We start from the raw sequence: 60,948 nt of genomic DNA on the forward strand, positions 1-60,948 counted from the left end.
AAGCTAAAGGTATAGGGTCTGTACATGAAAGTAAGAAAACACAGCGAAACACACAACACAACACGACTCCACACGACAAACCCTAGACTCTAATGTGATACTTGACTCGGACCAAGATGGCCATCCATCCCGGCTGCTCTACGTATCCCGGCCTCGGGAAGAATCAGAGTCAACGTAGTTCGGTGGCCTATTCTAAACTACAATGCTTAACCCTCTAGGACCGCTATCCTAGACTCATCAACTAGACCTGACTAGTTTTTTAAAGCTTCTTGTGCCATTACTTAAGTTCAAGTGAATTGTGATTTTTAGGACTCCCTATGTGCCCTAACTAATGCAGGTAGGCCCTACAACCTATGTGTGACTAGGCTGTGCATCCTAAGGGAAACAATTGGATATCTGAATGTGTTCTATTCTAGCCATCGGATCGACTAAGTATCCAACCGATCACGACTCGAGGCCTCTTAACTCTAGGGACACTCACACAACCAAACATGGCACTCACACGACCAGACACACGAAGCAACAACATATGCAGGACAGACTCCTAACTCTAAGATACCCCAAACGTCTAGGACATACTCCTAACTCTATAGGAAGATCTTTTGGAAAAGGTTTCGAAGAATTTTTATATTTTTTGGAAGGTTTGAAATGCTTATTTTGAAAGGTTTTGGGCTTATTTACTTACAAAATAATGAGAAATATTTGTAAAATGGTGACTGGACTCAGAATGCCTGCTGCATACCTGAGCTACCTACGTACCCCTCAACTAGGGATCAAGCCATCCGTAGTTCGGATATTTTCTAAACTACGAAGCCTAGGAACATGCAAAGACTGACTCTGAAAGATGGAAGTACAGAATCCTAAACTCTATGAAGGTTGGACAGACTCCTATACTCTATAGAGGTTAGACAGACTCCTAACTCTATAAAGAGTTGGACAGACTTTTTAAGGGTAGGACGGACTCCTAAACTCTATAGGGGTAGGACAGACTCCTAAACTTTAAAAGGGGAGGACCGACTCCTGATATTCTGCAAAGGTTGGACAGCATCCTATGCTTTGCGGGGGAATTGGATAGAGTCACGACTCTGCAAGGGTTGGACAGAATCCTATACCTTGCAAGGATTGGATAAAATCACATGACTTGATGACAGGTAGGATAGAATCCTAACTCCCTATGATGGTAGGACAGACTCCTGAACAAGAGGACTAACTCCTAAAGCTAATGGACTGACTCCTAAACTGGTGACTCTAGATGGGTGTTAATGAGACAAGGCATGTCTCCTAGAAGAAGAGTAGATAAAAAAGGGTGCTAGTGAGACTGGGTAAGTCTCCTAGACACAGAGAAGATAAGAATGGTGCTAGTGAGACTGGGCAAGTCTCCTAGACACAGAGGAGATAAAAATGGTGCTAGTGAGACTGGGCAAGTCTCCTAGACACAGAGGCGGGCTCCAAGTATCCTTATCATTGCCCTTGCAATGAAAAGGGACCTAGGGTCTAGGGGATACTCATCTAAAAGACTGAGCAAGTCTTTTGAATAGAAGAGGGGAGTGCTACTTGGACTGAGCAAGTCCCCTAATGATGGGCTTGGGCTATCGCCTTCATCGCCCCAATCTAATGGAAGATTTCCAAAAAGCCAAAGGAAAAAAGCGAACGGTGGAGACAACTTCAAACTCTGATAAATATCTCATAGACAAGGAAAAATTCAAAAATGAAATCTAGATGTCGATCAAGACCCGAGAGGAGAAAATGAACTATGACGAATCAAAACATGAATAGTGGCTGGAACATAGTAGCATTAACATGAAGAAATTAGAATACTAATATAATCACCTCCCTATTCCACAGTCGCATCAACACTATTTCATCTATGTTTCACAACAAACACAGGGTAATGCATTAAGCCTTAGTAAGGATCTGATGCTTCTTCAATAGTATTCCTAGAAAAGGAATTGCCTAAGAATTGACTTGCCTTTTTTAGCTTATATTTCCCCTTGCATATAACAAAACATGAGCATAGATTCTTAAAGTTAGGGAACCAACACCTGCATATGCCCAAAGAAATGTATTCTTGAGTCCAAAACCTTGCTTGAGGGAAGAAAGGAACGAGAAGATTCAACCACTAATAGCAAAGAGCAAAGGGGGAACCATACATCACCATCTATACCTCAAAGGTCTCAACTTTGACGAAATTAGATGCCCAAGAAGACTAAGGATAATCAAGTGATGGAAGAATCAACTTTTGCAAGGATATCAAGGAGAGATAAACTCAAAACTCCTAACAGTGAACTCATGAGTTATACTCATCATCGACCAAAGTCCTGCAATTGTGAAAATTAGTGAAGAGACACAATCTGTACCATGAGATATGAGGGAGAAAAGGTTGCCAATATCAAAGTAAAAAGAGGGACACAAACATCAAAGTTGTGAGAGGACTACAAACATCAAAGTGAAGTGGTGGCTGCCACTATCAAAAGAGTGTGGGCTGCTATTATCAAAGGGGGATGGATGCCAACATCAACTCTCTTGGGTTACGACAACATGTCTCTAAAAGAAGAACCCTTACCATTGGCTTATTAAAAAAAAAAATACTCAAGTTATCTTTCTTTCTTTTTTTAAATGAAAGCTACTGACCATCTAATGGAATACAAACTAAATCTCATGGCATTTGAAAAAGGGCATGCTTAATCATTCAACTGAAAAAAAAAATGCTCAATAGCTTTACCATAGTATTAATATAGCAATGATAGCACACTCCCCACCCTAAGAACAGGTCCTTCATAAATTCCTTCTTGATAAAAACGATGAAACAGGGGATGAGGCCAAAACAAAAAATCTGAAGAAATCAATTATCTAAACATGATTCTAGCAACAAAGCTACTAAAAATAAAGAAATTTAAAACGAATATATCAATATATCAGCCATCATTCAACTAACTAGAAGCTAGAAAAGAGAGATTACTTTTGGATTGAAATATTAAAAAAAAAATTGGTAAATGATACCTACTGTCGATGCGTTTCTCTCAACTCCTTCCTCGAACCAGTGCAGCCAATGGGCGTCAAATCCTTAGCTAAATTCGGCCTTCTTTTTCCTTTTTAAACTAAAATTCCAACTGCCCTGTTCTTCTGTAACAGGTCCCAAATGAAAACAGAGAGGGGTCGAGGGAAATGGAAATCAATTTGAGGTAGAAATTGATGTAGTGCAAGTCAAGGTCATGGAAGAAAGAGATGAGGTATGTAAGCTTTGGTTTAATGGGAACGGAGTCTGTCGGGGGATCAAGATGGAAATGGTATTGGGAGAAGAATTTTGGGTGTTGTGAGACCACAAGTAAAGTGATCCAAATGAGGTATGTTAGGGGGAAGATGAAGGTGACCCAATGGGTTTGAAGATGGGGAAGATAATGGCTGATGAGGGAATTGCAAGAGGTTTGGGGTAAAGATGAGATTGAGATGGTTGGAATAGGTGATGGTCGGTGATGAGAGTGGGTAAGAAATGGGTTTAGGGCTGCTATGAGTGGGGAAAATAAAATGAAAATGGGTTTTGTGATGGCTGAAATTAAGGGAAAATATGGAGGGATGGGGGTTTTTGGGAAAGAAAATGGAGGTGGAGGTGGAGGTGGCTGGTGTAGTAATGAAGGTTGTAGAAGAAGGTGTGTAAGTCCAATGGTTCCCACCTTGGCATTCACATCTTATTTTGATGATTCCAATACACAAGTGATTTACATCACTAATGTGTTTGTATGTCTAAGTTGTAAATTATAATTGTACTAAGACAAGATTGCTTGGATTGAGGCCAAGAAGCTCTCATTGGACCACATTAGAAAGGCCAAAGACATTGGAGATCCAGACGCATGAAGACTTGAAGCATCGCATTGAAGATCAAAGTCTTTTTAGAATGTAAAGATCCAATCCTAAGTTAGGTGTTTAAGAGGCATAAATTAAGTAAATAAACACACACCCTAAATGTTTAAGTGATTGTCCTTGTGGTGTTCCAACACTTTGGAACCCTCATAACAATCCCAACTTGGTGTAAAGTTGGAAGCCCAAAAACTGAATTGAAAATCTGCTGCATATAGGCTTCTCGGAACTTCGAGAATTTTCTCGGAGCTCCAAGCTCGGAACTCCGAGAAATCCTTGGAGCTCCGAGATTTGGTCCAGTAGCTTTTTTCCAACTTCTGTTTGTATTCCCAGAACTCCGAGATAAATTCTCGGAACTCCGAGATAAATTCTCGGAACTCCGAGAATTCTCTCGGAACTCCAAGACCACTATAACGGGAAGAAAAATATAGCCGTTGGGGCCCCTCAAACACTCATATTTGGTTTTTCTATATATATGGGCTTTCTAATCTTCCAAATTATCAATCTTAACACTCAAAAACTCTATTTGAACATCCTAAGAGTGATTCAAGCTTGTTTATGCCTCTCATCCTCTAAGATTAGGATTTGGATCATTAGGCTCAAATTTGTACATCTTCTACAAAGTTTGTAAACCCTTGTGAGGGATTTTTTTGTTCTTTCTTTCTTTATCAAGAAAATTGTATTCGGGCGAGTGTTCGGAGAAGTGGAGCCCTCTCTCTGTGGTGAGGATTGCCACCAAGGTTAAAGCAATTGTAATCGGCACCGATCTTCGCCGAAGTTAAGAAGATCAAATAGTGAAGCCATCAACAGGTTTGGTTGGTGGAGTGGAGTAGGCCTCACGTTTGGAGGACCGAACCACTTTAAATCTCGGGTGCACTCTCTCTTTATCTCTTGCTTTACATTTGCATTGCACTTAGGATTTAACTTGTGTGCTTAACTTTCATTCTTGATCTCTTAATCTTCAAAATTGGGTTAGAAGTTTTCAAAAGTTTAAAACTTGTTAGTAACCTAATTTTACCTCCTCATTAGTTGCCACTTGGGCCTACCCTTGGAATTTCACTTGGTATCAGAGTAGTGATAGTAGTGATAGTGGAAATATATCTTATGATGAATTGTGCATTACCTTGCATTCTCAAATTTCTAAAAATAAAGTTCTTAAAAAATCTATTTCAAAATTAGAAAATGAACTTGATTTTTTGAAAAATGAGTCATCTTCTTCCATATCTAACTCTCAAGCACAACTTGAAAATTTTAAACTTGAGATTGAAACCTTGCCAAATTGTTAAACTTCAAGATGTGGCAAGCTCTTCCAAATCTTATGAAGATGACACTAATGATTTTCTAAATCGAATAACCCATCTTCATAATAAAAATGAAAGGTTAAGATTATGTCTCCATGGATTCTTAAATGGTGATAAAATTATTGACATAATCTTGATGAAGGCTAGTCATAGACCTAATCATGCATTTTATGATAGGACTAGTCTATCAAACCCTCATGTTAGATGCCATTATTGTGGAATCAATGGTCATTACCGATTCCAATGTACATCTAAAATTAGGGATTGTAGTGGAACCAAGAAAGCTTGGGTTCCCAAAGCTCCCATATGATTATCTTCATATGTGTTTTAGATTAGGGGCTTACACTTAAAATTGAATATCTTTTTATGGTTTTTTAAATATCCCCTCTTGTGTTGAATAAAAACTTTAAATAGGGGGAGTTTTATGTTTGTTTTTTTCCTTGAAAAAGGAGGAGCTTAAAATTGTACATTTCATCCCTTTGATCTTCTTTTACCCCAATCTTTTTGATTGACGCCAAAAGGGGAGAGAAATCTAGTGTAAGGAAATATATGCATGCTTTTATTGGAAAATCTCTTGTGCTTGTCATCATCAAAAAGGGGGAGATTGTAAGCCCAATGGTTCCCACCTTGGGATTCCCATCTTATTTTGATGATTCCAATACACAAGTGATTTTGTAGACACCCCATTTTGCTCTGCTTTAATCAACAAAGAAGTTAGTGTTCTTGTTATCAGTCTTTTTCAGTGTTTTCCATTCCCGTGTCCGCTCCTCTGGTTTTCTTGATCTTTTCGGTTATTTCTGTCATGTTTTGCGTCGTCCTGATAAGTGTCGAGAAGGGTAATTCATAAGAATCCAAACAAGAGAGAATTTGGACCCATTTGGTAGGCCCGCATTGAACATTTTGATTAGATTTGGATCAAGCAAGTGTGCCCTACATTGTTTTGAACTTATTTGGATCCAATAAATGAAATCACTTTCCATGGGGGGTCCATATATGTTTCGGTCAATATGCAATGGGGTCCACCAAGTGGCAGTTTTAGAAAGCAATGGAAAGGATTTAGGGGGCGGGACTAATTTGTATTGATGACTCGTAACTTGAACGGTTGGATCACCCTATGAAGATGATATGGTGTACAACATATTCACATTGTGGCCCATGATCTGTGTGGTTCGGATGATCCTATAGAAATGATTTGCGGAGCACGACCAATTTGCTGTGTAGCCTATCAACTGAATGGTTCGGATCATTCTCTGGAGGTCGTTTTAAGTAAGCAACCCATTCCCACTGTGACCCATCAATTGAGTGGTTCAAATTACCCCATCAAATTGATTTGGACCGTGAAATGTGGCCTCAACAAATGGATAGTTCAGATCATGCTATGGAGATGATTCGCGGGGCATGACCAATTCAAGTCGTGGCCTGTCAAATGGACGGCTCGGATGAGCCTATGAAAATGGCTTTGGAAGGACAACCAATTTACATTGTGGCATATCAATTGGACGGTTTTGATCATCCAATGGAAACTCACTAGGTGGGGGCGTTCTTAATAATCCAAAAATTAAAGCTATAGAAAGAATATAAGGATGGGCATTCGGTCACTTTTGGGCTCCCCTTGTTTCACTTCCTTTTATTCAATTATCATTCTCCAAAAAAAAAAAAAAGAACCGAACTCCTTCCTTGCAATTTCCCTTGGGAACTAGTTGAAAATAGCACTCTATTTCTTTATATAAAAAGAAGCCAAGTCAGCCCTCTCTTTGGTATTTTGGGGAAGCATGTGATATGTATGATTTGGGATGGAATTTATTTTCCCATTAGAAAGACCGATTATTCCTTCCTAATTTGGTAATTGAGGCAACCCATTGGGAAAGCTGCTATTCTTCATTGATGTTTTAGGTGATTGAAAAATTTCAATAAGAGCAAATATTTCTCATATTTAGAAAACATTTGCATTGCCATTCAAGACTCCTCCCAGTATTTAGAAAGCAAATTATTCTCCCCATAGATTCGGCAACTCTTTTTGTGGTGAAGGGAAAAAATTGCTATCTTGGGTACTCTCTGTCCCTCTGAATGAACGAGGAAGAAAAACAAAACTCGAAAAAGCCAGAGGGAGGGGGGGAAAAAGAAAAAAGAGGATCGATCCCAATGGAGGGGAGGAGATGAACCTTTGACCAAGGATTTGAAGAAGAATTCGAGCTTTCTCTTTCTCTCTGTCTCTCCCTCTCTCTCTCACTCTCTCTCTCTGACTCTCTCTCTCTGGTCCCTCTACATCCTTCTACAGCATTCTCTCTCCCAGACCCAAGACCAAGTAGCCCTTTCTCATCCTTGGGGCAACAAGAGATCAGCTATCCTTCTCTATATACTCTCCTCATATAAAAGAAAAAAAAAAGGGTCTCATCTAACGGGAGAAGAGGAAGACCATGATCCTTTTCCATGATACTTTTTCCATAGCAGCCCATTACCTCATATACACAATTCTGATAAAAACGGTGGGTGCTATTGGAATTGAAGAGATCCCGTTCTTTCATCCTTCCTAGAAAAACCAAGTTGCAGTCCTTCATTGCAAAAAAAAAAAAAAAAATACACGGACAGCCCTGTCTCTCTCTCTCTCTCTCTCTCTCTCTCTCTCTCTCTGATTTTTGACAAAGTAGTCAAGGTTCTTCTCATTAGGTAAGTTATTTTTATATTTTTTTTATTTCCTTTACTTCTATTACATATTCTAGTTTTATTCTCAATTCCAAATTGCATGCTCTGTTAAATTCTTGTTCTAAAGAAAATCATGCTATATCTTGTTTTCAAGTTCATGACATAAGAAAGATACAAGTTTTTCTAGTGGGGATTTTGAATTCACGGTCTCAAGGAGTTTCAAATTCTTTTTTCAAAACAATACAAATAATACTTGACTTTACAAAACACTGAGTTGAACTTCATCTAGGTCTCACACTTAGAACCCAAAATCCGCACACATGCTTAACCTTCAATCGGTATTGGCCCCCTACTTGTAATTGATAACCCAAGCCCTATTCAATCTCACGAACTCAATTTTACAGCCCCCACTTAAAATTGATAGCCACGGCCCACTTAAAATTGATAGCCACAGCCCCCACTTAAAATTGATATCTACAACCCACCTTTTCAATTGATAGCCATGTCCCATATCAATTTGTTATCCACTGGCCATCTCCAATTGACAGTCGTACACCCACTCTCCCAATTGATCTTAGCACCCCACCTTGCTACACGACACATCATCTCTACCTGCAAGACAATAAAAAAAAATACAAAAAGAGACCGCAAGACACAGAGAAAGAATTGAAGAAAACATGAGATTATAAAAGAATAAAGGGATTTGCTAGTACCCATCACAAAGAGTGTTTTGCAAACGGCTAGTTGCGTGTGAGAACAGCCATACATTTTCCTTTTTCAACAGATTTATATTATTCCTAAGGTGGTTGCAATCACATACGAGAGTCAAGCTCATGAAATGCCTTTTGTGATGTTCCCTAGCATACCACGAAAGAGGAAATTAATAACGAACAAAAGGTTGAGGACTCCAAAACACGACATTGAATGCAAAATCCATTCATAAACTGCCCACTTGGAACCCAAAATCTATTTCCAAACAGCCACTTGAGTCACAAAATTTATTCCCAAACAGCCTATTAGAATGTAATAATCACAGCCCATTAACCATTAAGAGACAAAAAGTAATAAGATAAAATGTGGTAGTGCCAATATCATTCCCGCCATAGTACTGACTGCCAGTCTTGTGAACAGATTTCAAACTTTTAAACAAAAGATTCACGGAAAATGATGAACTAGAAACTTGTAGCCCTCGGAAAGATCTTTCAAACGCATATTCGTACGTTAAATTTGGGCAAGTGGTTAAAGAGTTATGGCAATTTTACGGGGCTGCGTTCGTTAGATCTTTGAAGGGGCAGGGTTTTGTCGAGATTGTGCAATTGTCGAAACATGATTGTTTTAATGTCATTCTCCAAACCAAAATCGAAAGGCACTGATCTAAAATACACCCAACCAAAAAGTCACAAATCTAAAATTCACTCATTTAAAATCCACCGATATAAATTCGTTAAAAGCCATTAATCAAAAGACCAATAAAAATCACAAGTGAAACTAAAGCTTCCAATTAAACAACTTAAAAGACTAAACACACCAAAATATCTCCAGATAACTAAAAGCTTCAAGAAAACTCTAAAAGTTTTAACAAACAAAAGAATTCAAGATTCCTAAGAGCCTGTGGATTCAAAATTCCTTTAGGAACCTTTAGAGCCCCTTTTAGGAACATTTGTGTCATGTCGTGTCCTAGGTTTTAGGGAGTCCTAGAGTTAGGAGTCCAGCCTCATCACGGACGTTTGCTATGGATAGCAACCGTGCCATAGGTCTAGTCACACTAGTCACCCAATCTTTCCCTAGGACAAGCCTAGTTACCTAGGATGTAGGTTAACCTGCATTAGTCTAAGGGACAACTTGCATTTAGATGAGAATCATATAGCATCTTAGATGAAATCTTAAGATAATAAAATCCTCAACTTGAATTAAATAACTTCTCTTAAAACTGTTGAAACAGTCACTCCAGTCTAGATCGGTGTCTTAGTTGAGTTAGGCATAAATAGCTTAGCTTAGGTGCACCGAACTACGTCGACTCTGACCCAGTGAGGCTTGGGTACGTAGGCAGCTTGGATGTCTGATGGCATACCAACCGCGAGTCGGCTCCACAACAAATTGTGGGGTTTTGTATATTAATTTTCTTGTAAATGCTTAATCAAGTCACTTAGGATTTTCCATGAAATTAGAATTTTAGGAGAACTTTCACTTAGATTGAATCCAGACAAATTAAGAAATAAAGATACACATTTAGGATTCATATTGAAATTAGATCATAGGATGCATGTCACATAGTTCGCATATTAACAAAGAGTTGAATGAGCCATTTAAAATAAATTTAAAAGAGTTAACTTTTGGAATCGAAGACCGATTATCGGGCAGGAATGGTGCATGTGGTGGATAAATCCTCATACCTTCCATTCTTGTAACCAAATAGCGAGTCTAGATTTCTGGTTAATTATGGGTCCTAGATCCCACATCTAGGTGGCGACTCTGTCAGTCTCTTTTGTGTGGATTTCGGATTGCCTTAGTGATCCCAAGTTCACATAAAAGATGAATTAAAATCAATAATAAAAATGCACACGCCAATCGCGTGGGTACGAAAGACCAAGAGGGAGATCGTGGTGGCTCGCGCCCCACCTCCTCTCGCGGGATCGGGTCCCACAGTTTTATATCACTAATGTGTTTGTATGTCTAAGTTGTAGATTATAATTGTGCCAATGCAAGATTGCTTGGATTGAGGCCAAGAAGCTCTCATTGGACCACATTAGGAAGGCCAAAGACATCGGAGATCCAAGACGCATGAAGACTTGAAGCATCGCATTGAAGATCAAAGTCTTTTTAGAATGTAAAGATCCAATCCTAAGTTAGGTGTTTAAGAGGCATAAATTAAGTAAATAAACACACACCTAAATGTTTAAGTGATTGTCCTTGTGGTGTTCCAACACTTTGAAACCCTCATAACAATCCCAACTTGGTGTAAAGTTGGAAGCCCAAAAACAGAATTGAAAATCTGCTGCATATAGGCTTCTCGGAGCTCCGAGAAATCCTCGAAGCTCCGATCCAGTAGCTTTTTTCCAACTTTTGTTTATATTCCCGGAACTCTGAGATAAATTCTCGGAACTCCGAGTAATTTCTCGAAACTCCGAGAATTCTCTCGGAACTCCAAGACCACTATAACGGGAAAAAAAATATAGCCGTTGGGACTTTGCCAGAATTATGACTATGCCCCTCAAACGGTCATATTTGGTTTTTCTATATATATGGGCTTTCTAATCTTCACAATTATCAATCCTAACACTCAAAAACTCTATTTGAACATCCTAAGAGTGATTCAAGATTGTTTGTGCCTCTCATCCTTTAAGATTAGGATTTGGATCATTAGGCTCAAATTTGTACATCTTCTACTAAGTTTGTAAACCCTTGTGAGGGATTTTTTTGTTCTTTCTTTCTTTATCAAGAACATTGTATTCGGGCGAGTGTTCGGAGAAGCGGAGCCCTCTCTCCGTGGTGAGGATTGCCACCAAGGTTAGAGCAATTGTAATCGGCACCGATCTTCGCCGAAGTTAAGAAGATCAAATAGTGAATCCATCAACAGGTTTGGTTGGTGGAGTGGAGTAGGCCTCGCGTTTGGAGGACCGAACCACTTTAAATCTCGGGTGCACTCTCTCTTTATATCTTGCTTTATATTTGCATTGCACTTAGGATTTAACTTGTGTGCTTAACTTTCATTCTTGATCTCTTAATCTTCAAAATTGGGTTAGAAGTTTTCAAAAGGTTAAAACTTATTAGTAACCTAATTTTACCTCCTCATTAGTTGCCACTTGGGCCTGCCCTTGGAATTTCAGGGTGGTTCACATATGGGTTTCAATGGGGTTCGCCGGATTCTGGTGAGGACGACCGGAGAAGATGACTCCTCGAAACCCCTTTCTCCTCTCTTTTCTGCTAGTCTCTCTCTCTCTCTCACCCTCTATTGCTGTCTCCTCTGCTCTCCCTGTGTGGGTGTGGCTGAGATTTGGTGGTAAAAGAGGGTTTGATGGTGGTTGGTGGTGCCGATGATGGTGGTGGAGGGTTGGATCGGCGATGGGATGGGCTTGCCGGATTCCAGCCGATGTTGGAGATGATGAAATAAAGAGGATTTGATGGCGCTGGAGTTGGTGGTAGGGGTGGTAGAAAATGGGGGTTATGGAGGTGATGGCCGAAAATGGTGGGAGTGGAGGTGGTGGTCGGAGTAATGTTGCCCAATTTTGGAAGTTGCAGAGATGGGGTTTTGAGAGAGGTTTTGGTATATGTTATGAAATGGCTTTGAGTGGAGAGGTTTTGAGGAGTATGGGTAGAAAATGGAGGAGAAGAAGAGATGAGGCCGTGGTGATGGGGGTTGCCGGAGAAAGGAAGGATGGCCGGCGGCTCCTTCTTCTCCCTCTCTCTGTTTTCTCCTCTGCTATTTTTCTTCAAAGATGAGAGAGCTCTTCGCTACGCCCCTTCGATGGTTTTGTAGAGAGGGTTTGGTATATTCAGCCCCCCTCATCTCCCAGGGACAGCCACCTCCTATGCATTTATCACTACTCTTTTTATACTAGCAGGGGGTGGCTCGGGAAAGAAAAGGGAGAAATAAAAAAGGAAGATTCCTTTCACCCTACACAATCCTAGCCTTCTAATTTGATCTAGTGGCTCTTAAGGGTTGCTGATAACCAAAGTAATACCAGACTTACGAAATTACCTTTGTAAAGATAGCAAACCCCCTTTTCGCCCTGAAGAAGGAAAAAGATATCAACACACCAAATTTTGATATTTGCACAACTCAACTTATCTCTTCTTCTTCCCTTATGATTTTTGGCAGGGTATTTTATAAAATGACATTGATCACCGATGACCCCTTAAACACCTAAAGAAGATAAGCTATCTAACAACCATTCGGAGCTTAGGGGTATGAATAGAGGAGTGATAATATCAAAACTCACAGGCATTTCACAATTATTATTTTTTTGCAAATTTCAAGAATACAGGTACGAGGGCCAGGGTTGGCGATTCCATGGTACAAATGCGATTTTGGGTTTTCCTGGGTTGTGAAACATGTTCAATGGGCTAGGCAACAACAATATTTCTCAAAATTTTTGGGTTTATTTCTCACTTCCGGACCTTGTCCAACCTCGAGATTTCATTCGAATACGTGAGTTTAGGGCCTTGTCAAAATGGGGTGTCTACAGCGATCGATCTGGATCAGTGGCATTCAAGATGTCATTATTTGCTTACTGTTGATTGCGGTTCTATTTGATGTAAAAGTACCACCCCTTCACATGTCATCCTTGTGGTGGTGTTAAAATGAAATTGTGTTGGACTTCCCGCCGAACCAGGACCTCCTGGTAAGGGTTGTTCACGCATTTTGGCAAGGGGAACTTTCAAGCCTTCATCACACTGCATAAGCCCAACATATTCACATAGTTGTACGCCATGCCCATATAGGGTATGTTGAGCTTCTAGTTAGGCTAACTCAAACCCGTTACTATCGAGAGATGTGAGCATTTTCCCAAATAAGGATACATTAAGCCTTTGGCCCACATAGGGCATGTCCATTGAGTCTAGAAAGGTGTCCCCGGGTTGCTTTAATTCTTGCTAGGGATTTCATTACCCTAGCCCGATGTGCATTGGTTGCAGATTTTTACCCAAAACCATGGGTTCTTTCAAAAATCTTGTGTTTTGTCCAGAAACATGATCGCAAGCCATATAATCACTTTTCTTGGATAAACAATCATGAACTTTGGAGGATTGTCTACATTATGGTTAGCACTACTTAACCTAAAGACTGAGATTCTGGTCCAATCTTCTTTCAAAAATTAATATTTAATAGTCATAATTTCTTCTTGAAACCTTGACCTCTCATTTATTCCCCATTTTTCGACCAGCAATATGGTCAAAGCATGTCTTAGCTCTGCTCAATAAATCATCATATTCAATAGGGTTAGACCCATCCTCTAAACCCTAATTATTTTTGTTAAATTCATCTCTATATTCTTTCCTAGGGTTTTTCCTCGCATTCATTCAAGTCATGGACCCGAGTATACTGATTGAGTGGATCCATAGCTTCTATTATGTTGAGAGCCTCGAATTCAACCAGTGGCTAAGTAGGCCAACTGAGGAATTCTTCCCCTTGCTACCTTCCATCGAGATTGATTGGAACCTCCTTAGGGCAGCCGCCAAGTTTTGGGATAAGCGTAATCATTTGTTCTGCTTCGGCTCTGATGAAATATGTCCCACCTACGAGGAATGTTGCACCTTGCTTAGGATATCGTGTGAGGGCCTATAGTCCAACCCACTATCAAGCCAGGCTACGTGCGAATAATCAAGCGATTGTTCTGCTTGCTATAGCAGGATCTGTCACATTTATGATCCCGAGTGGCGTTCTAACTGATCGACTCACCCGCACTTTCTCTCCCACTTAGGATATAGAGGATGTCTCTTATCAGATGTGCCGACACAAGGCCCTCATGTTCTGCATATACGCCAAGTATCTGACTCGGCAAAGCACTAATTTGGCCTCTTTCGGCATTCTCAGTATACTGGACCAGCTCCCTTGGAGCCAATCCCGTTCCAGTCATCTTAGCAGAGACTCTTAATAGACTAGATGAAGTCTGCAGCGACCCCAGTCATTTGTTCGCAGGATGTCCGATTCTACTTTATATGTGGCTTTGCCTAAAGCTTCATATTGCAACTCCAAGGTCACGAGTAGATATCTCTATCTACAACTTCAACACATTGAGTCATTCTAAGCACTTCGAGACTACCCCTGAATGGACCGTATGTTTAACCAGCCTTAAGGATGAAAACATCTCATGGAGGCTGCGCAGATACAACTCTGCTGTTATGTCAACACCAAGGTCCAACTACGTCCGACTTCTTGCTTTAGAGAGCACCTTGTTCTACATTCCAAATTGCATCATGCACCAGTAAGGGGCCAGGCAGAAGGTCCTCGAACCACTCAGTCCGTTCTTCCTTCCGCAGGAGTTTACTCGTCAAGTTGTCGGAATTGTCGCTTCCAAGTGGAAGAAGAGGAAAATCATTCCGCTTCTCGAAAAGGACGCAACACACGGAAATAGGGTTGCGACAGGCTACTACCTGCTGCTCAAGACGGATGTCCTTCGGAGGACCCTAGATCTCAATCTTTGAACCAGTCCATATAGGAGAGAGGGAATGTTGTTTCCTTCTATCTTTTCTTCCTTTATCGTGTTTTGTTTTCCAGGGCATGTAAAAAAGAAAAGAAAAGGAGATGTAAATAAATAAAATATGTGCATAGGGTTTTGTACTTATATCAATCTTTTGTCTAAAATTATTTTATCTTCTGTATGAAGCAATCTATGACTGCGGAAATGATGTCTGAATGGATCACGAGAGTTCTAAACCCATCGAGTGTTTGGTTTACAACGAGCAGTTCTTCTCTTTGTTTAAATCCAAGCTTTTGAACATTTGAGAAGGATCAAAACCCATTTTCTTTGAGCTAAAACCTTCTATCAAAAGCAAAACCTCTTTGAACTTGATTTTTACCCCTATCAAGAGTATCTCCACTAGGCTTCTTATATTTTCTATCTTTGGAGAGTTTGTGAGCTATCAAAGTTTGTAATCCGCCTATCTAAGAGGCATTGAGAGTTTTTCATTTATTTTCTTCATTGTATTTGAGGGTCTTCTCTTCGGCCCAGTAACAAAGGTGAATACATTGTAAGGGTCTACTTTTTGGCCAGTTAAGAAAGGTGAAGACGTTGTAAGAGGGTGTGTCCCCTCATCAAGGCTTTGTGTAGAAAGGGTTTGTTCCCTTTGAAGATCGGAGGAGTCGGGTGTACGGCTTCGAGATTCACCCTTTGAAGAATCTCATTGTTTTAGTGAAGCGCCCCAAGGAGGTAAACTTGGAAGAGTGGAGTAGGTCTTGTGATAAAACGAACCATTATAAATCTTGTGCCTTGTGGATGCTTTCTTTCCTCCTTCTCAAAAAACTTTGTGGTGATTGGTAAACTCTACCCTTTCTTGTATTTATGTTTTATTAAAACAAGGGTTAGGGTAAATAAGCTTAAAGTAATATCTAAACCCTAAATTTCATTATCTTGAATATTTGAACCCTTAGATTAATAAGTGCTTAATTAGTAAATTAATTTTAATAATCCATTTAATTAAGCCCAAGACTTTAATTGACCAATTCACCCCCCCCCCTCTTGGGTTGTCACACCTGTATTTCACTAATGTACATCACGTGATTGATGGAATTTTGGAAAATCCCCTTAGCTGGCTCGGACCAATATTTCCACGGTGAGTGGGGTGTCAGGAATGTGAATTGACCAAGTTAATGTCGTGACAAGACCACAGAACACATCGCAGTGGTGATAGGACCATAGGACCTGCGAATGGAATATTTTAAGCCTGGGAACGTGGTACTTGGACTATTCTGCTAAGGTATGTCTGAAGGGATCAGATCCTGAAGATGGTGGACCCTATGTGTCTGAGGAAACACATGAACTAGTGTGTTTGGTGTGTCTCACACTGGAATGTACTCATTCACAACATGTGGAAATACACACATGTGCGAGGGATCTGATATAGTAATTCATCGGAATTGGGCTCTTTACATTTTTCCAGAATACGTTACGTGCATTGTAATTCGATAGTATGTACGCAGTATACTTAATTACAGAAGTCATTGTGGTGAATTCTTTGGTATGGGACATAGGACACTACACGGGATAGAGTGATGAATGCCCATGATGGGACTCATTGCAATGAACCAATCATAGTTAAGGAATTAACTGTGGAATTTCCAATTACTGTATATTTAATCATATTTAATTTGAGTGTGTTTAGGGATCCCAACAGATGCACTATAATTAAGTATAATTACCCCGATTATAGTTGACGATCGATCATACCAAAATTGGAATTTTTATCAGAATACTTTTTATGAAAATAAGCGACGTGATTTTGTAAAGTTATTATATTATTAAATATTTATTTTCTCAAATAATTATGTCGTGGGAATTTGCAAAATGATTAAAACATTTGGCTAATCAAGTCGAGGACCATTTTGAATTGAGGAAGTACGAAAATATACGCAATTGGAAAATGTTAAAATCCCTTTGGTTCACTAAATTCAAAATAGGGGTTCAGTAAATATATTTGATTGGGAAACTATCAGAGCGTGGTGCACACCGTGGATTTATAGGAGCATCAATGGATCATGGCTTAAATTGGTGAATAAAGCATTTTTAAAGAGAAGACCAATTTGTCCCTTACAAATTGGGAAATGACAGACCTAACCCTAACTCTAGGGTTTTAGGGAACGTCTATAAAAGCCAAAGTGATCCCACTCCCTAGTACTTATGGATTGTACAATTTCTGAAAGTCGGAAGTTGGGAGAGAGCGTAATTGGACTCGAAGGTGAACAGTGAGTGGATCGATTGGTCGACGATTCAAGATAGTTTCGAATCCGTGGATCAGAATATCCATTGGGCACAAATCGAGGTAAGTGTTTTTTCTTGATTTCAGAATATCTTTGTTTTAACAAATACTAGTTCGTCATTTTAGTTAGATGACAAGCGGTCTTCACAATATATTGAAATCCCTTTCCTCCTTCCACTTCATGTTCTCCATTCTTCTCCAAGAGAGAAAAAAAAGTCTCAATTTCCCATCATTGCTCCCAAGAAAAGAGTGGAAACTTGCAAGCCTGTTAGCAGCGAGAATCATCTCGCTTAGATCAACTAAGGGTACTATCTGCTACTCCATCTAGTTGAAGATTCTGTACATATAAATCCATTGGTTGAAAACTAAAATAATCCCCCACTTATGGTTTTGGATTTTAAAATACCTCACAAGGAATCTAAATAATCTTGTGCGACATTTGTAACTTCACGAAGAAATAAGGCATCCCAAATTCTAGAAACTTCGTCTCTCAAAATGATCATAATCAAATGATTGTAAAATGCCTTACTCCCTGGTAGTCTCAATATATGGTCCCTTAATTCTTACCATATTTCAGAGCTTTAGCACAAGCGGGCAATCCATGTTAAGTGATGGGAATCAAAATTGACACCCAATAGAAAGTTGACACGTGTCCAAGTATAAAGGGGTAATTCTGAACCTTAAACCCTATAGGCAAACCCAATGTCAGCGATCAAAGCCATCTTAGAACCCTGATACTATGGGAAAACCAACATATAAGGGACTTCTACGGAATCCTGTGTTCCAGGAAACTAACCCTACTCAAAGAGGAGAAATCCTAAATTCCAGGAACATACCTAATCCGGAAAAAGGATCCAACCTATCGGGAAAGAGTCCACCATATGCAACTTTCTCTTCTTCCCTAGCTCTCCATCTATATAAACCACTTAAAGGCTCAAGGGTCTAAAACCATCACTTTCGTGTATTCATTACGTATATGTTGCCGGTCACTGACATAAGTATCAAAGGGCCTTCCCGGAGAACAAACTCCGGATGGTTTTCTGACTGCTTGTTCGTGTCCGCAAGCAGTTCTCATCTCTACAGCCATCTCAGTAGATCCCAGATTTTTACCGCAACATTAAGGATACCGGCATAAGGGATATTCTGACAAAGAACATGGAGTCCAGGTGTAAGAAAAATTCTTCGGAGGGGTTAATGCTATATGGGCATTCTCCTCTTTTGGGCATGTGACTTAGTACTTCTCTCAACATCTTATCTTTTGCCAAAATCATACTATCCCAATGAATTATGTGCTTACCATCCAGCTTCTTCGGGTCACCTAAGGGACTTCTCTTAGACAATGTGGTATATAAATGTCACGCCCCAACCGGGTCCCTGAGACAGTGCCGCACGTTCCATTCCAAACATCCATAATGAACGTACAAGGCCAGATCATAAACAACATGTAAACAAAGATAAATAGAGCGACTAGCGAAAATAGAAGTAATTAAACCAAAGATTTGTAAAGTTTGATCTCCAAATCCCAAGGCCAACATGGCTCACATACAAACTAAAATAAAATAAAATCTAAACAACCAATTGAAATAAATGTCTGCTTGTTCAAGGGAAACTCCTACTAGCTACTAATCAAAGTCCTACAAAAAATTCTCTAGCCCATCGAATCCTTTCCTTACTCTTGTTCCCCACTAGCTACCATCTGAAAAATGATAGACAACTTGGAATGATAGATAACATGGAATGAGCTTTTACACTCAATACATAACAAGGAATCTACATAGGTTGGATCAAGTACACAAAACACGAGCAAAGCATTTAATAAAGATAAATGCATATTTTATTCAAAGCAAAACTAGTATCATGAAATAAACACAAAGCAACATAACTATCAATTGAAATAATCCGCACTGTTTTCATGATACGAAACGATCCAACGAGTCCACAATTTCACTCTAGACATAGCTATGGCCTCAATCACCTCCCAAAGTGACGGGCTATCACAATATGCCGGCTTCACATCCCATACTGGCTTGGTTGTCGATCAATCCCATGCGGTCACAACCAAGTTTTACAATTCCTGTGCGGCAGAGGTAATCGAACTGGGAACTCTCCCATTATAAGCACTCACTATGGAGGAAAAAGACCGATCTTTACGAGACCACGCACCAGTTATCACCCTCCAATTGGTTAAGGTCGAGAATACAAATTCATAGCTATGCTAGTCACTGTGCGCAAGGCACCAACCAGCCCACTTGGACCCAAAATAATTCACCATACACAAGGCGCTAACTGGCACACTCAGACCCAAGAGTAAACGTTCCATAGAACAATAACAATCAAACAATAGATCAAATATCTAGCGATTTTGCATGCAATAAGATTCAACATTTCAAAAGCATAAAAAAGCTTGCAGATTTTTGTGCAAATAAGCATATGCAAACAATGTCGTACTTGATCCGATTTCATGTATTTGATCATGCTAAAAACATGATTTGAATAACAAAACATATCAATTCCAAAGACATAAATCCAGTTCATAAACACGGCTTGAAAATCTGATTTAATGTAGGAAAACTCCTTCACATAGTCACAAGTTACGTACCAACTGTTCGAACAACCAATCCCTTTGCAAACCTCCAAGTTCAATCTTCCAAATCACCTATAATACATGTAATATCTAATTTAGAAGGTTTGTAAACTTTTAGAATATAATTTTTAGGTTTAGTCCCGCAACAGAGGTGCTGCCTAGTTTTCAAACATGTTTTTTTGACATACTAGATACTTGGCAGAAAAATATTCATATAATATTCATATGAAATCCAAAAAATATAAAACCAGTGCCATTTGAAAGAAGACTCGAAAATTTATAATTTCATAGAACACATCAAAAACTAAATCAGATCATAAAACGTTTGTTTTTAAGACGTAACAGAGCTCGGACCCAGATTTCGGGCAGATTAGACTCACTGTAAGAGAATATTCATAAACTAATCATCTAAAATTAAAAAATTATGAAACCAAAGCCATTTGAAAGAGGACTTGACGATCTAAAAGTTCACAAAATAAATAAAAACCTAGTTCGGATTGGAAGATTTCGGTTTTTAGGTCGTAAAGTTCTTCAAAAATCAGATTTTTCTATCATTTAACACATGTTAATTTCCTCACGCTAAAAACCTAATTTCTACTATCTTACACCAAATTTAAACATGAGATTAATATGAACTAACATTAGGTCTTTCGAGAATCCATGATTTCTCCCAATCTAATGACGATCCAAGAAAAAAATCTTGTTTTTCTTTATTTATTTAATCATAACTACGTATTTGAAGCAGATTCTTAAGATCAAAACAAGAAAATTAATGTAATTCACATACCTTTTGGGGAAGAACAATTTTTCTCCCTTCCAAAATCCACGTTCCAAAGTTTTCTTCTTTAAGATAGATTTTTGCACGGTTTGTATTTAACGTGAGTTTATGGATTTTCTTTAAGAGTTCCACAATTCTTAAATTTCGTGTATCCTAATCTTATTGGACTAGGACGTTTTTTGTTCTATCAAGTTTCCTAATAAAAGGCTTTATTTAAAAATGGACTCTTGTCAATTTTCAACTGGGGACAAAAAGCGCTCCCCCCGCCCACACACTTGGACACGTATATTACTTTTTTTAAAGGAACAAAAAATTTTTTAGGACGTTTCAAAAAATTAGGTACTTTTACCATTTGGCCCACCATGGTGATCGGGTCTGCTCATTCATTGGTCCCACTGTAGTGTGGGCCCCAACTAAAATATCTAGCTGAGTGCAAAAAAGTTTGTGATTCTCTTCTAAATTCAGGGGTATTTACGTAAATTTAGTTCGTTCATCCTTCTAATAAGTTGGTGACGAATAAATCGTGGAAAGATGAGATGCGGGAGTCGTTTTCATGCTGTAAATTGAAGCAGAACCGAATAACGAACCATCTTGGAATATTCCTCACTTTTAAGTTATTTGACCAAAATAACCTACTCGTATCGATGATAATACATAACTGCCCTTTTTTTCGTTCATACTTCTCGATAGTACATAACCGCCCCCTTTTCTTCCCCTTGCCACCCCTTCTGGTGTAAAAAGTGCAGCTATGAAAATACTAGAGGGCGGTGGCCCGGGAAGAAAGGGGGTCGAATTTATTACTTCCCTTAGATCAGTGGGAAAAAATGTGTGGGCCTCATAAGATGCAGTCAATAAAAGGAGAAATTATATGATGAAAGGCCCTATAATACATTATTTTTCAAAAAGTAGGATGATCCAAACCGTCCATTAGATGGGCTACAACATAAATATGTTGTGCCCCAAATATCATTTTCATAGGTTGATCCTGACCCTCCGATCTATAGAGGTACTGCACATTAGAGAGTTGATCCTAACTTTCTATCCCTCTATAGATCGGAGGGTTAGGATCAACCTATGGAAATGATTTTTGGGGTACAACCTAAATATTTAGATTATGGCCCATCTAATGGATGGTTTGTATCATCCTATGGTGTGGGCCGTACTGTACTTTTTGGAAAATAATGGACTATCCGGCCTTTCATCATATCGTTTCTCAAAAAAGAGAGTGAATACGCAAGTGCCATGCTTGTGCTGGGCCCCACACGTAACCAACTTCTTATCATAATCTCATACGCATCATACGGTGCACACATGGCATATGTGCATGTTGATCAGGACCGTTCATCAGATAAACCATCACAATACAATCCAGTAGGTCCAGGTCCCGTGCCGAACATAGATCTCAATCGCAAGATTTATGTACATGAAAACCTACGGCTAGATCACATGTTTACGAAGTCTTTTTGACCATGCTAGATCAACGGTCAAGAATACTTGGATAAGTGTAGACGGTTCAAATCAATCAAAGGTCGGACCCACCATGCCGGAGTGGGTGGGGCCACATTGTATCACAATGTAGTCGCACTCTATCTAGGATTGCATTCGGTTTTATTATGGTCAGTCGGTCCATGGACAGAAACTTAATAAGCCCTGTACTTAGAGCTAGTGGCAGTTTCGTAGATCCATTAAAATCCAGGGGCATTGCATCCTCCCCTGCTTTCTCTCTATAAATATCAAAGCGTTCTTCCTTTGTCTTTGTAGTACGTAAAATCTAAAAATACAGCAAGGAAATCTTTTTAATCTCTTCTTTCTCAATGGGAGGAAACTGTACGGACACACTCTCTTTATATCTCAGATTTTTTATTTTTGCTTTTCTTTTTTCTTTTTTACTGAATTTTTTATCTCTTTTTAATTTTATTCAATTTTTTTTTTGTTGCAATGTGTTGAATAGATCCTCTAGATGAATTCCTAGCCGTTGCTGTTGAAGCTTCAAAAAGAGCTGGAGAGGTAACAAAAAAAAAAAATAAAAATCCTAATTTCAGAAAAAAAAAAAAAAAGAATCTTCTTCAAATCTCTTTTTTGTTTTTTGGGTTTCAGATAATTCAGAAAGGATTTCACCTGAAGAAGAATGTGGAGCATAAAGGGCTGGTAATTTTCTTCCTTTCTTCTGTTTGGGTTTTTGAGTCACTTTTTTTTTTTTTTTGGGGGTTGGATCTAGTCACATTATGCATAAATTTGAATTTTAGGGTTTTGAGTTGTGATAAATTTGTGAATTTTTACTAATTGTTGGACGATTACAAGCAAACCCTAATGAGTGTTTGTATAGAACACTAAAAGGGATAAAGATAGACAGAGATTAATACATCCAAGGAAAGAGATAAAGATAAGAACATACTAATCTAGCCCGACTGCTAATCTAATCTAATTACTAATTCAATCTAGTTGCCTAATCTAGGTGAGGTGCCTTAACCAACTTGCCCAGTCTACTACAAGAAAATCCAATGGTGAGATCTACACCCGATCTAACGGTTGGATCTCATATATTCTAACATCCCCCTCAAACATATGTGGAGTGAAAATCAACATACGTTTGATTACAATGAAATTCTCCGATAAAATGAAATTAAACATTTAATGCACAAATTTTCTGCATGCCGATGAAGATCCCCTGATGATGGTGACTGATGTTTTTTCTTTAACAGTAACAATTCCCATTGAATAATCCAAAAGATCATGACACAGGTGCGGGGGGCAATATGTCCCCCCTCGATACACAGAGGTAGTAAAGAATGATAAACACATAATTATCAAATTACAAAGGGACTCTCCCATTCCCATCATGAACAATCGATATCTCCGAGCGATGGACGCCCTCTTTTTGCCAGATCATTGGCTGATTGATTAGTCGAGTCTCTCATATACATAAGCCATGGTTGCAATACGCGGATCAGATCTCTAATTTTTTGTCCAAAGTACATGCAAGACGCCAAGGACCGGAACTCTAATTTTTGGCCCAAGCGATAACATTCGTGGAGTCGCCCTCAACAATAAGTTGACCCAAGTTGTGTGTCTCGAACCATTTTAGTCCGAATAGAAGAGCCCTCGCCTTTGCCTTATTAGCATCGCATATGCCTACAGGCCCCGAGAAAGTCATGAAAGTATTGCCGTTCACATCACGAATTAGTCCCCCAAAACCCGCCGGCCCCGGATTTCCCATTTAACTCCCGTCAAAATTAAGTTTGACCCATCCCTCACCACCTCAGTGTAATTTTTGCAGCGGGGTTTTTCTCAAATAAAACCACAGATCCATTCCTCAGTGTGCCACAAATAGGATAAAGGGATGCCAACCGTAACCTTAGACCATGTGATAATGGAAATATTGATTTGGAGAAGAATGTTTAGCCATGACTTAGACTTGTCATTGAAGATGCAATTGTTTCTATCGGTCCATAGAAACCAGATAATAGCATACGGTATGGAGGACCACATTGACCCTCTGATGTGTCCCTGAAATTCGCAGTTCCAGTTCAGAAGCACTCAGAGATGCTATTATGCAGCACCCACGACGTCCCAAAGAATTTAAATACGCCCATCCATACCGCAGATGAAGACGGACATAATAAGATCAAATGATCAATCATTTCCTCATCATTGTGACAAAGAACGCACCAGCCAGCAATTGTGAAGCGCCTCCTTTTTGATCTTTCACACGTATTGATGCATCTATGGGACTGTGTCCATGCAAATCCTAAAATGCGAGGAGGTATTATCGATCTCCATAGTCGTGCCAGGCGAGCGAGATGGGGAATTGTTCCCTTCATTCAAACATCAAAAGAAGCTTCTGACGGAGAACCCACCTTGTTTATCAGGAACCCAAATCCATATGTCTGGTTCATGGGGAGACAAGTAAGTCGCATCCAGCAGAGAGAGGGGAGAGGTAAATTCTTCAATTTCCATATCCTTGAGTTCCCTACGGAGGCGGATGTCCCAGAATAAATTCCTACTTCCTGCCGTTCTAGTTGTAATCTGAAATTTTTGCGTTTTGGTCACACAAGACAGTATATTGCTAGAAATAATTGGGCTAAGGAAGGCATTCCTTGAGGTAACTATAGAGCACCAAGCACCCGATCCCTTTCCCGTCGGAGGCTCCCCACATTCCCAATCACCCCAGCCCCTTCCGTACTTATCCTCAATAATGTTGTGCCACAATGCATCTTTTTCAACCACAAATCTCCATAGCCACTTACCAAGTAGTGCCTTGTTACGCAATCGTATTTTTCCGATTCTAAGGCCACCTAGCCTCTTTGCCTTACATATTGTGGCCCATTTCAGCAACTGTCTGAGTCTCTCCTTCCCCTCTCCTCCCCCCCCCCCCCCCCCCCCCCCCCCCCGCTCTCCCTTCCTTCCCTTAGGAATTCCCTTTGGATCTTTTCAATTCTCAATGCTACTTTTGCATGACAATTAGTATACCAGCGTATTCGATAGGTCCGCCTTGCTAAGTGTTAATTGTCCGCCAAGCGAGAGGTATCTCTTCTTCCAAGAGCGAGCTTTCTTTCAATTCTTTCGATCACTGCATCCCATAATACAATCTTTGGATACCGTACCCAAGTGGAAGTCCGAGATACGTGATAGGGAAGGACATAACTGCACATCCAAGGATTTTCGCATGAGTCTGTACATCCGTTGGATCAAGATTAATACCAGCAATGATGCTTTTTGAGAAATTGATACGTAAGCCTGACACCATTTCGAACTACCGAAATAGACATTTCAGATTTTTGATTGCCGGGCAGCCATCCTTTAAGAATACCAATATGTCATCAGCAAATTGTAAGTGGGATATAGACGGTGAGTTACGACAAGGTTTGAGACCTGTAAAGTAACCTTTCATCTCCGCCTTTGATATTAGGAGGCTGCGTGCCTCCACAACATTAATTAATAAGTATGGGGAAAGTGGATCTCCTTGTCATAGCCCTCGAGAACTATTGAAAAAACTAGCCGGGATTTCATTTATTAGAATGGAAAAAGAGGCAGACGATATACATGACTTCATGCATTTGCGCCATTTGTTCCCAAAACCCATCCTTTCCATGATGTTGTCAAGAACCCGCCAGTCGACGTGATCATACGCCTTCTCAAGATCCACCCGAGCAGTAACACCACTGTCCCCCGTTCGTTTCATCGAATCAAGGATCTCATTGGCTATTAATACACCATCGAGAGTTTGTCGCTCGTTGACAAAGGCGCGTTGAAATTTGGATATAATGTCGCCCATAACCATAGCGATTCTTCGAGCTAGAACCTTAACCAACAACTTGTATAAGCTATGGATAAGGCTAATTAGTCGGTAGTCTCTATCAGAGTCATGAAAGTAGTGTTTGCCTCTTTGTTTATGATTCCCCTCTCATGGAACTCCATAAAGAACGCCAGGATATGACCCTTGATCATTTCCCAGTATCTGTGGTAAAATGCCATCGGGAAGCCATCTGGGCCGAGGGCCTTATCTCTCTTGAGGCTATGCAATGCATTTTCAATCTCCTCCAAAGTAAACTCTCTTTCAAGCCATTCCTTTCTCTCCAGAGAGATTTTTTTGAAGTCCAATCCCTCAAACGATGGTCGCCACTTCTGATCACGCATATACAACTTGGTGTAGAAACCCACGACGAGATTTTCGATGTCATGCCTATCTTCCACAAATGTATCATTCACCTTTAAGGAATTGATAGCATTTGATCTTCACCGAGCGTTCACCATTTTGTGGAAGAATTTTGTTTTCCTATCCCCAACAACAAGCCAAATTACGTGTGATTTTTGCCGCCAGCTGATTTCTTGACACCGGATATTTTCTTCATACTCCACTTGTATTTCCATTCGTCTTTGTCGTCCACGTCCTTCAACGATTCATTTTCTTCCTGTCTTTCCAGCAAGTCCAATTCCTCCATGATTTGTCCCTTCCGAAGCACCTTTCTTTGATTTTCCAGTTTAGCCCGTTCCTTAATTTTCACCTTGATTGTTTTCAACTTAGAGCAGAAGATATAACCCATCCAACCCCCATGAGGATCATATTTCTACCAGTCCTCAATTTTTTCATCGAGTCCTGGTACTTCGCATAAAGCCACGTCCAATTTAAATGGACGGGCCCATCCGATGATTCCACGAGTTGTAGTAAAGGGTTATGATCAGATATAGGCTTGGGTAGCGCCCCCTGCCCCACACATGGAAAGGCGTCATCCCACTCCTTGCTGATAAGAAACATGTCTAACCTTGATTGCACCAGCCTCTTCTGATTGTTGGACCATGTAAATCTTGCACCCTCCAATGGCAGGTCAATTAGTTCACAATCTTGAATCACGTTCGAGAGGTTGCGCATAGTGGTGGTAATTCTACTCGCCGTATTCTTTTCATGAGGAAACCGAATAGTATTGAGGTCACCACCAACAATCCAAGGACCAAACCAACCATCCCTAATTTTATTTAGCTTAATCCGTAACGATTTCCGTTCGCGAGCACGAGTGGATCTGTAGACGACCGTCCGTAGCCACTGCCACTGTAACTTAGGGGACATGAAACGGATAGACACAGTGTTCACCATAGTCGTAAATTTCGTTTCGGTGGCCATGTCGTTTTGGCCACCTAAATGAAATTTCGGTGGGATTTCGGTGCATTTCGGTCACGCAAATTTTTTTTTTTAAAATATGAGAAAATCCCAAAAAATCAAAAATCAATAGAAAAAGATAAAAAACTAATAAATAGTCCAAAATATGTGTCCCAAAAGGCATATTCATTACTTAAACACTTAAAGTCTTGCACAAGTCCAACTAATAGTTTGATACATAGAAGAACATAAAAAAAAAGATACATGAAAGTGAAACATAGAGAATAGCTAGTAGCAACAACTCTCAGTCATCATAACTCGGATGATCAATACTCAATGTCGTCGTCGTCGTCGCCACCACCACGATCACCTGGACCACCAGTAGGGACATCTTCTTCAAGAGGCATGACAAAGTCGTCGTCGTCGTCCCCGGCCCCAACCACAGTAGTAGGTGCTTCAAGATTTTCCCACCCAATGTCTTCCGGCATGAAAATGATATCTTCTTCTTCTGCAACCCAATCCATCATGACATCCATATGGTCTATGCTCAAAGGGTCACTAGTAGTAGATGATTTCCTCAACAAGTCCCTGAGAAGGAGAACATTAAGTTTAATGTCAAACGTTAAACTTAAAAGCTTAAAGTGATGAGGTGAGAGTTGAAAACATTATATTACGCTGTATACCTTTGTCGAAACTTAAGGTTGTAATGGACAAACACCAAGTCATCCAATCTATGGTGCTCCAACCTATTTCTCTTTATAGAGTGAATGTGTTCGAATGTGCTCCAGTTCCTGTCACACCCAGTCGCACTGCAGGTTCGACTGAGGATTCTGATCGCAAAGTTCTGTAATTCTTCCACGTCACTTCCGAATTGATTCCACCATGCACTATGTAACTGTAAAGTAACAAATAGTAAAGCATTATTTGCTGAGAAACTGAAAGTTAAAATGAATTATACTTAATTAAACAAACAACTCAAATATACCTGGTCCCAACTTCGTTCGGTTGCGGATTGCAAGCTTCATTCCAAACATACCCTTAGCCTCTCAATAATCCTCAATTTGATTGGTGATGAGGTCTTGTGTACCTTCATCAGGTACCAATCGAGTGATGCATGTCAGTAAGCCTCTGGTTACTTCACTGTGCCTAGAGAAGGTAGGAGTGAAAAAGAGAGCAGGGTTAAGATGCTGCATGGAGGGGACTGTGGAGTTGCCTATCCCATCTTTGGTCGATGATCTTCCAGATGGGCATGTAATCTGATTTTTTCTTCAACCTCTCCTTGATGTTCTCTTTCGCTCTATCCATGGCCTCATATAGGTAACCCATCGCTGGTTTGTCCTGCCGATCTACCAAACGTAGCATTCTCACTAAAGGCTCGCTGATGTTTAGAATGTACTTGCATTGGTCCCAAAAAGATTTGTCCAACACAATTCTAACTACCCCCTCACTCGATGGGTGTTGGAGAAACCTACTAGTACTATACTCATCAGACACGAACATCTGCTGAAGTGCTTTCCGATTCAACACCAGACTTGTATGCTAATGAAATTTGTAGCAAATCTGGTCGAAGCAGGACTGCACAACTCCTTCCCACCTGTGAACTTCTTCCTCATCAAATTCAAGAGGCCTCCATGGTTGTAGATGAACTTTGTAATCGTCCGAGCCCTCTCAATTGTGCTTGCTATGTGAGGAAATACACTCGGTTTGCACAGATGCTCCAAGATGAAATCTAAGCAATGGGCTGCACACGAAGTCCAGAAGAATGTACCATATGTGGCTTCTAGTCTTTTCCCAGTAGCTTTATGACTTGGCTCACTGTCAGTTACAAACTGCACCACATATTCCGGATTCACCTCTGCGATAATCTTTTCAAAGATATTGAATAATTCATCGGCATTCTTCACTATGCCAGATGCATCAACGGATTTGAGGAATATGACTCCTTTAGGGCAGTACACCAAAAAGTTGATTAGGGAACGTTGTTTGGTGTCTGTCTATCCATCGGCCATAATGCTACAGTCAGTGTATCTCCATGACATCTTAATCTCCTCCAAGTAGTTGTTTACCTCATCCATTGTATTCTTCAAAATGGAACCCCTTAAAGCATGATAAGTAGGTGCCTTATAACCCGCACCCACGGCATTCACAGCATCAAACATAGGTTGCCAGAAAGGTGAATTGGCAATGTTGAAAGGGAGATTGGCATCGTAGCAAAGCATGCAAACCGCCATGTCTGTTCTATCCACTGTTTCTTTGGTAGCCAAAGCACTTTTAATGCTTGGCTGAGCTCTCGGGGTTGTTCGTGGTGCAAAGAAATTCTTCATCCCTCCTGTGATTCCCTTCTTCTTCCTTTTTGTACCACTCGGTTCTACAAGAACTTCCTTACCCCTTCGCTGAGGCAATGGTGTGCCAATGTCTTCTTCATCATCCTGCTCTTCTTCTTCGTCTGGTGTACCATAAAAACCTCCAACCTCTGCTCTAGATACGCTCATCCTAGCCCTTTCTTTTTTCTTTGCATCTAAAAGTTGTTTCATTCGATATTTTACATCTTCAGTCACTTTTCTGCATGATGCTACTTCATCAGGAACAGTCGCTAAATGTTCTTTCAAGCGGGTTATACCTCCACCCGATATGACTTTACAACAGAATATGCAAGTTACTTTATTTTTTTGACCCGGAACCAATGTACCGTAAGCCCATGCCGGGTCATCCGATGTAGCGGGTATCGAACCAATAGAGGATGCTCCTGCAGAAAGTCCCAACCCACTCATTCTGAAATGAAGTAGAAGAAGGGGGAAAATGAATTAGAAGAAAGGAAATGGAAACAAATTACAAAAACAATGAAGTAGAAGGGGACATATGAAGTAAGAAATAAAAGAAAGGAAATGGAAAGAAATAAAGAGAACCTTGATGTTGAACTTGATTTGAAGAGAATACGATAATATTAGCCTTCACTCACTTGAAATTTGTAGTGTAACTTGTAAGCCTTCACTTGAAATTTGTAGTGTAACTTGTAATTTGCAAGCCTTTGGAAATAGTTCTTGTAGTTGTAAGTTGAAGGTAGGCCTTCCCTTTGCTCCAAAATGGACTTGGATTGAGTTGAAGAAGAGCGTAGACTTGTAGGAAATTTAGTAGAATAGATAGTGTAAGTGAAAGTAGAAAAGAGAAGGAGAATCACTTATGTGAAGGTAGAGCAGGAGAAGGTAGGGGAAATGCTATTTATAGAATTTTTTATTGTTTGTGTTAGTAAAAATGACTAAAATACCCTTCCCAACAGCTATAAACGGTCACATTTTGAGGCTAAAATGGTCAAAAATCCAAAAGAGCCGTTACAGGGGCATTGAGGTAATTTCTGCGAAAAACAGTCAAACTAGCCGTTATAGGCTATTTCGGACAAAATTCAAAATTTCGTCCATTTCGGACGAAATCCTATGATCTGTGGACACGGACACGAGTGTCGGACATGGCAAACTCCCAAAATTTAGAAACAGGGACACGGCTAAAATAGAAAGTACATATAATCATGTTTTGTGGATATAGATTTGTGTGCGAGGTTTCGATAAAAATCTAGAAATAGTGGCACACTCATACACGTACATCCATACAAAGTTACTGACACTTCTAGCATTACACTTAGAAGTGTCTAAAGGAGCGTCGACACGTGTGGACACCGGTGTTGTGTCGGACATGACACGACACGTGTGTCGGCAAAAAAATCAAAGTGTCCACAAATGAGTTTCGGACGAAATGACCGAAATTTCGGACGAAACGAGATCTTGAGGATTTCATTCCGTTTTCGGAACGAAAACGAAACGTTTATAACATTACTGTTCACCAATGAAGTGTTCCTCCATATTGAAGATTCCATCCTTCCAAATCACGAATATACTGCCCGAAGAACCACATGCATCTTTAGCAGTCCACTGCCGATTATTCCTTCCCCAGATTGCATTGATTATGTTCTCATCAACACCACCAATCTTCGATTTGATGATGGCGACTATGTCAGGCTTCCTCCTCCATCATAGGTCCTTCACATCCAGTTTTTTACTTTCCGAGTTCAAACCCCGTATATTCCAATAGATTAGCTTCACTGCTAAAAGTTGTTTGATACCCAAGAAGTTCCCAAGGCTTTGCTCATCGCAAAGCCCTTAGTTCCCGCATGCCTTTCCCTATAACTCTCACCTTTGAGCATGATGGACGATCCCTATTCACGATCTCCATAAAGATATTACGCGTGCTGGGGATATCCTCCTCATATGCAATACCAAAATTCTTGCCCATATCAGTCATCCTACAAACTCAACCGAGTCTTCCTCCACCACTTCAGTGTTACTGGTCTCACCCCGGAGGAGACAGGACTTTATATTCTCTCTAAGTTCCTTATCGAGAGAGTCATCCACAGACGGAGATTCAGCATTAGATGATAAGGCCCCGGTGGTTGCAAGAACGATGCGAGATTCCGACTCAATCGCCTCTTTCCGAAGTGGGTGACTGATGTTGTTCGCTGAAGAAGATGATGATTCCTTCTACTCGCTGAAGAATTTGTCGCTTGGAAGATGAGCCACAAAGTGGGCGTGCAGACCTCAACAAATGATTGCCTCAATGGGCAGAATAGAACTCAAGCCTCAATGGGCGAGTAAGAATGGGTCACTACGGACCAATGCCTATAGGCCTGAGCATTCGGTTATAACTGAACCATAATTTCCAATATTAACCGAACCGAAATATTTCGGTTATTCAAAATACATAACCGAAACCGAAATCCCGGGTAACCGAAACTGACCGAAACCGAAAAAATATTTCGGTAGTTTGGTTAGTTCAGTTACAACCGAATTGAATGTTAGCAGCGCATCAAGCCATGAACCACCTAATTTTTGAATCGGAACCGAAACCGAGAGGTCTGAAACAATACACTAATATACAGGGTGCAAATTTTTTTTGGTTTAGCATAATAGTCTACAAGTCTATAATGAATGGCATACTATAATGATAATGAATAATCCCATGGAAATGAATGCATTGTTGATAGTTGCATAGTGCTGTGCATACTAAGTCTAGTGGCTACTGGCTAGTTCGTAACTGCGTACTTCCTAAGTGCCTAGTGTGCCCAAGAGTCCAAGACCCAAGTGCCCATATCAGTATATCACTCTCTTCCCATTTTTAGCATACTTGTTAAATATGAAATAATGAATGGCATAACTCAACAACTATATATGTCTGGAAATACGAAAGTATATGAAAATACGGAGTTACCTCAGTTCAAGTTATGGCAAATTGGCAATGACATTGACATTGAATCATTGATAATTTGATATCTCCCGAAAAAGCAACCAGCAAGTGAGAACTTCTACTATTACTATCTATAGCCTATAGGGAATTAATACTTAATAGATCCAATGTATATGGAAATGCAATTACCTTCAGGTTTCTCAACTGCAGCATATGACATATGCCTCCAAGGCTCCAATCCAAGGCAAAGGACAGAACAGTTGCTCATTTCAGTCATTTTACATCACCATCCAAATTCTAGAACAAAGTTAATCCATAGAAATATAGAATGATACTAATACAATCATACAAAAATGTGAGTGTTCATAATCATATTAATCATATCAATTCATCAAGTGGCCAGCAAACTGCAAATAGTCCTCATCAAAACAATGTAGCCACCATCAACAAGAAAAAAGTGCAACAGCCAACATGGATAAGTTTTTCCTCAATCATAAGTCATAGCTCATAACTCATAAGTGGGCCATACCAATACACACAAGAATAATAACGCCAGCCACAAGAAGACATGGGAAATTTGATTTTGAGGTTGCTGATCCTCACACTCACGAGCGTGGATCTCCTCTTTGCTATCTTCTTTGAGATCCTCACGGTCACGGGTAACTCATGTTGGTTGGTGCTCTTCTTCAATGCGTTTTAAGAACGCATTGAACGCCTCTTCCGCCTCCCCCTTGCTGTTATAGGACAGTGGCATGCTCCCCTGTACCCGTTAACTTGCACATGACATTCTGGCCAAGTGTCAAAAACCCTTACCTTCCTTCCCTTAAAAACGACATAAAATTTCTTCCTAGCCATTAACTGATTAACCTGATGAAAACATTGAAAAGTCCAAAAATGGCTATAAGCCTATAACTTGATTAGGTCCTAAAGATAAAAGATCAGAAAATATCATATTAGTATATTACAATTACATGCCACATTTGCCTAAATGATACAAAGTTACAAACCATAGTCCATACAATGATATAAACATGAAACATGACAGTATTTTTTTCACTCCACCACCATAACATGATGCCAACATAAAGTCTAAACCTAGTAAAATAACCACCACTCCACCACAGAAGGCCCACTAGGACCAGGCCTAAGGCCCACCACCATACAAATCCACCTCCAAAGTGGCAAAGTCCATACAAATCCACCACCATAACATGATGCCAACATAAAGTCTAAACCTAGTAAAATAACCACCACTCCACCACAGAAGGCCCACTAGGACCAGGCCTAAGGCCCACCACCATACAAATCCACCTCCAAAGTGGCAAAGTCCATACAAATCCACCACCATACAAATCCACCTCCAATCACAACTGACAAGTGACAAACCAAGTTGATACAAGTGAATAACATCTAGTAAAAAAAAAGAAAGAGCAATAAATTACAAAGTGGGAGAGAAACACAAGATTTAACAAAACTAAAATGAAGCAAACAAACCTCAATCTTTCACTCTTCAAAGATCAACATTGGAAGAAACATCTCCAAAGACTGAAATATTGGAAAATTCTGAAAAAGAATAGAAAAAGAGGTACAATCAAGTTTCAAGTAAAAAAAGAAGAAGAAGTAGAACATACTTAAAAAAATTTAAAAGAATACAAATATTACCATTTTCAACCATTTCAAGCTCCTTTAATGCTTCTTCGATGTTAACCGGCATTGATGATGAACAAAGCTAATCTTGAGCACATATAAGAGCTTGTACTATCGTAGGAGTTAATGAACTCCTAAATGCATCAAGAACACGCCCTCCGTGCTAAATGCAGACTCCGAAGCAACCGTGGAGATGGGAACCGCTAACACACTCCGAGCCATTTGTGACAAGATAGAAAACCTGGGACTATGAAGTTTCCACCACCCTAATATCTGTCCAACTCCGTTTTATTATCCCCACCACCCGATTCGATTTTGTGTTTCTTATACTTTTCCTCCATCATCTTCCTCACATGTTGTTTCGGTTCTTGCATTTGTGAGTTTTGGGCATTCTCACTTGAAATTGATTGCCCCAAGTTAACTTGATTGTCATGAGTTGTGTTGATCTTGTTCTTATTGTTTAACTCATTAAACATTTCAAGTGTGGCATCATACACTTTTTCTCCCAACTCCTTGCTCTTTTCATCTCCATACAAATCAATAAGAGCAAACTTGGCAAAATCGAAACAACATTTGTCAAACCTATTCATCCTTCGAGGGTCAAGAGCAACCGCTATATAAATTAACTTATTCATCTTTTCAGTGTCCCCCCAATATTTGTCAAACCTCTCTTTCATTCCCCTGCTCATCAATACCAATTTAAAGTCTTCACTCTCACACCATTGTTTCAAAAGGCATTCCACCTCACTAATTTCATGGAATAGGGTATTGGATGTAACATACAATGATCCAGAAACCCGTATGGTGATGTTATAGAAGTTTTGAAGCAAGGCTGCCATATTCCTAACTTTTTCCCAATCATCATGATCGGGCTTCCTAACCCCTTTCACATCCTCCGAATCAAGTTCACTACTGAAAAAGGGATCTTGATTGTCAAACCTATCAAATGCCTTTTCAAATTTCGCAGCTGCATTTAACATCAAATAGGTTGAGTTCCATCTAGTAGACACATCCAGGCACAACGAAATTTTGCTTGGAATCCTTTCAGTCTCAACACACTCTTTAAAGAGCTTCAACCTAGCTGGAGATCTCCTCACACATATCTAACGGCGGCCCGAACATGATCAACCGAAATTCCCACCTCTTTCAACCCATCACACACCACTAGATTAATAATGTGTGCAATACACCTCGTATGAAGGTATTTTCCTTGCAAAATGCTAGACCCCAGTTTGCAATCATTCTCATCAAGTATCCAACCACGACATCATTTGAAGTTTCATTGTCCACAGTAATGGTGAACACTTTATCAATGCCCCAATAAAGCAGACACTTCTCAACCGCCTTACCAATCGCTTCGTCTTTGTGACTCGAAATTGGACAAAAATTAATTATTTTTTTGTGCAACTTCCAATCATTGTCTATATAATGAACTATGGGACACATGTAGTTAATTCTTTGCAAAGAAGATCATGTGTCTGTGGTGAGACAAACCCTCTTACTTGAATATTTAAAAAACCTTTCCAACTTCAATCTCTCATCTATATGAAGAATTGAAAGCAATCCCTCGTAACAGTCGAACGTGACAGAATATGAAACCGAGGACAAGCAACTGACATCAAATGTCTAAACCCTTCATTCTCCACAAACTTAAACGGAAGCTCATCAACAATGATCATACGGGCTAAGGCATTTCTAATAGCCTCTTGATCAAACTTCCAACTAGTAAGGGTGCCACTACCATCCCATCCTCCTCTTGACCCCTAAGGGGTTGGTAATTCAACTGTGTCTGCTTTGTACTTATATTGGTTGGGAACTTTTTGTATGAATAAATATGATTCCTAAGTGCGGTTGTTCCATTTTTCCGTGGATCACAAAATAACTCCTTCTCGCAGTAGTTACCCTTACTGTCACCTATGAAGCACGGGTACGGGTACGGGGTGCGGGTACGACACGACACGGGTACATGGGTACGTGATTTGCCAAAAAAATCGGGTGCGGGTACGTTCAGGTACGCCGAATATAATAATATATTTTAATATTTTATTATATATTTATAAAAATTAAAAAAAAATAATTGTAGAGCAATTAAATAATAATAACATCACCAAAATGGAAAATTCTAATATTACTCTTCATTCCATAAGTGATTAAGTTCCATATTTCATAACATGAGGCATCAATACATCATTCATTAGAAAAAAAAGTTCGTCACCAGTGTGTTGACCAGTGCCTGACAAGATGAATAATTTTTAGAGACCAAATTATGAGATTTTTTTTACCGGACTTTTGGGATTTAATAATGTTTGGACACGATAGATTTTATGAATTTTTAAAATTTGAAAAATACCCCACCGTTTGGAAGTTAAGAAAGTTAAAATTTTGACCCAACCCTTTTTCTTTGAATTTTGTTCTAGAACTGGAGAGTTGACTTTTTTTCCTTTTAGATTTGGGTGTTGAAACTATTTTTAATAAATCCAAAAGGGGGGTATTTCGTTATTTACATGTAAATCTTAAGTAAATGGACATTTACTTAAGATTTACATGTAAATACAGAGTACAGGAAAGTAGAGAAAAGTACAGGAGAGGAGAGAGAAGCAGCAGGAAGAAGCAGGACGTGTCGGGTACGCGTGGTGCGCACCCGACACGCACCCAACCACCAAAACTAGTTTTTTTTTAAACAAAAAATGGGTACGCACCCCGGACGTACCCGCACCCCATACGTGTCGGGTGCGGGAGCCTTGGGAGAGTACCCGTGCTTCCTAGACTGTCACCCTCATAATTAACAAATTTTGCAAAGTGCTCCCACACCTCTGACCTTGGCTTCATTGACTTTCTCTTTCGTGAGGTTGCAACCGTTTGGCTTGACTGAGAAGTTTTCGAAGATTGCTCACTAATGATAACATTAGGATTAGGAGCATCGTCTTGCGACATTTAAGGACAAAAAGAAAAGTATAAAAGAAAACCATATGAAGAAATTGAAGAAGTTTTTTAAAACCATATGAAGAAATTGAACAAAATAAAACCATAAGCAAAACCCATGAAATTCACATGACAGAAATCCATGTCAATTCAATACCAAGATTTAATACAAAACCCATGTCAATTCAAAAATCAGATTTAAAACAAAATCCATGTACATTAAGCACATACCCAAACGCCCATAATAATAAACTACAATGATACAAACATGAAATCCACACATTATAAACACAAAACCCAATCCCTCTTCAACAAACAACCAAACCCTCTTCAAAAAATCCATGTCGATTCAGCCCATGCCCTAACCCTCTTTAAGAAAATTCAACAAACAATCAAACCCTCTTCGGCTCTTCAACAAACAATCAAACCCTCTTCACAAAATCCATGTAGATTCAGCCCATACCATACCACAAAAACCAGATATGTTGATCTAAGGATAGACAAAACCCAAACCCTCTTCAAGACTTCAACAAACAATCACAAACTTCATAGATTTCCAATCACAAACAAACCGAAATTTCCAATCACAAGTCTCCAAACAATCATCCACAATTCCACATTCTCCAAAAACAAATCCCCACAAAGGATAGAAAAAGAGGAATCATCTAAATGCTAACCATAGAGAAAAAAAATACAAATCATTATTACCTTTGGTCGGTCAAAGAGATGGAGGTCGCCGGAGTTGGAGTCGGAGTCTCGGGTGTCAAACCCTTTGCCAGGTAGGAGAGATGCAACCCTAAGTCCCAAAAGTCCCAAACCTTTGGCTTCAGTTGCAAACGAGGGGAGAAAGAATCGTGCAAACGAGCTTCACTGCGTGGGTAGAAAAACCTTTGGCTTTCGGTTCTTGCTTGCAAAGGGGAGAAAAACCCTAATTTACAAACGGGCGGCGGCTGTAAAAAGAGGAATGATAGATGTAAAACCCTAATTCCCAAACGAGGGGAGAAATAAATTAATCGTGGAAACTGGAAATACTTACTGGAATCCAGAGATGGAGAGATCGGAGACGCGCGGAGGGCCGGCGGGCGACGGCTGTTAAGTTGTAATGCTTGATGCTTCAGTTCAGTGCTTGCAATAAAGAAGAAATTGGAGAGAAAAAAATCGTGGTGGAAACTGGAAACCCTAGTTTTAGTTTTATGACTTTAAGTCTTTAAGTTAAAGATAAATAAATACCCTTTATTTTTTACTCGGGAGAGCCCTTTCATAAAAAAAATTTTCTCTAATGGCCAATGCCAATGGGGGTTGTCCCTAGTAAAAAAAATGTTATATCTTTAAAACCAAAACCGATATCGGAAACCGATAACCGAAACACTAATAAATTTCTAAAACTTAGGTTATTCGGTGCAACCGAATTATTGTTAGTTAAAAACCGAAACCAATAACCGAATTACTATGCATTTCAGAACCGAAACCGAACCGATGGAAAAAAGAACTGAACCGAAACCGAACCGATAATTTGGTTCGGTCGGTTAAATCGGTTAAAACCGAGTAATGCACAGCCCTAAATTCCGGAATGGGCAAGAATGAATCTCGATGGGTAAGACATCATGGGTTGGCTTCATTACCGATCCTCATGGAATTGAAAACTACTCTCTCAGGCACGCACTTCAAAACAATTGAAGCACCTCAACTGAAAGGAGAGAATATTTCGAGCACGCACCTCAAAGGCTCAAACGAGGTACCTCGACCGAAATATACCAACGAAAGAAACAAAATTTGAGAGAAAGAGGAGATAAAATTGAGAAGGAGAAGGAAAGTAAAATTATGAGCGACAATTAGCAACTAAGACAACAAACATTGGCACAACAATTTAGGTATTTAGAGAGTGCAAAATGGATGAGGGTGCGGATATTAAATTTGTGGGTGTAAGATAAGATGGGCTTCCAAGAGAATAATGGTGTTAAAAAATTTCAAGAGAAGAAACTTTTGAAAAAAATTAGAAGGGGTGCCAATATATAAAAAGAATGATGCATGAAATAGAATTGGAGGGCTGTATTTTTTGCCCATCTCTTTATTGCCATTTACAAGAGGAGAGAACCTCTTGCATTAAATGCCTTTTGAGGTTAATTTGCACAAAGCGTGTACCTTTTTCTCTTTTTCTTGATATTGTAATAGCCCTTTTCCATCTCTTCTTCAAAACCTATGAAGGGTAACGAAAAGTAGAAGAGACAGATGCTGCAAATCATGATGATGGCTGGAATGGAATACCAACACTTAGAACCCATCGAAAATAAGCAAAACTACAAGGATTTTTTCAAGCAACTTTAGCAAGGTTGGAGAAGAACAGCTTGAGGCAAAGCTTTTTATGGCAGTACTGGTGGCCGGAACAAGGTGCTGTGGCCGCTATGTTTACAAAAACTAAGAAAATGAACGCTTGAGTTTAATGATGGAAGTAATGGCAGATTGGGTGATCAGTTCTTGACGCCGGGGATCAAAGTGCCATGGTGAAGAATGAAGAAGATGAGTGTGTAAGAGAACTGGTTTGAAAGGTAAAAATTATGGGGATCTACTATTGTCGGGCTGGGCGGATTAGCCGTCCGCCGAAAAATGAATTTCACAATCAAGCCGAGGTAAGATCGTTCTGCTCTAATACCATGATAAATTTGGGAAATTCCACTAATTCTTGGATGATTACAATCAGACCCTAATGAGTCGTTATATAGAACACTCAAAGGGATAAAGATAGAAAGATATCAATACAACCAAGTAAAGAGATAAAGATAGAAACATACTAATCTAGCCCGATTGCTAATCTAATCTCAACTCAACTCAACTCAACTCGACAAAGCCTTTGTCCCAAACTAGTTGGGGTCGGCTAAATGAATCCTTTGGAAAAAAATTCATGAAGAAGGTAAAAGGGATCTACCCGGCTCTAATCCTGGTTCTAGTTGGGTTCTTCTACGTGGATCATTTTCTTTGATTCTATCCTATCCAAGGTTATTATATTGCTCATCTAATATAATTACTAATTCAATCTAGTTGCCTAATCTAGCTGAGTTGCCTCACTTAACCAACTTGCCCTACCTACTACAAAAAAATCCAACGGCGAGATCTAACCCAATCTAATGGTTGGATCTCACATATTCTAACAAGTTGTACAGTGGTTTGATAATCATCTCATGAGTTCATAAAAAAGGATAAAGAAAATAAAATAGGGCTTTATATGTGGGTCTGTGGCAGATTTTTTTTTTGGAACCCATGGTCAAATTCAGAAACTCGAAAACAGTGTTCTATGCTTGTATTCGTTGACGAATTTTATAGATGGCCTTATGATTAAAAAGAATTCGAGAAGTCAGAGAGTTTGGGAGTTTATATTTGTGTGTATTGCAAGGAGAATGGTTCTTTATAATGCAGTTATCTAAGGGTTCTCATGACATGAAGTGATGGGGCCCTCCCACATTGTTGTGTCAGTATGGACTGTTCATTCCGGTGGACCCCTACTTTGGAAATGAGATGGCCCAAAAGTTAACTCCAGTCGATCGATCTTAGTTCTTAACCATTGATCAATGATCTGCAACCAGGCAATTGAAAAGATTGAGCAACCAGCCACATTGAAATCCTCTATAATGTTGAAGTATAAATGATTCAATAACCCCAACTCTAAAGCTTAAGCTTTTGAAGTAATTGGTTGTTTCACATGGTATAAGAGCTATTGCCTCACGATAGGTTCTGGGGTCAAAACCCAACAACTCCTTATATTAAGAATTCACTTGTATGGCCAATCCAAAAAGCGGGGCCACACTTGAGGGGGAGTGTTGAAGTATAAATGATTAAATAACACCAACTCTAACAACTTAAGCTTTTGGAGTAATTGGTTGTTTCACATGGTATCAGAGCTATCGCCTCACGATACGTTCTAGGTTCAAAACCCAACAACTCCTTGATATTAAGAATCCATGTGTACGGCCAACCCAAAAAGAGGGGCCACAAGTGAGGGGCAGTGTTGAAGTATAAATGATTAAATAATAACAACTCTAACATCTTAAACTTTTGGAGTAATTGGTTGTTTCACATGGTACAAGAGCTATTGCGTCACGATAGGTTATGGGTTCAAAACCCTCAAATCCTTGATATTATGAATACACGTGTACGCCAACCCAACTAGAGGGGCCACATGGGGGGGGGGGGGGGGGTGAGAGGGTTGAAGTATAAATTATTAAATAACAACTCTAACAACTTAAGCTTTTGGAGTAATTGGTTGTTTCACATATAATTGGATGGTTAGGATCATTTGATGAGCATGATCTTCATGTTATGGCATATCCATGGTGAGGCCACCAGGTGAATACTGTAAATCTTATTGCAATGAGTGGACTAGCTTGTGTCGTAAGTTCTTATGATGAGTTTTGTTGAATAATGTGTAACGGTAGTTTAGGCATTACTTGTATGTTAGAGGGTATTATAGCCCTCCTACATATGTTGCCCTATTTGGGCCTATATATACATCATATACATGAGAGAGCTCCTTAGTGGAGACTCATCATCTTCTCTACTCTTCTTCTTCCTCTCTAACCCTAACTCTAACATGGTATCAGAGCAAAGATCCTAGGGAAAGAAAGAAAGGAGCTCCTTAGTGGAGACTCATCATCTTCTCTACCCTTCTTCTTCCTCTCTAACCCTAACTCTAACATGGTATCAGAGCAAAGATCCTAGGGAAAGAAAGAAAGAAGAAGAGCCATCACGCCATCTCCCTCCAACTCTCTCATCCACGCCATTCTCTCTCTATTTCGCAATCTCTCTCTCACGTATGGTTTCACACATTTGGGTGTTGCATGGAACCCCTAGAATCTCTCCCTTAGATTTCTCTTTGTGTGTGTGTGTGTGTGTGTGTGTGTGTGTTTGTATTCTCTCTCTCGCATTCTCCTCTTTTCTTTTCTTTTCTTTTTTTCCCCTTGTGCATTACCTCCCTGATCTCTCATTCCCAATAAATCCCTAAAATCTCTCTCCATCCAAGATCTTCTCAAATCCAGATTACGCAAACCCCACCTTCCCTCTTTTTTCCGTAAAACCTTAACCCTATTTTCTCTTTGGCCAAATCCCAAAAATCTCTTTAACTCTTGAAAATCTCTCCCTCCTCTCTCTGCGCATCAGAGCTGGAAACCTTCGTCTTTTCTTTATTTGGGTTACTGAAAATCCTCACTCTCTTTTCTTGTTTCCATGAAACTCCAAACCCAAATCCCCCATCCTTGAATGTCTCTCTGTCCCCTTTGCCGAAACTCCAAAAAAAAATACATCTCAGACTCTATTTGTTGTATTCCAATCCATCCAAGACCCCCAATCTCCACCCCAAATCCCTTAGTCTCTCTTTTCTATATTTTTTTGTCTTCTATGGCCTTTGTCGTTGTTTACATCTACTCCCCTAAAATCCTTTTCCATTCCCAAAACTCCACCTCAAATCCTTTATTTTCTCTTTTCTATATTTTTTAGCTTCTATGGTCTTTCTCTTGATCTCCAAGGTACACCCCAAGTGCTTGATGAAATGTCTAAGAGGGATTTGGTGCCTTATAAGTCCTATTTTCTTAGCAAGTTGAAGGCCTTCGACCTCAACTCGAGGGGGAGTGTTGTCTTGGTATTGTCTTCTTTGTTGTCTTCTTTATGTCTTTTCTTGTGTTGTCATCTCCGGGCTCATGTAGTCTCGCCCGAGGGGGAGTGTTGTTGATGCTTCCTTTATGTTCTTTGTCCTTCTTGTTGTGGTTGGTTGGTGGTTGTTCTTCCTCCTCTGTCGTGCCGTCTTCTCTAGTGATGTATTTCATCATTCTTCGGTTGTTTGGTTTCTTCTTCGCATAATCAGTTCTTCGCCCTGATCGTTGTTTCTTCTTTGTGTTCATGGCATAGTTTTACACATTCATTGTGGTTTGCGCTGCGGTCTACTTCTCATTGTCCTGCTACATGCACAGTCGTTAACAAGCCTTTCGGTCGTATCTCTTCAGGTGACATGTTGCCGTTAACCTTGTCTCTAGACGATGGTGCCCCCCCGTCATTGGTTGGTTATCTTCGGGCGACGGTGTCCCCTGTTGACCTTGTCTCCAGACGATAGTGTACCTCGTCGTTGGTTGGTTATCTCTCAAGGCGACGTGCTGCCGTCGACCGTGTCTCCAGACGATGGTGTCCCCCATCGTTGGTTGGTTATCTCCAGGCGAAGGCGCCCCCATCAACCTTGTCTCTCCAGACGAAGGTGTCCCCCGTCATTGGTCGGTTTTCTCTCTTCAAGCGACGATGTACCCCGTCATCGGTCGGTTGTCTCTCCAGGCGATGGTGTCCACCATCGTTGGTTGGTTATCTCCAGGTGACGGTGTTCCTTGTCGACCTTGTCTCTCCAGAAGACGGTGTCCCCCATCGTTGGTCGGTTATATATCCAGGCAACAGTGTCCCCCGTCGACGTTGTCTCTCCGGAAGACTGTGCCCCCCGTCGTTGGTCGGTTATCTCTCTCAGGCGATGGTGTCCTCCATCATTCGCTGGTTATCTCTCACTCATGCTCCTTATACTAGCGTTGTGCTACTTCGTCGTTGTTCACAGTGTGCGCCTTAGGCATGCTTAATTTTTTAGGCTCGTTGTTGTCCTTGCTAAGGCGCTTCTGTTTGATCGTTGCTGGCATGCTGCTTCGTTTGCCGTGTTCTGATTTAGGGGGAGACCCTGTTCTGATCGCTCTCGACGTCATGCTGATTCAGGGGAAGCTGCTCCTTTTTGGTGGCCATTGATCTCGTTGATGTACTCTTGTGGCCATTGCTATTTTCATTATGTTTTTCATTATGTATTCACCACACTAACTTGAGGAGTGTTTACCAAGCTGGCTGTGTGTCTGAGATTATTGTCCTTTTTGTTGTATGGTTATTTTTAGTTGGTTATTGTAGTTTTCTTTGTAGCAAGCTGGAGTTCCATAGTATTTACACTCCAGCTTGAGGGGAAGTGTTGAATAATGTGTAAGGGTAGTTTAGACATTTCTTGTATGTTAGAGGGTATTATAGTCTTTGTACACATGTTGTCCTATTTGGGCCTATATTTACATCATATATATGAGTGTGCTCCTTACTGGAGACTCCTCATCTTTTCTACTCCACTTCTTCCTCTCTAACCCTAACTCTATTTCTAAACCTACTCCTCTTCTCATTTATTTGTTTGTGTATTTATTTTATTTGTATTTTCGTGGTAGGTCCTTTATTTCCTTTATTTTAAATAATGGATTTTTTGTTGGAATAAAGGTGGATTTGGTCACTGAAACAGATAAGGCATGTGAAGACCTCATATTTAATCATCTTAAGCAGAAGTATCCTGAACACAAGGTTAAACTCTGATCTTCTTTCTCTATTTTTTATTCAATTTGAAATGTATAATTCATTATTTAAAGTTTTGATCTGCAATGATGTTTATTTTTTAAGAGTAACAATGTCACTAAACTCATTACTTATCTTTGTGTTAGTTCATAGGAGAAGAAACTTCTGCTGCATTCGGTACTGCAGAGCTGACCGATGATCCTACATGGATGGTAGACCCTCTTGATGGAACAACAAATTTTGTGCATGGGTAAGTTCAATTTTTCTCATGGCACACCCATATTTAGTTAATGTGACGATGTGTCCTATTGTCTGTAGGTTCCCTTTTGTGTGTGTGTCAATTGGCCTTACAATCGGAAAGGTTCCTACAATTGGTGTTGTATACAATCCTATAATGGATGAGGTGAGAATTTGTATTTGATGTTCTCCTTTTTATAAAAAAATCTTCCTCCTATCAGTTTTAGTTGAACTCGGGTTTTCATAGGATTAGTAACAAATACTTGTCTGGTTGTTACCCGTCGTATTTGCCATTCCTGGATTGTATGACATACCATGTCACTTAGGTGTTGATTTATTTGTGTCATATGTGGACACAAGGTATAAGACTCAGCGGCCCCAACAAAGCTGGTGAAAACATTTCCATGCTATTATATCATAATGTTGAAAGGTATACTATTACAGGAAAATTCCCTCATACACATACACTATAGGAAAATCATTTCCAGGTAATTACACAATCATTACAGCTTCATACATCAGGGATTTGCTGGGGACCATCGCAGAAGGCATTTCGCGGACGGGCTGTTGCATGAGAGAGCAGCCACATAGGCTCACTTTTCAATGGATTTTGTCTTATTCATGGGGTGGCTGCTCTCTCATGCAACAGCCTGCCTTTGAAATGCCTTCTGCGATGGTCCCTAGCAAATCCCCATACATCATAAACAATAATACCACTATAATAAAGAAAAAACAAAATATATTATGATACCATTCTGATATCCGCATTCACATGTTTCCGTTATATTGTTGGCATGTGCGTCCTCCAGGGAAACTTCATGGAGCATGGAACATCCCTAATACATGAATCGGATATCAGATGTGGGACCTGTACATCATGTTTCAGGATTTGTAATTGGATCATTACTTTTTTATCCCTCATACTGTGTTCACTGAACATTGTTGGCATCAGAAAATAAGATATTTAATTGACTTTTTTATAAGTCATCAAACCATCATTTAGAATTTATGAGATATGTTTTGCAGTTTTATTACCTAGCTGTGTTGAATGATAGTCCTCTTAATCTTTTTTATTTTTTTTTGAAATGGAATCCTCTTCTTAATTTATTTAGGAGAATATTTTAATGTGCTAATAAGAATGTAAAAGCATGGCTCAAGAGAGGTTTAAATTACTAGCATTGTGGTTTTGTAGCTCTTTACTGGTATCCGTGGGCAAGGTGCATTCTTGAATGCAAATCCAATAAAAGGTGCGTAATTTTATCATCTCCACCTATGGTATTCATCTCCTTTAATTTTCCTAAAATATTATCCTTTGGCACCTTATTCTATCCTTCTTTGATGCTCTAATACCAAAATGTCAAAATTTTTATCCTGCAGCATCATCTCAAACTGAACTGGTTAGATCCCTCCTTGCAACAGAGGTACACAAATATTAATTTCTAGTGAAAACTGTGAAAGTTATCTTATCCTATACTTTCAATGCACTTGTTTTTCTCTATTTGCTGAGTATTTTTCTTCTTCTTACATGTTTTGTAGTTTTGACTTTTAAAAATGTAATTCTCTTACTGCAGGTTATAACAATAACAAAAATATTAGCTCGTTCCTATGTTGTGAATAATGTTTGCAACATGGGATGTAAAACTTTGGCAATTATGTAGGATGTTAAATGTGTATCATGATGAAACTAAGTCATTGTGTGGGTGATGCGGATGAAAATCATAAAGATTGTTCCAGTCGTTGGCGTTGAACAAGTTTTTATATTTTAACTATTATTTTCGTCATTTTAGTTGTAGCCTACTTTTTGGCATCAAATCTCACCCGTTTGGTGTATTTTTGGTATTATTAGAAAGGTTTTTCAATTACCTATCTAATGGGCCCAAGATCACAAGATTTGAATGTGTTTTGAGCAAGTTATAACTGTTTTTACGAAGGGGTATAGCCTTATAGATCAATTACGGCATTACTATTTTTGGTAAGTTTTTATCTTTATTTAGCTTTGCTTTAGATAAGATGAGTGGTTGAGATTAGTTCTTAACTTTAGGTTATCTTCCAGGGTTTCTTTTACTTATAAATACATCTTATGAAAGCAATGTAAGAGACTTTTGAATATTGAATAGAATTGAGATTTTCGTGAGAGCTATTGTGGCTTGAACTTCTTCTTCTCTTCTCCTCTTGGTGGTTTGGAACCATCTTCTCTCATCAGCTCTCCTTTATTATCTTCTATTTCCTCAATCAAATCAGCACAAAGAAGGTTAATAAATCAAATTTTCTTTTTTCTTTATTCTTGAACCCTAAAATACAAAAACCCAAAATCCATATATCTCTTTCGTTCTTCAAGATCTCGTTTCGAGATTTTGAAGGACTGTTTTTATGATTAAACCTTAGCCTAAACACCCAAGAACCATAACTTTAAACCCCTTTTGAGGCTTATTGAAAATTTGCACCATTTTCAAGCCAGAAAACCCTTTTAAAAGATCCTTAGCCTAAACCTACCACCAAATCGGAGCCTAAACCCTAGATTAACCTTTCTTTTACCTATATAAACCTTTACCTATGATATGGACAGCAGTTTCCTTCAAGTTCTAGATTTGTCCAAATTACCAAAACGCCCTTTTGGCCTAAATTAAGCTAATTTGACCCTGTTTTGCTGCCCGTAAAATAATCACGTGTTAATTCAGCCCTAGGTTAATATTTTAAGTGTTTTCTAGTATTCCATGTTAGCCCTAAATATTTCCTAAACCTTTATCCCATTAGGAGTGTAGGATCTTCCCTATTCTAGGTATTGTCCTGCATCAGTGGGTATCTGATTTTATTTTTTATTTTTTGAAAGGTTACGTGGGTATCTGATTATTTCCATGATGTTGTAAAATTGTCAATAACCAGTAAAGGACGTATGCATGATGTTAGGATGCTCTTCTTATATACAGGGTTTTAAATTTTTGTCTTAGTTTTGGTTTCGATCGCCACTGAAATAAAAATATTTTGATTTTGGTAGAAATTTAGAATGAAACTTCAAGAAATGCGAGAATAAGTACAAAAACACTTTGAAACCATCTATAAGCACACCAACCACTTTTTAGATGTAATTTAGTAGATGTGTGATGCAAATATTTGGATTTATTTCCGCATTATTTAGTTTCTAGTATTTTTTTCCATGTTATTAGTTTCTAGGATTTTATTTTCCATGTTATTTTTAGGAATTCTTATTTTAGTAGGTTTGTATTTTTTAGGTTGTTTATTTGCCTATATATAGGCATCTTTAGAGCTTTTTTTGTAACATTGATTGATTATTGAATAAAGATTTATTCTCCCCTCTACTATTTTCTTGTTCTTCTACTTCTCCCTAAATTCGTCTCTTCTTCAGGTTATTTTCGTCTCTTCTTCCCCTATTCTTCTAATTCTATCTCATTTCGTCTATTTTGCTCCCCTTTCTTCAATTTCTCTTCACGGTCCTACATCAATTTGGTATCAAAGCGAAAGAGCCAAGTCTCCAAAGGTCTAACTGTGAATCGCCATCAAATTTTCCGCTATTCTTTCAGTAAAAATCTGTGAAAAGGATCCATCTGTGATCGAGATCAGCCATTAGATCAGCCCTTAAATCGCAGGTAGCTGCCCCGAAAATCAGCCGTCCAACTTGAGATTTCAATCACCATCCCTTTGCAACTCTCATCTTTTAGTTTTCACCCTGCATTCTGCTGCTCACACCTTGGATCCAAAGCCTTCGGCTGAGATTTGCTATAAAAAGCACACCTCACAGCCCTCGGATTCCATGCTCAAAACTCAGAGATTACTGCACTTTTAGAGAAGCAAACCGACCCTCGAAGTCTCCTTTAATTGCTGGAATATTAGGAAATTGCAGCAGACTTTTTGCTCTTGTTCAAGGACTTGCAACACTTTACATAGTCCAGAAACTTCAGCTTCAGTAACTACAAACAGTTTGAATTTTTTCATAAAGCTTGGTGGCCGAAATCTCCAGCCATTGCCCTTGCCGTTGCCGTATGCAAACAATCCGGAGAGGCCCTGTTACGTGACTATGAAGGAAAGGCAATGTTTCCATCCTTATCTCCTGACTTTTGGACTTTTTGGTAACGGGGTAACATGTTACCTAAAGGCAGCAGGTTACCAAAGATAGCATGTTACCTAAAAAGATAACAAGCAAAAGCAGCAAAAATAAGAAAGTTACCTTTTGTGCTGTCGTGTGGGGTACACAGAGCAGGCAAAGAAGCTTCGTTGACTTGTAGAGCAAGGCAAGTTAAAGCCAAAATAAAAAGCGAAAGTTATAGTTATTATTATAGTATCAGTTTACTAATAGAATACACACCTCTTTATTAGATGGTCACGTGCCCACTTTCCTTTTCAAAAGGCCTATTCCCCCACCCTCTCTTTCTTCCCAGTACACCCCCTCTCCTAATATATTAGTTATTATAATTCCCCCTATTAAACCAGTACAACCACCCTTTTTTATTTACTTTATACTAAAGTAAATTCACCCCTCCTCTTTACCTGGACCCCTCCCCTCTCTTCATTACTTTAGTCTTTGCATTTATTTAAACCCCCTCTTTTTTCCTTTCGGCACCCAAGCCCTAAAATATCAGAAAAAATAACAGAAAAAAAAAAAATCAGAAAAAAAAGAGAAAAAGAAAGAGTCTCTCTCTACTTTCTCTCTCTGCCCCCTCACATTTTTTCTCTCCTCTCTCCGTTAGTTTTTCTCTCTCCTTGTTTGGGCTATTTCTGCTCAAAATTCGCCATCGACATCAACACGAATGTTGTTCGTGACAACTTTTAGAGCGCATCCAGCCTATTTTTAGCAACAAACAGTGAGTTTTTGCACAGTTTCAGGAGCCATCTCAACCGTTGTTCGCGCTCTTTCTTCCGATCATCAGCTTTCACTCATCCGATTTCAGATCCGCGACAGACGTTATGCTTCTTTCGACATGCCAGACAGATCAGACAGTTGATTTCAGTTTTCGACGTCGATTCCAATGGCTCCGCCCTATGTTCCATATTTTGACGGGTACGATGATCAATATTTCTAAAACAGCACTCCCTATAGTTATTATGAGACTGTCTGTCTACGGTGGATCAATGCTTTGGATGCATATCATGAGTACTACGGCTATGATCACCGAGTGACCATCTACCGAGCCAGAGAAACTGTACGACGACAAGCCTAGAGGTTATGGATAAATCGAATCACGGACCGTCATCGCAGTTCTTATTTTCGTCGATGGGAGGATGTTCGTGATGAGTTTATGGGTATTTTCGCAATAAGGGCATATCGGTATGAAAAACAATTGATGCGTGAGAAGCAGTTGCTCGACGAGAAGAAGCTGCTCGACTTGCACAAGAAGTTGAATTTCAGGCAACCTTGGAAAGGATAGCGCGTAACTTGCATGCGAGTAAATTGTTGCGCGAACAAGATGCTGAAGTCTTCACTCGCTTTGAACGGAACATCGCAGCACATCATGCACGAGAGGCCGAAATTGAACCAGCGACGAAATTTGCTAACACTATTGGCAAGCCAGACATAGATGATGTTATTGGTCCGACAGATGATCTTGTGGATGAGACCATTATAGTTGTTGAGCCTATGATTATGTCAGATACTGAGTCAGAGATGTCAGATATAGAGCCAGAGAGTCCAGTGATTGCTGAGGCCGACATTGACGAGCATGATGATTCAGATATTTCCCAAGCACCACTTGCCGACCATGATGATTCAGATATTTCCCCAGCACCAATTGCCGAGCATCTAGAGAGACAACTTAGCACTTCAACAGTCGAGGTAGATATTGTGGCCGAAAATTGTGTTGTTAATTCCATTGCACCTGATGTGATATCAGTAGATAATGACCTTCTTAAGGTTAGTTATGGATTGGTACTGCCCATGGATGTTATGCCGATCCCACCGATCCAGGAGGAGTTCGTTGCCAGTTTCCCTGCTACATTACTTGTCAGGAGAGGTTTGCGCATTTATGGTTCTACATTGGCGATTTCTTCCCTCTCACTCCTTCGGCATTTCAGACACTTCTCCCAGTTGTTACGAGCATTACACATTAGGAGTGTCGCCGAAAGATTGTGACTCATGCTGCTCGAATGTGTCGTCTACGTATTTAATCCAGGCGGATTAGAACTCGAGGGCGAGTGCTTTTCAAGTGGTGGAGAATGATGCAGATATTAGGATTTATTTCCGCATTATTTAGTTTCTAGTATTTTTTTCCATGTTATTAGTTTCTAGGATTTTATTTTCCATGTTATTTTTAGGAATTCTTATTATAGTAGGTTTCTATCTTTTAGATTGTTTATTTGCCTATATATAGGCCTCTTTAGAGTTTATTTTGTAACATTGAATGATTATTGAATAAAGATTGATTCCCCCCTCTACTGTTTTCTTCTTCTTCTCCTCTTCTCTTCTTCTTCTACTTCTCCCTAAATTCGTCTCTTCTCCCTATTCTTCTAATTCTATCTCCTTTCGTTTATCTCGCTCTCCTTTCTTCAATTTCTCTTCACGGCCCTACATTAGGGCTGGCAATTTCCCCGTTAAAACGAGGACCCGCCCCGAACGGGGCGGGGACGGGGAAAAATTCCCGAGACGGGGCGGGGATGGGGATGGAGATCGACCCGCCTTGCCCCGCCCCGACCCGTTTTAATATGCAAGCCATTATTAATATCCTCTTATTTTGGTATTGTTTTAATGTTTTTTAAGTTAACAGTAAATATTTTTTTATGCTAGTGATATTGGCACTACCAGATTTTGATAAGTGCACAAACACGGCTTGTCTTTTTTTTTTTTTTGGGTGTTAGAAAGCTTTTTTAAGGTGAGGATTTTTGTGTGAGGCGGGGATGGGGATTAGGTATTCCCCGTCATACCCGAAGCGGGGACGGGGAATACAACATCCGGCCCCGCCCCGCCTCGCCCCGTTGCCAGCCCTATCCTACATCAATGTGTTGTTGCGCATGTCTTTTAATTTAGTACATGCCACATTTTAGATGTAATTTATATAAATAACTGTACATAATACATACTCCACATTTCTTATGTAATTCATATATATTAATATATATATATATAATTATTTAACACCGGATGATTTAGTATATCACTAATACACTTAGTACGATTTTGGTTTTGATATGTTTTTTGGATTCGGCATGCATTTTGACAGGGATGGAAATGGAAACATTGTGGTTGTTTCACGTTGTTTGCGGAGGAAAAATTAAAACCAGGCCTATAAAGCCTTGAGGTTGTCTAGTTTGCTTCGGTGTGTCCTTTATATATCTTACCCTGAATGCTGGCTGTTATGGATATATGAGTTCTATCATATTAGTGCAATTTATTGTAGGAAAAACAAAATCACTCCCTAACAATTATCAAGTTTATTTCAGCCCTGTCTTGAGACACATCAGAATTGTTTCATAAATGTATTCCATGTTCACAAGATACTTCTTAACTGCCGCCAAGATAAAAGGCAGTTGTTGAAGCCTTTCAAGGCATACTTGAAATCTTTATTGAGTATAGTACTAAAGTAATGAATTTGAGCATTTGAAAACTTGAAGAAAAATGGTATGGTAACTGAATTTGTGATCAACTTGTGTCAAACATTCAGAATTACTCTATTTAAGGATAATTTGGAAGCTCTTGAATAGTATCTGTTTTGAGCGCCAAAACTAGATAACTCTGATTTACTACATTTATTTTATTGTATTCATTAATAAACTGGTAGGGGTCATGCCAAACCACAACTTACCTACCAAAAAGACAAATCTGAATTAATAGTACTTCCGAAATTGAATTATGGCAGTCCGGGTTCTCGTTTGCTTGGAGAACCAATTACGCTTTCCTATGTAAGTTTATGAGTGACTCAATGTAGGAGTTAATCACTTACAAGAATAGATGACAATCTCATAAACTTCGGGGAAATTGAGTGCATTGTTATTGGGTGAACCTCTGTAAACTCAGTTAATGACAAGAACAAAATTGTAATGGAATTTTCTTTGTGAGAGAGATCAAACCTAAACATAATTCACCAAAAATGAGAATGAGAATACATCGTAGTTATCATTTCTGTTTTGTTTTGGCCAGTGGAACAGAACGCTTCGCCGTTTCGTTTCGGAAAAGATGCTACGGTGATAGGAAATTTTTCTTTTTATAGTTAAAAATTTTAAACTAGTTATGGATGAACTTACAGATGACATAGTATTAATTGACAAAACCAAAGCAGGTGTTAATACTAAGTTAGAGCTATGGAGAACTACTTTGGAATCCAAAGGTTTTAGACTGAGCTGGACTAAGACAGTATACGGAGTGCAACTTTAGTAATGTAAGGAGGCAGCGCACGGATGTAGTAAATATGACTGGACAGGAGGTACCTAAGAGGGATATCTTTCGCTATCTTGGTTCAATCATACCTAAGGAAGGAGAGATTGAAGAGGATGTTAATCATAGAATAAGAGCAGGTTGGTTGTAGTGGAAGCATGCTTCAGGAGTTCTGTACGATCGTAAAATGCCTACAAAGTTGAAGGGAAAGTTTTATAAGACAGTTGTGAGGCGAGTCATGCTGTACGGCTCAGAATGTTGGGTCACCTAGAAGCAGCATGTGCATAAGATGAGTGTAGTGGAGATGCGAATGCTTAGATGGATGTGCGGCCACATAAGGATAGATCGAATTAAAATGAAGACATCCGTAAAAAGGTAGGGGTGGCACCAATTGAGTGGAAGATGAGAGAACACCGCTTAAGATGGTTTGGTTTGGGCATATCCAATGTAGGCCTTTTGGATGCTCCAGTGAGAAGTGACTCGTGCCAAGTTGATGGAGTAAAAAGAGGTAGGGGTAGACCCAAAACAACTTGGGTAGAAACAATGAGGAAAGACTTGAGGGCTAGAAACATAACAGAGAACATGACCTTAGATAGGATAGAATGGAAGAAAATGGTCCATGTAGATGAACCCAACTAGTGTCAGGATTAGACTTGGTCAACTTGAGCCGGGTAGATTCTTTCACCTTCTTCATGAAAATTTTCTAAAGGATTCATTAGCCCACCACAGCTAGTTTGGGACAAGCTTAGTTGAGTTTAGTTGAGTTAAGTTGTATAGTTAAAAAACAAAAAAAACAAAAAATCGGCAATTACTAAAAATTAGAACAAAAGGGTCATCCTATGCAAACCCAATCCACCATAACATCAAGGTTGTAAAGATTTTTTATTTTTTATTTTTTGAATATTTCAAGGTTGTAAAGATCCATCATTTACTTAAAAGAAAATCACTGTTAGCTAAAATGCCTATGTAGACCAGTGCCTGACTAGTTGAAACTTTTTTAGAGACTATATTATGCGATCTTTTACCTGACTTTTGGGATTTAATAATGTTTGGACATTATAGAATTTATGACTTTTAGAATTGAAAAAAATAACCCATCATTTGGAAGTTAAGATTTTGACCCGGCCCGAAATGACCAAAAAGGTCAAATTCTATACTAGAACTGGAAAGTTAACTTTTTATCCTCCTAAAATTGGGTCTTGAAACTATTTTTAATAAATCTAACTGGAGGTATTCCTCTATTTACATGTAAATCTTGAGGCAGTTCTAAGAAGAGGCAAGAAGAAGAGAAGAAAATTGGGAAGAGCCAAGAAGAAGAGGAGAAAAAAAAGTAAAAAGTGTAGGCACGAATAAGAGAAGAGAACCAAGAAGAGTCAAGAAGAAAAGAGGAGAAGAAGAAGTAAAAGTATGTGTTTCGTCCGAAACAGGGCCAACAAAAGAGGACGAAACACCGTGTCTTGGATGAAACAGGACGAAACGCCGGACGAAACAGAACGGACCCTGTTCCATTCCGGTTTTCTGGACGAAGTGAATGCTTCGGTCATTTCGGCCGAAACGAAATCAATAACTAGGGAGTACACGATGTTCGTTTCCACCTCTGGAAGCAGTGGACTGATACGGTTGAAGTTGGAGATGTATGCTGCTTTTGTGGAAGCCTGGTTGATTTTTTTGGTTTGCTTATGTCTCAATTGTCAAATGAACACGGATAGCTAACAACTTTCCTAAAAATAAATATACACCGCTACAGTGCTGCTTTATGAACTCTTTCACACTCCTGGGTGCTTCAAAGAAGATCTTTTCATGCTGAGCCAATGCAAAGTTCCATGTGACATGACTGCTCACTTTTCAATGTTGGCTGTAATCTATTTCCTTATGATTACCACCATCCCTGTGGGTTTCTCACTCTGGAGCTCTCCAACAATCTGATCTTTGAAGGTGCCCAGCTTTTCATAGCCTCAAGCATGACATTGAGTCTGCAAATTTAAGGATAATATATAAAATATTATAGCTCTGCACTGGAAAATATTACTAATGAAATAGGATGAATTGACAGGGTATTTTGTAAATATGTAATTATCGTGAATGTAACGACCATTTCTTTATCTTCTGATCGCCTTGATCCGGACAAAAGAAACATCTTGGGTATATTTTAATCCATGCCATACTAACCCTGGTGCTAAGAATGTATTGCATTGTAGCCTTTTTTTTAATTATTATTTTGTTACATTTGCAACTTAGTAATGTTGGACTCATAAGCAGGTTGGAACAAAGCGTGATATATCTACAGTGGATGCTACTACAAATAGAATTAACAGCTTACTTTTCAAGGTAACATTTAAATTAATCATATTATCTTTCGGGACTTGGATGATAATTGTGTTGGGCTCAATAATTATTTCCTGGCTGATCAGGTGAGATCGCTTAGGATGAGTGGCTCATGTGCTTTGAATCTTTGTGGCATAGCGTGTGGAAGACTTGATCTCTTTTACGAGCTCGGATTTGGGGGGCCCTGGTATTTTATTTTTATTTTTTTGGAAATTGTAAAAAAAATTCCAGTGGAAAGAATTCAATTGAATTTACTGCTGATGCTAGTTTGTTCTACACTTAGGGATGTGGCGGGTGGAGCTGTGATTGTTCAAGAAGCTGGCGGCCTTGTATTTGACCCGTATGTCTCCCTGTGCTTTATAAATAAAATCTGCATTATTTTTTTGATAAAGATACCAATTTCATTAAAAAGGAAGGATTACAAGTGCACTTTGGGCGGTAAAGATTGCCCCCATATAAAATTAGGTTCTCGATGCTCTTGACTTGGCGGGATGATCACCCAAATCATTGGCGCTCCTAGGAACAAGAGAAAAAAAAAAACGAAAACACCATACAAACACAAATCTTTAATATCATTCATTTCATATTATTCATGAGATTGGCTAGTCTCCACAGGCCGTGGAGATCTATTAAAAAGAAAATCTGCACTTTCTCCAAAGTTATTTCGAAATTTTCAGAGATATTATCTCTTTATTTTTTGCATCAGATCGGGAGGAGAATTCGACGTGATGTCTCAGAGAGTAGCAGCAACCAACAGTCATCTGAAGGACGTCTTTGTGGATGCGCTGAGGGAAGCAGAGCAAAATCACCAGCCTTGAATCCACTGGAGGGAGGCCTTCAATTATTTACTAAATTATTTGCACTGTCTTTTAAATACTATCAAGTTGTTGAATTTTCAATTATTTACTTAATTATTTTCAGTCTTTTAAATAGTGGCAAGTTGTTGAATTTTCGACAACTGCAGTCGGCTGCCGGACGTGTTACCATTGATTCATCGATTGGACTCGTCCGACGAAGTTTGTTAATTTTGTACTAAAAAATTTGCTTATATATTAATACTGTCATTTAGAAGAAAAGTCTGTCATGTAATGTATGAATAAGTAACATTTGCAAACCCCAATGGCTTTGTTCAGAAAACAATAGACTCCACCCCTCTGGTTGCTAAGCCAAGCGAAAACGTCATTTTCTTACTTTTAACTTCTTGGTTTGCATCAAATGAGCTAGAAATGCTACTAGCTATCATAGTCACAAATTTCTCTGATATTTTTGAGATATTCTGTGATTTTTTATAATATGACAAAATCCCAAAAAATTTCTGAGATTTAAAAAAAAAATATTGAGAAATCATCTTATTTTATTTTTTACAGCAAAAAAATGTCACGAAAATATCGCAATAAACTCCTGATGTTGAGTGTAGACCTAATTTTGTTATTAAATTTTATATTTTATATAATTTAATTATTTTATTATCTAGTTTTTTCTTGATATAAATCCAAAATTTAGAAAATAAAATATTCCGAAATACCCCATTCCCTAGACAAATATTTGTGACTATGCCTGCTATCCTTTTGTCTGGTCATACAATGAAAAGGAAACTTTCTTCCTCCCTTGAGGGCTCTCACTTTGTTCATTCTATCTATATCTTTTTGCCCCCTCTTGGATCGACCTATTCATCCTTACTGTTTCACAAAAAAAAAAAAAAAAAGGAAAAGAAAACAACATATATATATAAGAGAAAACGGTTCCTACACATGTGTAGATAAGTTATCTACACACTAGCTTAAAATACAGTAGGGGCCACATTATTTGGGTGATCCAAACCATTCATTTTTAAGGCCCTCACATAGATAGGTTGTCCACAAAAAATCAGATCCATAGGATCATCCTAACGATTCGAACTGTGGAGGCAAAAAATGGATTAATTTGTAAAGGTTTAAAGACATCCATTTTACCTCCACAAATCGTAGGGTTGGGATGATCCTATGAATCTGATTTTTTGTAGACACCCTATCTATGTGAGGGCTTTTAAAATAGATGTGATCCAAACAATGTGGGCCCCCACTGTATTTTAAGCTAGTGTGTAGAGAACTCTCTACACATATGTGTAGGAACATGTTGCTAATTTGGAGTATAATTGTGGGGACATTTTTGGATCCCATGGTACACAAGCATGATCTCATTGTAATACAATGAGGAGTTTTCATTACAGCAGCTCACTATTGACAGATCCCTACCATTCACTTGATCTCTCATGGCCCCCAGAATCACTCACATCATCCAATCCTAAAATCCAATAATCTATATTAGATGTTAGGAGTGAATTATTTGCATAATTTTAAAGTCATAAATCAAATGGATGGTTTAGATCAATCAAAGGCGGGACCCATCCAGTATGTTGCAATGAGCTCACCTCATTGTTACAAACCAAATAGGTGGAGATTTTTTAGAGGAGAAAAGCTTTTGGATGGTCAGGGGTAGCGAATTTGCATTGCAATAATGCTCAAATAGGGTTGTACAATTTTGGATTGAAATGGCCCAGGAGCAAAGAGGCAATTTCAAAAATAAAACATAAGCAAACAACCAAAGCACTTTTGTTCATCATCTATATAAGTGCAGTTGCTTATATTTAGCACCGTTGATTTCATGATTGCCCTCTTTGATTGCAAACCATACCGGTCAGATCAATGTTGAAAATCATTTTTAGGCATCCAGCCACACGAGAAACATCTATGTATAATCAAGATTGTTGATCTTGTAGAGCACCATGGCTCAATTCACACGGTCTAGCTTGTTCCCGTGCAAGATAAACATACCATGCTCAAGATAAAGAACTATAAAATCGATGGTTCAACATTTGTTAGTGAAACGCTAAGGCCCTGTTCATTTCAGATTGTGACAACCGATGGTGAGGCCCCCAACCAATTATTGGCCCAAAATTTTTCGGTTGTCAACGGGGCCTAACAGTTCTTTTTTTTTTTTTTTTTTTTTTTAAAGGTAAAGTGGCGGGTGCAACACAATGACTTCTCGGGAGGTCACCCATCATATTGCCTAAGCAATCTTAACTTCGGAGTTTAAGGGGCTGTTTGGATACCCGGATTTTAGAATCCTGGATTTCTTCGAAATTGTAGCTAAGAGAAGAGGCGGACCAGCCGTCATTTTTTACTTGTGTTTTACTTCTCGCCCTTCTTTCCGTCAGCAAGAGAGTAGCATATCCTCCCATATTTCTAGATATTAGAAATCTCAGGATGCAGGAGAGAATTTTAAAACCTGAATTTCTCACTTAAAATCCAAGAATCACTGTCAGGACAGCATACATCAACTTGTTCATGAACCCTCTTTTATATTGTTTTCAAACTAAAAACCTGGATTCTAAAATCCGCATATCCAAATGGCCCCTAAGAGTTTTGGTGGGCACTAGTGCAACTCGAATTATCCTACTCATCCTGACACTAACACCCGATCGGGAGGAAATTCACAGACCGGGGATGTGGGTGGTATCCAAACTCGAACCGTTCGATTAGACTTCCCAACGTTTGATGGCAGCGATCCCTTGGGTTGGTTTATCGCGCTAAACAATTTTTCAATTATTATCAAACGGCGGCTACGCAGCGAATGATTATTGCATCTTTTCACATGGACGGGAGAGCTTTGCAATGGTACAAGTGGATGGAGAACTCTGGAGCCCTTACCAGTTGGGCTGCCTTCTCCAAGGCCCTAGAATCTTGTTTTGGTCCGACAGAGTATGATGATCTCGTAGGCGCCCTCACCAAGCTAAGATAAGAAGCGTCGGTAGATGAGTACCAGACACAAGTTGAAGCCTTTGCCAATCGTACGGACGGGGTAAATGAGTCATACATGGTTAGTTGTTTTCTAAGTGGAGTTAGAGATGAATTAAAATACGATGTTCAATTGTTCAAGCCCACATCATTGGCTTCTTCCATTGGCTTGGCGTGGTTACAAGAAGAAAAAATTAGATTTGAACGGGACATAAATCAAGTAGATCTTAGCACAGTTGGCCCCAAATCAGCCCATCCAACTATCACCCGACTTACTCCAACTCAAATTCAAGAGAGGCGTGCCAAAGGGTTATGTTATAACTGTGATGAAAAGTTCTCTCCAGGACACTGATGCAAGACACGGAGATTGTATTTGATGGAGGGATCATGGGGCGAAGATGAGGCTCATTATGTTGATGCTAACCAAGAGGACCAGGTTCTTCGAAGGAATGGGGGATGATATGTGCATGCGTGGAAGAGAGAAAGTTGGGGAGTTAGGGATTTGATCTCATCTACATAAGTAAATAAAGTGGATGTTACCCACATGTAGGTGTTGTTAGCTAGAGTTTATTTGCTGAATTTCTATAGGTTAGAGATAAGCATTGAGAGTAGTTACTTTTCATTGTATTTAAATAAACTTGATTAATGAGAATCAGCAGGAACATTTTCTCAATAGACGTATCCTCTTTATTTTTTATTTAGGAGGTATTGGTTTCCCTCGAAGTAAAGCACTAAAATTTCCACCATTAGGAGAGGTAGAGGAAAGCACGTAACAAGTTTCCTCCCAAATCAAACGCGAGGGGAAGTATATAGGATTTTTACTTTGCTTTTGCTTGGTAAAACGAAGTCATTGCCCTGAGCTAAGCGCTATCGAAAACTTTAGAAAGTTGTTTGTCTTTTAGGGATAATCTATCCAAATTTGAATCGTGGAAGAGGTTTTTTATCAGGGATTTGGTGGGTTAGGTGGGATTGAACATATGACCATATAGTTGGAATTGCACCATAAAAGCACTCTATATTGATTGAGTCAGTAGACCTTTTCTCTCGTTGAATCTGGATTGTTAATTATTTTTGTCTTCTATAGCTAACAACATTCAAAGGGTGACATATTGTAGTTGGTGGGGGATGATGAAAAAGAAAACTAAACTGGGCCCCAAAGAGAACAACCTAGGAGGAACAAGTGTAAATGGAGTGGGCTGTGGTGGGACAAGAGGGAATGGACTAGATTATCTGATTATAGTGGGACCCACATTAATGATCCATGCTCTCACCAGATCAGCAGCTATTGAGGGTAGTGTTTGTCTTACAACGTTGGCTGTTTCTCTCAAAGATTTTTCTTTCTTTAGTGCTACAAGGTGCAACTTGTTTTTAATGGCAGCAAAAACTTTATTAAAACGAATGGAAAAAGACCAAGACTCAGTACAAAGGAAGAGAAGAAAGCACAATATACAATACTAATGCCTTACGCAAAAGTAAGATATGGCCTATAATGAAAGGAAATATCAAGGAGGGCGGAAATCAAACTCTAGCTAGCCTGTCAGCTTCACTATTGGCAGACCTTCTAACGTGTTGAAATGAGATAATCGAGCCCTAAGTGGGGTCCAACTTGGGTAGGGCTCAACCTGATTTTGGCTTGGCTTGGGGTTGGGTTAGGGTTAAGACTTTGGGCAACCCAACCTGACCTGACCTGGCAACCTCCTTCCTCTAATTTTATAGTGGTTTTCAAAATCTTACGTTTTTGCCCTAGGCAACCGGAACTCAACACAACTTGATTTGGTTAGGATTGAGGAAATGATATCTCGTGTTGGGGTTGGTTTGGCCTCTACCTAACCTGGCCTGAGTTGCATCCCTAGCTGCCGAACATCGGCAAATATTTTTCTTGAATTTAATGGGCTCTTTGGGGTGTTTGGATCGCGGGGGGGGGGGGGGGGGGGGGAGAAAATTATGGTAAGCATGAAAAAAAATTTCTATTGCATTCTTTAACCCTTCTCGG

General features: G+C 39.4%; 1 protein-coding gene across 1 annotated transcript; it reads left to right on the forward strand.

Moving 5' to 3' along the window:
• Nucleotides 1-22,312: 22,312 nt before the first annotated feature.
• On the forward strand, nt 22,313-56,349 carry VTC4 (Inositol monophosphatase family protein). The gene is made up of 12 exons (XM_077373826.1): nt 22,313-22,402; nt 22,527-22,582; nt 22,673-22,723; nt 44,229-44,309; nt 44,447-44,550; nt 44,619-44,703; nt 45,730-45,784; nt 45,915-45,958; nt 55,114-55,182; nt 55,266-55,366; nt 55,463-55,519; nt 55,886-56,349. Exons 1-12 carry the CDS (start codon nt 22,390-22,392, stop codon nt 55,995-55,997), a joined length of 828 nt encoding a protein of 275 aa, XP_077229941.1. The 5' UTR covers nt 22,313-22,389; the 3' UTR covers nt 55,998-56,349.
• Nucleotides 56,350-60,948: the final 4,599 nt, after the last annotated feature.

The sequence above is a fragment of the Tasmannia lanceolata genome, unplaced genomic scaffold, assembly GCF_043159265.1.
Source record: "Tasmannia lanceolata isolate RefF3 unplaced genomic scaffold, GAP_Taslan_0.1 ptg000003l, whole genome shotgun sequence".
NCBI lineage: Eukaryota > Viridiplantae > Streptophyta > Magnoliopsida > Canellales > Winteraceae > Tasmannia > Tasmannia lanceolata.

What these genes read in the sequence shown, in the direction of transcription:
- VTC4 (XM_077373826.1), top strand. An exon ending in ACAATCCTATAATGGATGAG is followed by an intron (nt 44,704 to 45,729) that starts GTGAGAATTTGT and finishes GTGGTTTTGTAG; the next exon opens with CTCTTTACTGGTATCCGTGG. An exon ending in GATCCCTCCTTGCAACAGAG is followed by an intron (nt 45,959 to 55,113) that starts GTACACAAATAT and finishes ACTCATAAGCAG; the next exon opens with GTTGGAACAAAGCGTGATAT.